General features: G+C 48.9%; 13 protein-coding genes across 13 annotated transcripts; 6 read left to right on the forward strand and 7 right to left on the reverse strand.

Moving 5' to 3' along the window:
- Window positions 1-10569: 10569 nt before the first annotated feature.
- On the reverse strand, window positions 10570-11316 carry N7471_010516 (uncharacterized protein; the record flags this gene model as incomplete). The annotated part of the gene is made up of 2 exons (XM_057283235.1): window positions 10570-10685; window positions 10968-11316. 2 exons carry the CDS (start codon window positions 11314-11316, stop codon window positions 10570-10572), a joined length of 465 nt encoding a protein of 154 aa, XP_057132214.1.
- Window positions 11317-13174: 1858 nt separating this feature from the next.
- Window positions 13175-14882, forward strand: N7471_010517 (DUF2841 domain-containing protein; the record flags this gene model as incomplete). Its single annotated transcript, XM_057283236.1, has 4 exons — window positions 13175-13258; window positions 13313-13514; window positions 13573-13965; window positions 14023-14882. The coding sequence occupies 4 exons, from the start codon at window positions 13175-13177 to the stop codon at window positions 14880-14882; spliced, it is 1539 nt and encodes a 512-aa protein (XP_057132215.1).
- A 2035-nt stretch (window positions 14883-16917) lies between these two features.
- N7471_010518 (uncharacterized protein) lies at window positions 16918-19663 on the forward strand (the record flags this gene model as incomplete). The annotated part of the gene is made up of 3 exons (XM_057283237.1): window positions 16918-17244; window positions 17307-18436; window positions 18496-19663. The coding sequence occupies 3 exons, from the start codon at window positions 16918-16920 to the stop codon at window positions 19661-19663; spliced, it is 2625 nt and encodes an 874-aa protein (XP_057132216.1).
- A 745-nt stretch (window positions 19664-20408) lies between these two features.
- N7471_010519 (uncharacterized protein) lies at window positions 20409-21524 on the forward strand (the record flags this gene model as incomplete). Its single annotated transcript, XM_057283238.1, has 1 exon — window positions 20409-21524. The coding sequence occupies one exon, from the start codon at window positions 20409-20411 to the stop codon at window positions 21522-21524; it is 1116 nt and encodes a 371-aa protein (XP_057132217.1).
- A 42-nt stretch (window positions 21525-21566) lies between these two features.
- Window positions 21567-21872, forward strand: N7471_010520 (uncharacterized protein; the record flags this gene model as incomplete). The annotated part of the gene is made up of 1 exon (XM_057283239.1): window positions 21567-21872. One exon carries the CDS (start codon window positions 21567-21569, stop codon window positions 21870-21872), a length of 306 nt encoding a protein of 101 aa, XP_057132218.1.
- A 379-nt stretch (window positions 21873-22251) lies between these two features.
- N7471_010521 (uncharacterized protein) lies at window positions 22252-26181 on the reverse strand (the record flags this gene model as incomplete). The annotated part of the gene is made up of 1 exon (XM_057283240.1): window positions 22252-26181. The coding sequence occupies one exon, from the start codon at window positions 26179-26181 to the stop codon at window positions 22252-22254; it is 3930 nt and encodes a 1309-aa protein (XP_057132219.1).
- A 59-nt stretch (window positions 26182-26240) lies between these two features.
- On the reverse strand, window positions 26241-27864 carry N7471_010522 (uncharacterized protein; the record flags this gene model as incomplete). The annotated part of the gene is made up of 3 exons (XM_057283241.1): window positions 26241-26589; window positions 26610-26868; window positions 26925-27864. 3 exons carry the CDS (start codon window positions 27862-27864, stop codon window positions 26241-26243), a joined length of 1548 nt encoding a protein of 515 aa, XP_057132220.1.
- A 330-nt stretch (window positions 27865-28194) lies between these two features.
- N7471_010523 (hAT family dimerization domain-containing protein) lies at window positions 28195-31042 on the reverse strand (the record flags this gene model as incomplete). Its single annotated transcript, XM_057283242.1, has 4 exons — window positions 28195-28820; window positions 28880-29636; window positions 29708-30430; window positions 30848-31042. 4 exons carry the CDS (start codon window positions 31040-31042, stop codon window positions 28195-28197), a joined length of 2301 nt encoding a protein of 766 aa, XP_057132221.1.
- A 2111-nt stretch (window positions 31043-33153) lies between these two features.
- Window positions 33154-33975, forward strand: N7471_010524 (lysozyme; the record flags this gene model as incomplete). The annotated part of the gene is made up of 3 exons (XM_057283243.1): window positions 33154-33333; window positions 33385-33699; window positions 33781-33975. The coding sequence occupies 3 exons, from the start codon at window positions 33154-33156 to the stop codon at window positions 33973-33975; spliced, it is 690 nt and encodes a 229-aa protein (XP_057132222.1).
- A 2631-nt stretch (window positions 33976-36606) lies between these two features.
- On the reverse strand, window positions 36607-40113 carry N7471_010525 (uncharacterized protein; the record flags this gene model as incomplete). Its single annotated transcript, XM_057283244.1, has 2 exons — window positions 36607-37312; window positions 37415-40113. 2 exons carry the CDS (start codon window positions 40111-40113, stop codon window positions 36607-36609), a joined length of 3405 nt encoding a protein of 1134 aa, XP_057132223.1.
- Window positions 40114-41425: 1312 nt separating this feature from the next.
- N7471_010526 (uncharacterized protein) lies at window positions 41426-43045 on the reverse strand (the record flags this gene model as incomplete). The annotated part of the gene is made up of 3 exons (XM_057283245.1): window positions 41426-42619; window positions 42673-42860; window positions 42910-43045. The coding sequence occupies 3 exons, from the start codon at window positions 43043-43045 to the stop codon at window positions 41426-41428; spliced, it is 1518 nt and encodes a 505-aa protein (XP_057132224.1).
- Window positions 43046-45710: 2665 nt separating this feature from the next.
- On the reverse strand, window positions 45711-46503 carry N7471_010527 (SGNH/GDSL hydrolase family protein; the record flags this gene model as incomplete). The annotated part of the gene is made up of 3 exons (XM_057283246.1): window positions 45711-45891; window positions 45946-46134; window positions 46202-46503. 3 exons carry the CDS (start codon window positions 46501-46503, stop codon window positions 45711-45713), a joined length of 672 nt encoding a protein of 223 aa, XP_057132225.1.
- A 679-nt stretch (window positions 46504-47182) lies between these two features.
- N7471_010528 (Histone deacetylase superfamily) lies at window positions 47183-47404 on the forward strand (the record flags this gene model as incomplete). The annotated part of the gene is made up of 1 exon (XM_057283247.1): window positions 47183-47404. One exon carries the CDS (start codon window positions 47183-47185, stop codon window positions 47402-47404), a length of 222 nt encoding a protein of 73 aa, XP_057132226.1.
- Between the last annotated feature and the right edge of the window lie 5880 nt (window positions 47405-53284).

The following is a 53284-nucleotide window of genomic DNA, read 5'->3' on the forward strand; positions in this document are numbered from 1 at the left end:
TAAGAGGATCTAGGGCGACAGACGAAGGAATAGACGGCTGAACGAACGAGAAGTTGTCAACCTGCCGAGAGGTAGACGGGGTAGCTGGGCAAATAGAAGGCGTAGCAAAAGACAAGTCGTCTGGCTCAGAGTCGAATAGACTCAACTGAGAGGATCTAAACTCCTGGCTTTGCGACATGATCAGTGACGGTCAATAGATTGAGAGCTAGATGAATGGCTTTAGGGCAATAGCTTTAGGGGAATCAGGGTCAGGGAGGAAGAACTGACCTACCTTCTTAGTGAGAGAACTGTCGACGCGGTAGGCAAACAGAGAATGTAAACAGAGGACCATACTCTATAGTGCCAGTCGACATTGAAACGGAGGGTCGTAATACTAGCATCTTATTGGCTAGATCATGCATATTCAGTGGATTCGGCCCATCTAAAGCCCAAGGAAGCCCATAGATAACCCATCTCCCCGCCCATTTTACAATTTGTTCGCCCAAAACATTTCACCCTATAGCTCATGAGATATCTTCAAACCTCTCTCATCTCAGGAATAGCTAGAATATCACGGTTCTATAAAAACAGACGTTGAGAGTAAGAGATTGGCTATCGTTTGGTACAAGATTCAATGCTGTAAACCTTCAATTCATGGATTTGACCCCCTTGAAATGATAGTTCAACAGAAAGATGCACCTACTACTGTGTAGATGAGATATATATATCTGCATATTGACACCTAGTATTTCTCCAAGTGCCTGAATACTACGAAAACTTGGTGAAATTGGAGTTTTTTTTGGGAAACCTTAGTAAACTGTAGTGCCTAGTGTAGCTGCTTTTATCCATGACCTTGATTACCAGGTCGCCGCCGCTGAATCTTGATATCTTGGTTCTTAGGGGAGTTGAAGCCCTAGATTAGGCATGGTAAAACGTCGGCCCGAGGTATGGGCTTACAGACTGGAACATGCGTAAAAAACAGGCATTAATCATCAGGTTTATGAACGCCAAGACTGTGGTTATGCATGAAATTGGGTTTTTGGGGGGGCCAAAGCCCAACCCCCATGGGCTTGGGGGTTGGGTTGGGCCTTAGAGAATGGGCCCAAAGCCCATGGGGGTTGGGCCTTGGGCCTGAGATCTAGGCCCAATTTTGGGCTTTGCGGAAGTCTAGTATCGATGCAATGATCTCAAGCGGGCTCTTAAGTGGAAGCAGTCTTCTCATGAAATCTGCAATGATCTCCTCTCCAGATTTTGCCCACTGTGCTTCGTTATTCAGCTCACATATGAATTTCTGGAGTTCAACAATGCCTGAGTTGTTAAGCGTTGGGAAATCCAGATCAAACGTGCCCCATGCAACACATTCCGGGATATGAAGATTCTCCCGACGCTTTCTGGATTTCTGTTTCCATTTTCTCCGGTGTTCCTGGTCCGGCATGACTTATTTTTGAATGTTAAGGAGTTGCCTGGAAAACTTGACTTCAAGAGATACTTCTGGAGCTGAATTTTGAGAAATTTCCCTAATAGGGCAAAGGGAAATTCGGTTGGGGAGAAGCGCAGTTTGGGGCGGGGGCTTCTTTTGAGAAGAGGTGAACTCTGAGCGTCGGGAACTTTCTATGAGAGAAGGGGAACTTCCAGGAGAGAAGGGGAGCTTCATATGCAACAGTGGGAAGTTCCCCCATGCTAGTTGCTAATGATTGATTGGCAGCGAGCTTTCTACTACTGGATTAGTGCTTACGGCGAAGCAAATGTTGCCCCTGCTCACCCACACAGAGGCAATATCTGGCTCTCAACAGCCATCGTCTCCATCACGAATGGGCGCTTGCAGCATTAGCCTGTCCATCCACGTCAATAGACTGGGTGGGTATCAAGGTGGGGGCTAGTGATTCTCGCCTTCTATCGCGCGACTGCCGCTCGGATCTTCTCTGCTAAACTCATGTATAAGAGAATAAAAAAAGCAATATGTGAAAGAACACGTCAGCGGTACATAGGACAGAGAAACTAAATAGAAAGAACTGACATCCGTGGTATAGTATTTTCAAAATTTATATCATGTTTGCTCTAATCCAACGGTCCCGTCACGATGATCATTCATTCCTGGGAGCCGTATCTAGTTCCTAGGAGCCTGGATATATTGACGCCCAGAATAATGGTGTCCGACCCTCATGGTCCTTTGACTCCACCTCCACCTGCCCAATCTCGAGTAACAGCTGCACCGCCGCCCCGTGACCGCCTCGCGCGGCCCAGGATAATCGCGTCCAGCCCGTGGAGTTCTTAGATCATATGAACAAAATTAACATCTGGAACGCGGCCCGGTGTCAAATTGAGGTTGGAAACTGGCCCACTCACCGAACAATGTAATGACGGTTTGGAGCCAGTTTGTCCTCTGACTTTAAGCGGCGTTGCACACTAGTCGGCAGAATCACAGCCAGTAAATAAGCAACCACTTTTGTAGAGACACAAGAAGCAAAGCCTTTAAGACTTGCGCCTCTCTACTCCGTAGTAATCTCTGCTATGAATCACGGAACCATGCAGGTCGAATCTGATCCACTATGAGAAAGTGAGCTTCAACATCCAAAGCTTTCGCAAAACGGACTATACTGACACTGTAAATTTCTAAATTGTTTGCGTATTCGAATTGACCCCAGGCTCGGAGCCTGTGTCCTGGAATTATCGATTTAAATTCATAGACATGTGTCTCTATAGTTCCCTCATCGGCGCTCCTTGTTTTGTTACATGATCTTTCCAAACACCATGTCACAAAAGCTGGTGGGGCAGTCAATCCTGACCAATGAACGCGCCTGGTACCATGTAGAAGAACACATCCTGGAGATTTGTCATTGTAATACCAAACCTGGAATTTTACAGTGATTCTCTCCGACGTGTTGTCTAGCCACATAGCTTTCGAAAATAATTGGCAACAGCCGCAAGTTAATATTATGATCGTCTAAGAGCTCAGCACAGTCTCGACCCTAGTACTTGTCGTGTTGTCAGCATTGTCTCAAGAAGGGAAAAAGGCCCAGACTAATGAGATGCCTCCCTATTTGTTTAGTCGCTTTAGTGCCAAAATGGCTGTCTCGTCATGTAATAGTTTTTCAAATCTGCCACCAGACGCAAAATACTTAGCCCGGAACCCGCCAGTCAGGCTCGATGTTTCTCAAGTTCCTGTAGGAATAATATTAACGGACGGCATTCATCACTGCTGGCACGATGTCCGCAGCAGGAGACTCCGAGTCGCTCCGGATGACCTCCGCTGTGCGTAGAACGAAGCAATCACATTTGTATTAGTCTGGCAACTGTGGCTTTTGATACAGTGAGATCTAATTAGCTCACCCTTGGCGGTTCATATCAGACGGTGTGCTAGTGTCTGTTTCAGACCGTGAGTCATAGCATCTGCCTATGTGCTGTTTCTGGCCCACACTACGGTGTTCTTGAACCAAAGGCTTAAATAGGAACGGAACTTCTTGTCAGTTTCATTTCCGGGTCTATTCCGCTGATTACTTTGGCATTTGTCATTTTCTCAAGGTTCGATTTCTTGACTTACCATGAATTTGATTTGCAGTAGATTCTAACTCTCATTATTAAGTGACCCAACCCATTGCCAGTGATCGAGAACGATGAACAACGCTTTTTTCCCCGTAAAAACCAAATTCGGCACCTGCCATGTCGCAGAGAGCCTCCAAAAATTTCACGTCCCATGCGAAGAATACCTGAGAAAGCGGAAAGAGGAGTGTGACCCCCTGGATGATATTCGCAAAGTTTCTGGAATCAGTCTGAGAGGTTGGCTCTGCATATGGCAGAGGGGCAAAATACGGGCCTCCCTGGGACAGCGTGCTAAGCATGACTCTTCGCCAAATACGTACGAGCCATGGGGGGGGCAAAGTCGATCCCGGAGAAACGATATTAGAAGCTTTGATTCGGGAATTCTCCGAGGAGACTGGTCTGAAACTTACTTGCATACATGATCAAGTGGGCGGCAACGACGTGTTTCATACACCAAAAAGCATGAGGTGGATTGAACAAATTCATTTCCTAGTTGAGGCCGAGAAGTCTCGAAAGTCTCTCATGTCTTCCAACGGTGGATCCTACCCCATCGTCATGGATCCGAGTGAGCATCAAAATTTTATGTGGGCTCCTGGCAGACTTGACGCATTGGGAAATCTTCTCATGACGGGAGCTACCAGAAACCACTTTGAACCAGCAGTTGCAAAGTTCAGGGAGAAGGTTCCTTGTCCCAAATGGCAGAAGCCTTTGGCCTTTTTCTATGGGTGCATTTGAATAGCTTGATATTCGGATCCCAAGGAATAGAGTGACTCCGGGCAGTGGATTTGGACTTGATTATATGTAGCTCAAAATGCACTTGACTGCGTCACATGTACCCTGAATATACGGGAATCATTATGGAGACTAGAATAAAAGGAATCTGGCGATCCAGCCAACACTTAAAACCTAGATCGGAATTTCCAACGGGTATTACGGTATTTTAACAATAATTCATCCGTTGGTTATAGACACTACTGCTAGCATTTTGCCAGAATTGTATAGCGGTAGCCTAAAGACGATTAGCGCATCTCGGAATTACTGTCCGGGGAAGAAGTCGTCGCAAGAGTGTGGAGGTAAACTGATTCGAAAACTACTGAATTTATGTACCCGAAGAATTATGCTTGTTGTGTCTGGTGACAGGATTGTACATTCATTCTCGAACTCAGCTTGACCAAAACACACTTGACAATTGTTATCTGGGCCCATAGCCAAGGCCTTCTACACTCTGGCAGCTTAGCCATTTGTGGTGCAAGGGAGTGAGTCGTTCGTCGTTTAATATCTTTCTTCATGTATGTATAGCTACTGCTCTGGTCAAGAAAGCGGATGGGAAGTATAATTTTTGGTAAGAAAATGCGGACGGCGGGTTAACTCAATTACACAATCTTATCGCGTGGAGCAACTAGTTGAGAGAACTATTGTAATAAACAGGCAATTAAATGATGGCAGGGAGAGTGGAGTGTAGATTCAACAAAAGGAACAATCTTCTCAACCGAGGTTTGAAGTAAACAGTCGTTTGTATTTACTCGTTTGCACCCCATCAAAATGCTTTAAGATCTTATTATGACCAAATAAATCAAACTGTCAGATGCTGTGCTGGTAGATAGTTTACTGGTAGATGAGTAGGAGGGCGAATTGGTTTCGTCCCTTTTTTCAATTATAACACACCATCTACCAGTCTTTAATCCATTATTGAGCACACAGGACGCTTTATTCCCATTATTATTGGTAAAAGTGACCAGTCCCGTTTGGTTCACCTGTATCCAAGCAGCGGGCGAACCATATTCTGTACCGCATATGTCGACATTCAGCAGAGATGATTCACGACGGTTGCCATTGACGACCTCACTGAGATGTGGAAAACTGGTAGCAGCGGTAAAATCTTTTGAAGTTATAGTGGCGTATTATCTCTTCTTAGGGGGGTTTTCGCACTTTCCGTTTTTCTTGGGTTACCGGATCGCCCCGGATCTACATCCGAAGCACAGATATCTTTTCGCCGCGGAGTCGCCTGTGAGTGCTACATAAGGCCATAGTTATTACTATTTTGATTTTTGAATGTAGTTCTCAAGACAGTTTCGACACTGTACTCAGTCCGTTTCTATAAAGCTAGTTGTAATTCATATAGGAAGAGCAGCAAATTGATTGCAACCCGGTGTAGGAGGCTTGAGGTTAGAACGGACAATTTTTAGGACGTCCACGGCAAATTTTCCCATCAAAACAGAGTAGAAGCGTTGGCTTGTGATATGTACAAAGCTTGGAATCAAGTTCTCCAAGGTAGTTGCTTCAGATGTATTTGGGTCTCCGAATTAGGGCTAGCGTTCAAACCCCGAAATGACATGTCAGTTAGTGAGAAATAGGATTTTCAACGTGCCGTCTCCAAGGATAGCACGATATGGTTATTGGTCCAGGTAGATAAGTGAGCTGTACGGTAGTCCTACTATATATTACACATAGAAACAGACTAGCAAATCCTGCCGCAGAACCTTAGCCCTGCCCAGGATTTGAACAAAGCATATAAAGCCATATAACTGCTATCAGAACGCAAAAGACTTTCAAATCTATTCCCTCTCTAATTGGCATGAGCTCCTCTACGAATGCTGCACGTGAAATCGGTGAGATCTCCACCGAAATGACCACATTAACCATGCTAATTGTCAATTTGAAATATTTAGTTCCTATGAAACCCCCCGATCTAGGAACGGGAACCAATCCTATCATAATTGAAGAGGAGTGTGCTCCTTTAGGATCGGCACTTAACCCTATCAATGTTGAAGACTCCGGGAACCCAATCCTAGCGCCGACCAAATCACCTGCCTGCGAAGACCTAGGGAAATCTCAAGCTCCTAATCGACCCTCTATCTGTTATATGCTCAATTGGGGGTGACTTTTGGGCGAGTGAGTCGGGATTCGTGTTCTCCATGTATAGTCCAAGTATGAACGACTACGCCTTTGGATGGCGCACAGACTTGATGGCAGGTGTTTAGAATCAAGCTGATAATTGGAGTGAACAGAAAGGAATATTAAGGCGTCACAGCGGGGGAAGCGAAGTAGTCGAGGGGCATAAGCTATTCCCGCGAGGCACGCAAAAGTCTACTTTCCCAGGGCAAGTCTAGTGAGGATAGCTGCAGATAGAGAGCAGGCAAACATTCTAAGAGACAGATCTCCGTAGATCGGGTGAGAGAGTGAACTGATTCTAAATGGCTCTTGCCCTAACCAGGATAACCGAAGATACAGGGGGGCAGGATCCAAATTCTTGGTGGAAACCTTCCCTTGCCTGAGTAGCTGATCAAATAATAAGACCCGTCAGGAAATTGGCCAGCATTGGACATGCCAGCATACTAGGGCATTTATTGGCTTGTGGCACAAGCCCATCCAGTGCCAATAGAAAGTCGGTTATCTGAAGCCATGATTTCACAGGAAGAATGGGAATGCTACCCTGTACGGATGGAAGGCTGAGTGTGGTAAGCGTGGAGAGGCGCGTTCTCCGAGATGGCCCTCCCCCCTGCCTAGTAGTGCGATACGTGAGTGACCCACTAAAGTACTCTTATTTCCATCCCATTTGGGATAGATGCGGACCTGCGAGGGTCTGTTTCCTAACCAGGTGGTCCGAGGTAGCCGACATTTTCATTGTTTGAACTTGGCCTCGCGCACAGCCTTGCACCGGCCGAGTCTTTTTACTGGTAGGTCAGTTCATCCATTGGCTTGGCAGGACAAGACGTTTTAGATCGTGAAAATGATCACATAGCAGAGGCCACCGGATAACGCATAATTAGGCGGCCAAAACATGGAGAGATAGCAAGAAATTGGGTATACGGGACGCGCGCGCCAGTGAAAATTGTACACAAAGCCCGATGGGAATAGTTGCGTGATATACCGCTGCATAAACCCATCATGGAAATGATGGTCATAGTATAAAGGGGGGGAAGGAGAGGAGGCGGAGGCGCGGCTTTTTTTAATATTCCTTTTACCAGTGGGCGGTCCAGGACTCATGTCACACGCAGCATCAAAACCCTTCTCCGAGGACTTCCTTTCCTTAATTTGCAAGCTAAAACATTTAATGCAGTGAATTACGGTGTATTGAAACTGCTAGTAATTACGCGGCTGACATGCTGAGAAAGACGGAGCGTTGCTGATCTTCCCATCAGTGCTCAGCAGGGTCAGTCCAAATATTGAGTCCCCACACAACGAGGTTTGCCGTAATATGATGATCTAGACTTGTGACTACTAGCGCTATCGCAGAGTCGAAAGGGATGTCTGGTCTTCTCGCGGGCCATTCGAGACTGCCAACTCTGACCAAAGAATTGGGGCCCTACGAATTGAAATCATGGTCTATGACATTATGGAGCTTGACATGGATCTATGAAAGGGAAATGCAAGTTCTTGGCCCAAGGATTTTGCCTTAGTATAAGTCAGATATCTGCACCCATGTTACTAGAATGACCCAGTCACATTATCTTCATGGCATCCATCTTGCTCAATTGCACATACATTCCCACTCCCATCAATAATACGCAAATATATGTTTGATGGTGACTTTGGCTACAATTGTAGAGGCATGGACAAGTGCGCGGTAGATAGTTTGGGCCGATGAACGTCCTAAAATCCCGGCAAAGAATCCCTCAAGGCAGAAGGATCCCTAATTTCATCTTGGAAATTTGGAATATTCGAGATGAAGTCTTTTAAGTGTCAGTAAGGTTCATGCACCCATTAATACAATAGCATACCTGCCAGCTTGCTCGGTTGGGATATTCCATCCTTGAATAAAGCTCTTTAATGAAGGCAATAAACTGAACTTGATCGAAGAGAATTCCCAAAGAAGCAATCAAAGCTCGCTCTGAGTGGCGTTTTAGACGGCCAAAAGACAGTGCCACAGCCGCTGCGTAAATATTCAGGTGCAATATGGATGGATGACAGCCGGTGGAACCGGGGGTTGAGATACGGAGAAACCGACTCCGTTTCCGCTTTCGAGTATTACTGGAAAGGCCGCCTTGATCACAGCCATCGGACTCAGACTCGTCCCAGCCTCCAATGGGAGGCGACTCGAGGGTATATTGACCCGTATATGCCAGCTCCAAGGCCCTTTGAACCATATCAGAGGTGGAACATTGGATATCTCGCTGGGTTTCCTGAAGGACAGAACCCGATTAGATTCCAAAATAACAAAAAAAACAAGGCGCGGAGATCAGGCAATCTCATTTAATATCTGTAGACACTGCAGCTGATCGAAGACAGCGTCAACGATAATTCAATGCCCTGGAAAAGATTTGTTGCCACAGGTAATGGTGAAGTCACTATGAGCCGGGCTAAGGTAAAGGCTGTTTCACTTTAGCTTTCCTAGTTCAGACAAAGCTTCAAAATACAGACCTTTTTATTCTTGAGAAGCATTTTCTCGTACTCCTTGTGGGGTTCCATATTCGACATAGCCATGAAAGGAATGAAAGCGCCGGAGTTGTGGCAACAGGTTGGGAGGCGTACAGCAAATTCCTGCAATTGTTGATCCTTGATGGTTTGAGCCATTCATAGGGCGTGGAATTTACAGGGATCCTTCAAAAATCGCGACTTTTAGTTTTCTCCATACGGTGACCCCGAAGGAGGCCAAAGCGCTTCAAAACCTGGTCTGTCCATTTCGGTGCCTAAGATGAAGCAAGCACATGTTCTGATGAGATGAGAGCAGATCTGGCGAAGCTGTTTGCTTTGATATGTGCAATTGTGCAAGACCTTACTATCCAGAATTCATTGGCTAGCAAGGGAAAATTCTGGAATGTCCCGAAAGCCAAGTGAACATAATATATGGATCTTGATGGTGTTCATGATCGATACAAGGGCATCACTGAATATCGCGCAATTATGTAGATATGGGGAGACTTTGCACAGGGCTAGATGGAGATCGAGGCGTGATGTGCGCTTGCATAAACTCATCATGAAAATAATAGACATAGCGGAACCCCAGAAGAATGGTGATAGAGAGGATGAGAGGAGGTGGCTTGCTGGCGGGGCCATCTTTGTTTACCAGTGCTCCAGGCGTTACAGGCGGCATCAGAAACTTTCTCAAGGCTGATTTTCTTCAATTTGCTATGTGATCATGGTATTACAATTCGATGATTAGGGTTTATTGTGTTCACTTGTAATTACAGGACATTCTGAGAGTCCCAGGAACCGCGGAGAGACTTGCTGATCCATGTGTCTGCGGTCGGCAGGGTCAGTCGAGATATCGAGCCCCACACAACTAGGTTTCCAGCAATGTGATCGTTCTGGCGCTGTGTTTTGCTTATGATCTAGATTTGTGGCTACTGGCGCTACCGCAGAGCTGACAGGGGTGTCTGGTCTTCTCGTGGGCCATTTGGGACTCCCCAATCTAACCAAAGGATTGGGTTCTAACGAATTGGAATCAAGCCGTAAATAATATTTTTGTTCAGGGTGATTATAATTGATGTACAAATAGCGTAGAAGTCCCCATGCATCTATTCTCAGTTATTACCATCATTCTCACTCCCTCTACACTGAATTCTTCCTGCCATGGAGGTGGAACATTTATCTCCTCAGGTAAGGCTTCCGATCCATTTCCACGACTAGGTGCTAAAACCTCGAAGCATACGTCGCTGGATTCCACAGATCTACACAGGGCGCAAACTTCGTTGAAAGCCCTCTATGGATTTTATTTGAGTAAAATGGAGCTAGAAAACAACACAATGTTGCCCGAACCGAAGTCTGAGACTTCTAATCTCATCAACATTTGTCAAGGCTTGAAAAAAGACAACCCTGACGAGGAGACGCTCCAAGCTTTGGCCCGAAACCCGACACTGGAAATTCATACGCAAGAAATGGTTGTACAATTTACAGACGGAGCACAAGAAATGCTGTCACTACTCGCTCGGCACTTTGACCCGGAGTGCACATCAATCACCATTGGGCTTCTTCGGTTTCTATCTTGCCCCTGCAGGCAACTGCACACAGTTTGCGAGCACATATACCCACATTACAACTTTTTGGAAACCTTCCAACACTTTAAGGAGAAACTCGGGCGTTTTCTGAAACTGCTGCCACACCTTGCGCTCAATGGTCTCGAAAAGTTCCATTCAGAGGTTTGATATCTATCATCTTTGGGTTCTTGATGTTTGGGAATTGGACGGCATTTTGGAAATAATTTTGACGTTCATGGTCAACGGGATCTGGGCGTTAAAATAGCTAAGAATTGAATACCTAGTATTCGTTCTGTATAATAGTCCAATATCACAAGCATTATTTTACTGATTTTACCATCCTCCAGCATACATTTATGTGTACCCCTCAGGCACAAACGCTTTGTTTCTTAGCCCGTACCCGAGATGGGGCTTACCTTACTTTGGCCTAGTTGTAAGCAACATTAGTCTGAGTAATACGGATCCATGAGCTCGATTGTTAGCCAATCGAACAAGTACACGTCATAGCAAAACACAACTTCACCCATATACCATCCACTTTACCATCCAAGGCCGATCGCTTCATATATGCTGCCATCGAAAATGCCTGCCAGAGGTTGGACCCGACAAGTGTGAACGCAGAGGATTTGACTCGATCAGTTGGCAAGACTAATTTCTTGTCCGCATCTTGCCACCCAAGGAGTGTTCGATAGCGGCAATAGAAAGTCGACCGTTCTTCTTCCTTAAGCCCCTCATGCTTTCCGTGAATCTCTCTCTCTCGATGTTCTGCCAATGAATCAAAACGAGTGAAAGAGCTGAGACACCCAGGACAGACATATTCCTTCTTTGCCTCTTCGAAAATGCGGTTTATAACATCGATCGTTGTCTCGTCTTCCGACATTGCGGTGAGATAATCGGTGGAGCTAATAGCAGGCTTTGCGTGGGTAGAAGCTCGAATATGATGGGTGCTGAGTGCGACTTGGAAAATGGATGAACGACAGTATAGTCCTTACTGGAGAGGGCATCATCGGCTCTTTAAGTAGCTTATATTTTATTTGCAAGACCATGAAAACATCCAGACAAAAGAGAAAACGGTGATTACGCCTGCGGGCTCTCGCCGCTGATCGCATATTTTTCTTTCGTGGTCTTCTCAGAAACTAGCACAACCTCGTCTTATTGGTACAAATGGCTTTCTTCTCCTTTTCTGGTAGGCACAAGTATATATCTGCTTTTGCCTCCCCGTATGTAAAAGCAAGCTATGTGCATGGGCTATAGGACGTACTCAAGGGTTCGAGACTTCAGTGACTAAATCTTCACCACGACGATATTTACAGGTGTGTGATCTCGAGCTCGTACATAGAGCAGGCACAGTTGGATCAGCCGGCGGTCTAAACTCACCCACATGGTCAGACATCATTGGTTCCGGAACAATTAAGAATTTTACACCTGTCTTTCTCCGCTGGCTCCATTGGCTCCATTCACTCCACTCACTCCATTCACTCCACTCACTCCATTCACTCCACTCACTCCATTCACTCCACTCACTCCATTCACTCCACTCACTCCATTCACTCCACTCACTCCATTCACTCCACTCACTCCATTCACTCCACTCACTCCATTCACTCCACTCACTCCATTCACTCCACTCACTCCATTCACTCCAGTTCCTCCGTTCACTCCATTCACTCCACTCACTCCATTCACTCCATTTACTCCACTCACTCCATCCCCCTCATCCGTTTCTGTTCGCTCCGATCCTCTTTCCGTTCTCCAGACTCGATAAATACGATATTAAAGCTCCTAAAACTTATTGCCGCCTACGTAAGGCAGCATTGTTTGTGTTCCGAGACGTATGTGGATTCAATTACTTGGTTGGTTGCTAGTACCGGGGCTCTTTGTTGCCGACACCCGAAGATCGAGAACACAAAAAAGTGTTATAGATATACCTGCGACCTACAAATAGTGGAACAGGGATCCTGGATCGGGTCCCCATGTCTAAGCTACTGCATGTACTTTGAAAATGCGCCGATCTTGCTGCATGTATACGATCAAAGAGGGATTTGGATCTAGTGCTGAATTGATGGTCATAATCCTTCTACCGTCCTTTTGTCATTTTACAATTGAAGTCTAGAATTGAAAAGGGCTTGCATATCCCCTTCTTATTCTTTTTGTTTTTTATACACACTCAGCATTATGTAAAAGATCATCCCACTTGATCAACCTTCTTCTTTCAAGATATTTCTGCCCCAACCCCAGGTACCATCTTTCGTTTACTTGAAATACAAAAAGTGGAGGCTTCCTTCCGTTCCTGCATCCCGAGTACGAACAGTTACTGTGCTGCAGATATCCGCTTTCCATCCCCATTGAGATTGAGACACCTGCACATTGTCAACTCGAACTGTGTGAGTACATTCCACTAATTTCTTCTGGTTCTATTTGCAAGAGTTTGATTGGATCCTGGTTGTCAGAATGCCAGCATTTGTCCTACCGGTTCCCGTATCGGGGCCGGGATGGCTTTTCCGCCGTTGGGTGTTCATGAACACCCTCTCCCGGGGACGGACTGGTGCTGCCGAAGATGCTTAGAAGCAGTTGGCTGACTGCAAATTCACAGCATTAGTACCAACTTCTTCGCAAGAGTTGCAACTCCCTCTCCCGAGTAGCACTATCTATGAAGAGAACAGTCTCCTGGGCGTGCAACAGCATCCTTCTCGAGACGACTGCGTACCAAGCACCTATACGTATTTATATCCGCCGCAATGGCTTACAATAAACCAACAAGCGGAGCCATGAAGAGGTCTGCCTCGGTTCTCGAAGGACCCCCCATATGGGGTGATGTTCCTGTATTTTGTTCCCTAAGAGAAATTTGGATTCCTTCTTACTGACATTCGATTAAGCCAATGATGACCAACTCCCGCTCATCGTTCCCTCCTCCTTGTGTTCACTTTGCCATTATTTACCTTGACGGTGACGGTAAACTTAAGGTTGATGAATCATCTTCTATTCAAGAGCAAAACTTGACTGTGTTCACCCCAGAAGTTCGCCAGAACTTCCTCGAGATTCTGGGTGAACGTATCGGCTACCGTGCCCCTGCTCGCCGTATGTCAAAGTGACCCTAAGTCCAATCAATGTAATATATGCTAATACCAATTTACAGAGACAATGGACACATCTCCTCGTCGGGTGAGACGTCGCAAGGGCAACGCTCCTGCTATTTCTGTCTGTGATGACCGCATGACTGAGCAGGATTCTGATAGCGAGGACCTCCCTAGCTCTACCGAAATGGTTCCTCTCCGCATTGGAGATGCCCAAAAGGTCATGGGCTATTACGAAGGTGCCCTAAAGCACTTCCAACAGCTGAACTGCCGTATGGTTGCCAAAGCATTCATCAAATTCATCGAGCCTCGCAAGCAGGTTCGACACCCTTACAATGGTGGCAAGGCACCACCAGGATCCGCCCCCGGTACTACTGGTGACCCAGAAAAGACCAAGCCCGAGTGGTGGCCTCCTGGTGTCATGCACAAGGAGCCCGACCACTTGAGAAAAGAGCGTATGATTTACCTACGGCCTTGATTGTTGATCTACTTGCTTACTTTATTTTCAACAGAACGCATTGAGCTCTTGCTTCACATTATCCGCAAGCTCGGCTCTTACGGCATTACTGCCGATAAGCTTAAGGATGTTGCTGGTGATACCAAGCGGAGCTTGAAGCACGCATCCCATGTCGAGATCATTTACGAGATCCTCCGGGTCCGAAGGATGGAGGAGCGTTTCGAAAGAGGTGAAATCGGCGCCAACATGGTCGTCTACACGATGATCCGCAGCCATAATCCTAAGGGTGATGAAGAAGACGACTCCGCCACCTCAGTGGCTATCGAGAAGCCCGAGCACATCAGCCATGGATTAATGAACCCCACCTCACCATTTGAGCAAGCATCTACCTCCTTAACCACACCTATCGACAATATCCCATCAGACCGCTACCTCCCAGGCAGGTTCTCTATGGCGGAGCCTCTCAACTTCGAAAATCCCGCCTGCCAAGGTCGCCACTACTACGCCACACCTCCCCAATGCTCCGATTCATTGTCGCAGCCCATGCTCAGCACTCCCATGGCAGCAGAGAACATCAGCCCCCATGACGTCTCGGTCTCAGCTTTCGACTACTCCGCTCACAACACCTACCCAAACTCTACTCCAGGAGTAAGCGGTAACTACGATACCTGGACGCCGCCTTTCCGCAATAACATCTTCAACCCTGTCGACTATGCTACACCGGCATTTAGCCAGTGTACGCCCCAGCCGTTAATGAACCAGATTCCCACGGTATTGCACGTGCAGCACATGGCCCATCTCCATCCCCAGCTGCCAGACATGGACTCCATCCACCGGACCTCTCTCTCTGTCCGCATGGGATCGCTGGGCCACCCGCGTTCTAACCGGATGCTGTCTCCCACACCGTCTAGATGACTAATAAGGTGTGAGGTTCTTGTCACCAACGTTTGACTCGAGGGCAGCGTCAAAATGGGACATGGGTATGGGTGTGTTTGCTCTTTTTTTTTGGGGAATGTTCGGGTTTTCTTTGATTTGAAGTGATCTATATTCCGGCCTTTGGTTTGTTCTGTGGTTTCTTTCTTCGATTTTTATTCTTTTCGCCATTGTATTTTTTTTTGGTGTTGGCCTTCTGCTTCTCCTGATCTGCTTCTTTTCTTCTATTGATCTGTTTATGTGCTTGATCCTTCTTGGTTTTGTTGTCTATATGGGTTTTCTCCAAATTAATTGTTTGGAGCTGTTGATGAATGAGATTTGGATAGCGAAATTCATTTTGTCGATAATTGTCAATAATGCCTATTGATATTAAAAAATTCCAACTAGTTGGCCGAATAGAGAGAAGTCCAATGACTCGCTCAGAAATTGGTCTTAGCAAATAGGAAGAGCAGGGGGCGTGGAGGTTTCTAGAATAAAGTATGGTGGATAATCGTGTTGGGTCCTGATGGGATTTATGCAATATTAGTAAAACCCTCTCTACCCCTGATACGCCTCACAGTGTGCTGATACATATACGATTCAGCTTGGACTAGGCTCCCGAGTCCACCTTCGACACGTAATATTCTGTGTTGATCACAATAGAGTAATTGGTGGAAGCTTTCTATAGAGATAACCTGCGGTAGTTTTTGAGCCTAGGAATTGGTTCCTGGGAACAACCCCGGTCATACAGCATGCCAAGGTGGAGTCTTCCCAAAATTGGCATCGGCTGACTTCACTGGCCACAGCCTGAGCTCTTTAGCTTTGCTCCAGGGGCTGGGCATATGTCGTATTGATGCTGATCAGTTTCGAATTGCGAGTAATGAGACCGCAGTAGCACTCGCCGACCCCGACTAATATTGCGGACTCCATCTGCTCGGTTTATGTATGTTGTATATGGCCCGAACCCCAAATGTGACACGTGGATTAGGAAATCCCAGAGGTATAGCCAATGGGAATTGGTGTCTCGATCATCTTCGAGATTGCATTTTCCGCTTTTTTTCACATTAGGGCTTTTGTACATAAGTACGAGGGAATGATACATATCTTTACGTCCTCCTTTGAGGGGCCAGGCCCCTGAATTCCAATGTACTATTTACTAGGATATGGATCCTGAAGCGTTGTAAAAACGTAACGGTCCCAAATTCCGGAATTTGGGGCCAGAATCCCGGGCCTTTGACCTGAGCTCAGGCTTGCATGCACATTCACCGACTGCTAGGCTAACACTGCATATGAGGCTGATTTGCGGAATTGGGTATCATCATGAGTGAAGGAAGCCTTGTAAAGATGCAGCTGCCACTGTGAAATGGAGACAGCCATGGAATGGGTGAAGATCAAGAGGAATACGTCAGATTCATGCGCCCCTCCCTAGCACCGACAACAAAATCTCGTATCAAATCACAATGCCTCAGGCATATTCACCGAAAGACTTGATTGGTCCACTAACGCAGAGGCCGCCTTAGTTGGGGATACTGGAACATGGCCTTTGGATCCCCATTGGGGATATTCAAGGCCTCCGAGATGATTGACTAAGCCGTTGACTCCACAAATGCAGGCTACGAGCTGGAACAGAGGTCTAGAGGCGCCTTGCATACTCTAGCGCGCTATGCAAGTTACTTGCTCTCAGCCTCTGGATACTAGAGTTATTCCACCCCCTCTCTGAGCCGTGCATACTAGTGACAAGAAAATGATATCAGTTGGGGTTACTTCGATAACTCATCCACAACGCTGATGGTTGACATTTCCCCTGTAGTACTCCGAGACGACATTGCAGCAGGTATTGTCTCACATATATCGTGTCACCTTTCAATTTGACATATCGGATCTATCAATTCCCTAACCGCTCACCGAAGTCTATAATAGTTCCTTTGGTTCCCATCAGTGACCCTGTTGCCACCGTTGGTAATTCACATATCCGCCACCAATAGCTCGAGACAATCGCATAAGAAGTCTTTATTTTGCTCTTCAGCCAACCTCTATTATGAATCCGCAAACGCTGTTAGAGTATCTCCTTACATGCTACCCAGTTTTCCTCATGCTATTGTTCGTTGTGGTTTGTGTGATCCAAGTGGTCGTCACGAGCAAGACCGAGCAAAAAGACCCGCAGAACAATGAGGACCAGCATCCCAGACAGACCTGGAACCCGATAGCTTTCAGTCAGGTTCAGCCTTTTTCCCGGACCGTCAAACACTGCTTTAACTGGCTCTCAGCCGGTGTGCTTGTGACATTCTTTGCGAATGCGACGATATATACCACCCATGTGTTAATGGCCCGCTCCGAGTATTGGTGGCGCGGGCAGTCTGTAGTGGTGCGTCTCTATGCGCTACGTCTTCTACTGCTATGTTATGTGTTACGTCCTAACAACCGCAGATTTATATCGTGGGCTCTATCTTTGCCTACGCAGTTATTCTTCTCAGCATACTCGATACCACCTCTTCCCCGACGGCCACTCAGCTCACATGTTGGTCCTTCGCCATTCCCACTGAGCTTATTATTCTTACCACCTCCCTCTCAATTTATACCTCAGTCCACTATGAGCCAGTAGTCGGAGACCCCGACGGAGGCGCAATGCGCCAGGGGATCACCTTTTGGGAGTGCATGGAAGTGGTCCCCAACGGGGTCCGTATATTGATTCTGGTCTCTCTTGTTCTACTCTACTCCACCAAGTCTAGTAATTTCATAGGACTTGATGGAGGCTCAGAGGAAGAGCCAGGTTGTGATACTGAGACAACTCAGCTACTGAGCCCTCCGCGCACAAAGAGTTGTCGTGGTAATGGCCAGATCTATGGTTCAACAAGTGGAACTGCGAGACCCGCAGATACCAAACCACAGAACTCCTGGGCCCGACCAGAAGAATTGCCATCCAGGAGTTGCTTGGAGTATCTCAGTGGCTTCTCCCGTTTTTCCCCCTACATGTGGCCCTCCAAGTCCCCCTGCCTACAGGCTGTGGCAGTGATTTGTTTCCTTCTCGTGATTTTCCAGCGAGTTCTCAATGTGTGGATACCCATCCAGACTGGGGCGATCATTACATCTTTGGCAAATCAACAAAATGCAAATGACCTCCAACCACCGTGGTTTGAGATCTGCATGTATGTTTTTTACCGGTGGCTGCAGGCAAATGTGGGCTCTTTGCGCTCTGGTCTCTGGATTCCCATCGGCCAGTATTCCTACCTGGAGCTTTCCACAGCTGCCTTCGAACATGTTCACAGTCTCAGCTTGGACTTTCACCTGCGAAACCAGACAGGCGAGCTTCTTTCAGCTCTGAACAAAGGCAAATCAATCAGTTCATTCCTGGAGCAAATAATATTTCAGTTCCTTCCTACGCTAGCTGATCTGCTCATCGCAATTGGGTATTTCCTAGTTGCGTTTGATGTTTACTACGCCCTCGTGGTTGGAATCTCGGCATTTGTGTATCTTTATATTACCATTCGCATGGCTCAGTGGAATGCGAAGACCAGAAGAAAGATGGTCGATGCTTCGAGACACGAGGATGCGATCAAGTAAGTTGAGGCAAATACCAAGGATCTGAGTTACAAGGTTGACATTCATGCACACGCAGAAACGATTCGTTGGTCTCCTACGAAACGGTGAAATACTTCAATGCGGAACGACACGAGTTTGTCCGATACCGACGCGCTATCTGCAATTACCAGAATACTGAGTACTACACATTTCTCTGTGGGACTCTATTAAACACCAGTCAAAGCACTGTGCTGTTGACCTGTTTACTGGTCACTTGCTTCATCGCTGCATTTCAAGTCTCTACTCTCCAGCAACCCGTGGGTCGGTTTGTTACCTTGTTGATGTACATGGCCCAGCTACAAGGTCCTCTGAGCTTCTTCGGAGCCTTCTATGTCTCCATACAGTCGGCCTTGATCAATGCGGAGCGTATGTTGGAGCTTTTCAAAGAGAAGCCAACAGTCACTGACAGCGATCACGCCTCCCCCTTGGCCACTTGTGAAGGAAGGGTCGAGTTTCAGAATGTTAAATTCTCCTATGATCCGCGAAATCCTGTATTGAATGGACTCACGTTCACTTGTCGACCAGGAACCACTACAGCCCTCGTGGGAGAGTCCGGTGGTGGCAAATCTACGGTTCTCCGTCTCCTCTTCCGGTCCTACAACCCTAAACATGGCAAAATCCTCGTCGACAGACATGACGTCCAGGATATCACGATTGATTCTCTGCGCAGGCATATCGGTGTGGTTCCGCAGGATACGATCCTTTCCAACGAGACTTTGATGTACAACTTGAAGATCGCAAATTTAAATGCTAGTGATGAAGATGTATACCAAGCCTGTCGCAATGCCGGTATTCATGCCAAGATCAAGAGTTTTCCAGACGGCTACTACACCAAAGTTGGAGACCGTGGACTGCGCCTCAGCGGCGGTGAGAAGCAACGCGTGGCAATCGCTCGAGCTATCCTCAAAGATTCTCCAATCATACTGCTGGATGAAGCTACATCCGCGCTCGACACTAAAACCGAAGAGCATATCCAGAATTCCCTTGCAACTTTGTCCAATGGCCGAACCATGCTCATCATTGCCCATCGGCTAAGCACCATCACATCGGCAGACCTCATTCTAGTCATAGAGGAAGGCCAGGTGGTCGAGAGCGGCACGCATGAGGAACTGGTGAAAATGCAAGGCCGTTATTCCCGCATGTGGCGAAAACAAAATGGTGAGACGGACACACCTCAAACATACGACAAGGTGGTGCGCATTTAAGCAGATCATCTATACAAAGGTTCAAATGATACAAGCCATGCAACCCGCTGAAGGACTATCTGACTTTTGTCTCAAACTGCTTTTGTTTTTCCTGTTTTCTTTACCAAAATCAGACGACCGCATGGGTTCACCAGCACCTATCTCTGCGCAGTTATGATGTAATGATGAAGGTAATATATCAGGATGATTATGCTCTTCAAACAAGGTCCTATTTCCTGATTCGGCTCTGTCCTTCTTATGATTATTTTGCCAAGGTCTACGTTGACCATGATTGCAAGCGTAAAGCGAGTCATCAGAGAAAATGTTGTTGCAAATTTCACCAGTACGGAGCACTCGAACTCGACTTACAACAACCACAACCATATAACCCTAAAATTCGTACTGCACCCACGCTTTGATACCCTGGCATTCAGAAACTTTAATCTATATTTTCTTAAATGGAATATGCATGGAGTTGTGATCGGTTGAATCCGATCATTTTCCACGCTGAAGCGCTTATCTAAGTATGCACTAAACCCTTCTGAGTTTCGTGGTAAAAACTAAACCCTTTTTGATTTTCATGGGCAAAACTAAACCTCTTACAGAAGATCAGCGTGCCTGTCAGCGATATTATGATAGCTTCGATTTCTATGCTGCCAAGGTTTCTCCATGTCCCTATCCGTATCACCCTGCAAAAAAGAGACCTTTCCTGCCGCGGACTGTAGTATTGAGCATGCCTGCACAGTGCAGGCTGCACTTACTTATCATGGCACCATCAGATCTCCCAACGCGGAAAAGAGGACGACCACGAACGTATACATCTGCTAAGGACAAGCAAGTATCGAGTGTCACGCAACGGCGAAGCCGCCGACAGTCTACCCGCGCTGTGCATCGAGCGCAAGAATTCGATCAGTACTATTCTACCACAGTGCCTCTGTCTACTGATATCAATGAGCCTCCGTCGACCTATTTTCCTCCGGGAGAACTCTCAATCGCTACCGAGGTTGAGCAACTTCTGCCACCTCTTAGCCCCGACCCTGGACCGTGGGAACTATCGGTACCTGATATCCCGCCGGTAGATATCGAGGTGTCGTTAGAACCCACGAGTGATATAGCCCACGATCCTACTCCAGCGATGTCGCCAGACAATGTACAAGAAGGGACAGACGAGGCCGATCCTATTCCAGCGGCGACTGAAAGCCTGGTCCAAGCGACCAACCCGTTCGTGGTTTTAGCTCCCGATCAATCGGAAGACGTTGCAACCAACACGGCTAGTGATATCTTTAAACTAGTCCGGCTTCTCACTGACCAACTCCAACAACACCATGGCTGCTGCCACCAGTGCCATACGCAGCAGGAGAGTGAGCATCAAATGCAGCATACGGAGCATCTTGGCCTAGGAAAGTATATAGACCGGATTCAGGCAGATGGGGGATATCCGGATGTTCTTAGTGCTGCAACGATGGCTAGACGAGAGGACAACCTAGCAGGACAGACCAGCGCAGACCGAAAACGGGAGATCTATACTGGGATCAATTCAGCCACGCCTGACGCTGGTCCAGTGCACCTCTGCCTTACTGCCGACCATGAGCCGGAACGCCCGACCGCGGTGACTTTTGATATCGATAGTATCGTGGGATTTGCGCACAGCCTAGCAGTGGCTAAGCTCGGAGTGCGGTGGAACTCGACTCAGATGGCCGTCTCTGATCTTCGTTCGGGTCTGCACCTTGATCCTCTTCCCATACAATATATTGGAAGCAATGGTCGCGCTCACCACGTCCGACGGCCGGTGCATGTGATCCCACATTATACATTTGGGCGGCTAGTCGGATTTGAGGATATCTCTCTTTACTTCCTATTCCCGCAGCTATACAGGGAGTAACAGCAATCTAGTCGCCTCCGTGATGATGACTTTCGGATTTGGATGGACCAGATACTCCTCCCTGCAATCTATCGCCACCACGACGGTTCGCTTGTCCAGCATTATCCTGCTAGCTTTGACCACAGCCGGCTGAATGCTACAGCCCGGGGGGTTGAGATGCGCTCGCAGCGAGTGGATCCGGTCGCTCGGCAGCAGCTTCTATTCTATTTCCTCCCGCCAAATGCACTCGCGCTTGTGTGGGCAAGTATTTTAGAGACCATCGAGAGCGCTGGACTTCAGCAATTCTCGGGTATGACTATCCTCGTCCAAGGCAAAAACCTGAAGACATTGACCAAACCCAACACGTAAGTAAGTAAATTAAAGTAAGTAAATTTCATTCGCGGATCTGTCAGGCGGTGAAGCCCGATTTGCCGGCAGGGCACTACATGATAGCCGGGACAACTATGTCACATGACGATGACTATTTACTCCACTGTTTCCGACGCTCCCCTTTCACGCCCCTTTGCTACGCGTTTCGTAGCGTAAAGAAGGCGTACTCTCTCCAAGGAAACAGGGCAAAATCGCCATCCCCGTCTTCAGTTGATCGCTTTTATCCCTGCGGGGCCGAGGCTCGTACGTCCAGCAACTCACACGGCAAGCCGCGAAGGTGGTCGGTGACGCAGGGGGGTACTCACTGTAGTACTGGGGGCCCGGAATGGGGCAAGCGAGGGGATATAAGATCCCAGGGTCACGAGTCTACCTTGTTGGTGACTCGGTAGGTGGTCGGTAGGCTCCTGAATTGGCCGAGGAGCTTAGTTTGCATCATAAAGTTGACTGCTTTGACTGCTAATGTTGGCTTCGAGAGCCATTCTTTCCACGGGTCCTGGCCACCTTCGCTACCGCCTTCTCGGTCAAGACCAAGAATTCGGTGGCGGAGTTCAATGAAACGGGGACAGGAGAAGAGGATGTGGTGCGTGTTCATGATGCCTTGGTCGCATGTGCAACGCGATGGGTTGCGTAGTGGGTTATCTTCTAGGGCCTGTTCCCTCCACTGCGGGAGGGTAGCGAGGTAAGCGGGGAGACCAATCTTACCGGTCTGCATCTGCACCAGCACTGAGCTGGCTGCGCGTCTCAGGGATCCGTGTATCGTAAAAATCTCTTTCGTCGGTTCAGGGAAAAGTGCGCGGAGATGAGCGCCGCTGTTGCTTGTCGCCCACTCCTCCTTCCACCGTTTTGCAGCCAGCTCGCGGAGCTTAGTGCGGCAGCCGGAAAGGAGGATGGCCGCTTCGGCGGGCCCGTATGTACTTGCTGCGAGCTTTGCTAGGACGTCGGCGTGCTCGTTTCCGTGGACTCCCATGTGACCGGGGATCCAGTGGATACGGATGCGCCAGGCCGCCAGTCGTAGGTTTTCTATCTGAATGGCGATGTTGCGGAGAATCTGCTGCCCGGAGCTGCGTCGCGGGTGGGCACATGCCTGGATGGCGGCCTGGTTGTCCGTGAAAATGGTCATTGTGCGGACGGGGGCTTTCGAGGTAGCCACAAGCTCCCTCACCAGGTCATCTTTAATCTGGCTGAGTGCCAGTAGGATACCCTTCAGTTCAGCCGCGTAGACGGTATCCTGGTCGTCGAGTCTGGCGGTTGCGTTCCCTTTGGACGTGACTGCCGAGGCACCGACGCCTCCGTTCTCTGTCTTGCTCCCATCCGTGTAGGCGATTGCCGAGTTTGGTCCGTAGAGAGGTGTCGCGCGGAGAATCAGATCATGTTCTTTGATGGCAGTGTCCTTGTCCGGTGCTATCCGGGTCTCGGGCGGTTGCCACCACGGGGGGACCGCGAACGGCCGGATCAGCTGCAACCTGTTGACTTCAACTCCTTTGAACTTGAGATGTGTCTCCAGTCGTTTGAGAGGCGATATCAGCCCGTATCGTCGTCCTTCCTCACTTCGTCTAGCGAGTGTGGACCGAAGGGGTGAAGCATGTATGCGGAGACAGGCCTCTTCCGCGAGGCGTTGTATGGCGATTGGTGCAGGTGGGACGAAGAGACATACCTCCAGGGCGGGCCCGGCAGTCGTCCGGAAAGAACCTGCGATATACTGGAGAACCTGCCGTTGCATCGACCGAAAGGCGCTATTCGCTCGATCCTCGAATGTTTTAGAGCCGTACGCCCCTTGTGTATACCACGCGGAGCAGGCGAATGAGATCTGAGGGAGTAGGACTGCTGTCCACATGCGGCGGAGGTGTAGGGTCGAGACGCCCCATGTCATCCCCGCAATTGACCGTAGCGCGGCAATCAATTGTGCGGCCTTCTTGCGACACTGCGCGATTTGGCTTTCTCCCGTGAGGTGCTCATCTAGCATGACGCCGAGGTATTTGAGTGACGAGGTGGGCGGGACTTTAACGCCTTGAAGGGTGATGCTCTCGCCGGACGGCGGTCGGCTTACCCTTCGAGCACTCCAGCCTTTCTTCCACATGTGCATTAATCCGTACTTGGCAGGCGCGAAGCGCGAGGCATGGCGACTAGCCCAGGCATCCGCGACTTGATGCAGCCTCTCCAGGCGTCGGCAATTGTCCAGCGCGGATTGACTCCACACCAAGATACAAATGTCATCGATGTATCCGGTGACAAGAGCTTTTCCGGCGGCGGCAGTGTGAAGCTCGTCGATGAGGTCCGCGTTGTAGAAGAGGTAGAGGATCGGTGATAGCGGCGAGCCTTGTGGGATGCCTGTGGCAACCGGGTGCGTGCCCATCGAGCCTTCTTGTAGAACCAGCGTTGTTGAGCGGTCTCTCAGAAAGCTCAGAATCCACCGAACCATTTGCTCCGGTATCCTTCGTTTCCTGAGACAGTGGGCTAATCTCTCATGCGCCACATGATCGAACGCACCAGTCACGTCAAGTGTGAGCAGTGTAGCGACGTGCTCATCCCGTCTCCAGGACTCGTACACTCGCTCAAGGAGAAGGTGAAGGGCATGATCGCATGATCTTCCGACTCTCCCTCCAATGTGAGTATCCGGTAGGAGTGCGTGAGCCTCGACGAGGTAGCTCAGTCGGGTAGCGAGTATTGACTCCAGCGCCTTCCCCAGTGTGCTCAGTAGAGTGATTGGTCTGTAGGCCTTTGGTATGGTATAGTCCGATTTCCCAGGCTTCCTGAGAATGACAGTAGTCGATTCGCGGAAGTGGCTAGGGCAGTACCCTAGCCGCAGACATTCGTTGAACAGATGTGTCAGAAACATGAGGGGGTTTGGTATCTCGATAGCCTTCTTCAGTGCGGCGTTTGGGATCCCGTCTGGGCCCGGGGCCTTGTACGACGCAGATCGCTGTATAGCGTGCATGATTTCTTCGGAGGTGATGAGTGGCGCGTTGACTGCAGCAGGGTAGTCATATCCCTCGAGGTCTGATAAGTCCGCAGTGGGTGCGGGAGGGAATAGGACGTCGCGGAGGATTTCTGCCTTCTCCTCTGCCGTCACGTACTCCCTGTCCCCTGCACGCAATGTCGGAGTGTGGGTCGCCCGCGGGGTAGTGTTCCTGGCCCATCTCGATAGCTTCCAGAAGTCGTCGATTGACTTGGTCGCTGCTTCTACTCGTTCCCGATGTGCTTCATTGGCGACCTTCGCACTCTGGCGGCCAAGTTCGTGGCGCATCTGTCGGAACCGCTCCTGGTCCTCTTCGCTTCCGGTCTCTCTTGCCCATCGTCGTGCACGTTTGACCTGGCGTCTTAGATCTTCTAGCTTCTTCGTGTACGTGGGAAAGGAGTGTGGGCCGACTCTTTTTGTCGGGACGGTGCTGTGGGTGGCGTCTACCATCGCGGAGGTAAGTTCTTCGACTGCCTGGTCGACTTCGTCGGTGCTGCGGAGGGGACGGCGGGACCACGTCTTGGATCTGAGCACTTTCAACCACTCGTCCCAGTTAGCCTCCCTCCAGTTCGTGGTCGTCCGGGAGGGCGCTCCAGTGCATTGGATGTCGAATTCGGTCAAGACTGGCACATGGTCGGCTGCATATAGCCACTGCCGTTGGGTGGTGCACCGTGTACATCGCTGGGCTAGGGATCTCGACGCCCATGTCAGGTCCAGCGTGGTCTCAACATGGTTGCCGTACACCAGGCCCTCGTATGAAACCGCGCCTCTTTGCGTCAGCAGTTGCATGTCTCTGTCACCCATGATACTGATTAGGTCATCGGCATCTTCATCCTCCTGTTGTGATTGCGTCGTTTGCGACCAGAGCGGATGGTGTAGGTTAAAGTCCCCTACCACCACGTGCTGGCCCGCGCCGCTATTCCTTAGCAATCTTCTGACTACCTGGAGCGTGGCTTTGGCGGTCGCCGCGCGTAGTTCCTGCCGATTTTCGTCGCCCTCGTCTCGGACCTTGCTCTCCACATATACATTGTGTACGTGTATCGCCCCACTATCGGTCTTCACTGTGAGTGTACTTGCGTCTCGTGTGTGGTAGCGGATCGACCATGATTTCGGGTCGATTCTCTTATTAACATAGAAACAAACTCGCGGTTTCGCGGCGTCTGCCTCGGCTTTTCCTCCGTGGACTTGTTCCGTCGGGGGGAGAAGGACGTGGAACCGTCCACCTAATGCCTGGGAATACGTCGTCATGGGGTTGGTGTGATTGTACACTTCTGGCTCCTGGATGGCTAGGATCTCCATCTCCTGCACTCCTTTTTCGCCGAAGAGGTGCATCATGACCTTGTTTCTCGACTTCCAAGTGTTGGCCTGTAGTATTCGAAGCTGTGTGGACTTTAACATTGAGAGGGTCCTTCGAGGAGGGCCTTCCGTGTTCGCCGGCGCGTGGAGAGCGCGGGGGGAGCATTCTGGCTGGTCGCATCCTCGAGCTCGTCAGGACTCTTGCTGCGCCCTCGGTGCTGTGTGCCTATGAGCGCGGAGCTCTCAGGGGTGACAGCTTCTCTCGGCGAGTCGATGACCACCACATCGTTTACAGAGTCGACTGGTTGGGCGCCATAGCTGGATAGGGCGCGAAGATCCTCTTCTATCTCTTCCTGACTTTCCTCGCCAGACTCGACAACGCGCCGCTTTTTCATCCGGGAGCGGGAGCGGCTTGATGACTTCTTCTTCGCGGCCTTCGCGGCTCTGGCCTCAGCAGCTCTTGCATCCGCTTGAGCTGTTTCGGGGGTGTAGGGTGATCCTCTTCGCTAGATGGCGGCGTGGCGGGCTCGCTATATCGTTCCGGGTGTAGCTGCGGGCCCTGGCGTCTGTTGAGCTGGATCTTTGCCAGCTCTTCGCCCCGAATAGGGCATCCCCGATCAAAGGCAAAGTGACTGAGATCGGGTTTCTTGTGCCTGACACACTCAGCGCACTTGGCCTTGCGGCGGTCGTGCGCATGTGGGCACTCCTTGGAATCATGATCCCCTGCACAGTAGGCGCAGTGATTGTCTCGCTTGCAATTTCGGGCTATGTGTCCGTACATCTGGCAGCGGTAGCATTGCTGGAGGCGGTGACTGCCGTCGAAGAATGGCAGTCGTGGTTCCTTCCGTAGATCGCCAGACCACGTAGAATGGCCTGGTTGGCAGCGTATGGGTCGGCGAACTCGATCAGGAGCTTCGCGGACTCTGGCCTCGTTTCATCCATTTTCTTCTTGGTCATCAGCCAGTCCATGTATACGATTTCGGCAGCAGTAGAGATCCGTCTGACGTTCTCGGCTTTCAGCTGCCTCCTCGCATCCGTGGCGGAGGGTGAGAATCGACAGGTCACGCCGTGAACCACCACGGCGTAGGTTTGTCTTTTCAGTCCCGCATTCTCGCCGAGCACCTGGCACCAGGTGTCGGAAGACCCCGCGGGTGCCGCCTTGATGAGGCCTTCGTAGTCTTTGATGTCATCTACCTGGATGAGGACGTCGCCACTAGGCAGAACTCGTGCTGCGGAAACGACTCGGTCTAGAAGTCTCGTACTAGGCAAAGTATTCTCTAGCTCCCTAGCCGCGTCATTGATGGATCTATTCAGCCGTTTGACCATCTCATCTTCTCTCCTGCGAAGAGGGTCGACGATGGCACGGTCAGTGCCGCGGATGGTTAGCTGAAGGTGCTCGCGCATCATCACTGGGGCAGGTGCACTGCTGCTACTACTCAGATCATTACTCGGGACCGACGTCCCATTAGTCTGCGTTCTGCTCATCCATCCAGAGACCTGTGGGGACTGTGCTGTCACGTGATTCGCGAGTGCGTCGCGATATGAGGTCGATCGGGGCATCGGGAGGGTATTGACGGGTTTGGAGGTTGCTGAGGTCTTTGTAGCTTGGACTTCAATAGTGTGTTGCATTTTGGAAATCATATCAGAGTGCTTTCTGTCATGCTCACTCAGCAGGGCGCGAATGCGCCCTAGCTCCTGGAGCATTTCGCTGTCGCGCATCCTGGTCGTCAGGGAGGTCACTGCTAGACCTCGGCACAGCCCATGGGCCGCCCTATGTGGGCGGCCCATGGGCTGTTGATGGGGGTGCTTTGGGCTCTAGTCTGGGGCCCATGGGCGGGCCCTGAGGGTCATGGGCGCGCCCAGAGCCCACGATGGGCGGCCCAACAGCCCAAATGTGGGCCAGAGAAGGACAAACCGTGACTTTCATAAGTTATGCATTTTTTCGGCTGTATTTTTTAGTATTTGGCTTACGAACTCGGCTTCAAGTAGGGAGCACGGTATATACAGTACACAATCCGACTAAAAGGGATTGTATTGAATTTTGACTGATTATCTAGGATCATAATATTCAAAAAGCTCTTCGTCCCGTCTTGAACGCTTCGACATCCTCCCTGATGTACGCCTCTGAGTATTGCCTTCTCCATGAGCGATAGGCGGCAATGGAAAATCATTGTCATCGCCGTCTTCTCCGTCACTAATTCGTCCTTGAGCGTCCATGTTTTCTTCCTCAGAATCCGAAGCACTAGACACAGTACTTCGCCGTCTCTTGCCAAGGGAGAGCTGGCTTACTTTCTCAAGAGTGACCTGCTTCTGGGTAGATCCTGAATCACCTTCCTCATCGTCACTGATAAGAGCAATAGGATCATCCTGTGGAATATCTTTTTCTTCCTCTATTAGGTCGATCTCTTCAGTACTCAAGAACTCCCTAGCAAGCCTAAGCTGCCCCTCCTCGATATCGAACCTGCTAGTGCACATGTGCATCATAAGATCCTGGATGGTCGTTGCTTTGAGTGAGCCTCGACGATAGTGGCAGATGTCCCTAGCAGAGTTGAAAAGTCGCTCGACGCCAGCACCAGTAGCAGGAATAGAAAGAATATCTCGCGCAGCACTTGCTAGTACTGGAAACTCATGTTGATTATCTTTCCAAAATAGGAGAGGCTCAACATTAATAGGTTCTAGGTCATAATAGGATTAGGTTGTGAATGTAATTGAAAGAATATAGAGTACCTCTTACGCCTCTGTAAAAACCGCTCAAGCTCATCCTGATAGCTTGGTATCGAGGTTGATTTCTCGGATCGTGGTTGCGTAAGGATTCGGTGAAGCCGCGAGACTCGTGCTGCTTGTGGCTGCGATATTGGGGATTGATGATCAGAAAACCGTTGCTTGTAGGGTTCGAGGTAATCTTTGAGGTATTGATGATATTTGTCCCGCCATTTGTAGTCATTATCTGACCCTTTCTGCTGTGTGAAGAACTGTAACTTGTATTGTGGCGCAAGGATCGTACCCATCGCGTAAAGGTTGCCATGATCCCCAGTCGTCTTGCCATAATAATCTTTTAGCTTTTCTTTTGCCGCTTGCAGGCCAGCCAACATCGATCGTTTCCAGCCAATCTCTTTTCGCTGGAGCTGACTGATTGAAGTGTCAAGGTGATCAAAAAGCCGGTTGTAGATAGCAAAGACACCATGGACAGTGGCATCCTTAGTCTGGCAAAGTGCAGTTGTAAACTCGTAGAAAGGCAGTGTGATGTAAAGAAGGTATTCAATTTGTCGCCACTCTTCTCGGTCTAACTCGTAGTCTCTGAGATTATACTCTGTGCAGTATTTATCAATCACTGGCTGCAATTTCTTAATACGTCGGAGCATCAGGTAGGTCGAGTTCCAGCGAGTTCTAACATCTTGAATAGGAACCAGCTTTGGCGGTTTAGTCTGAAGACTAAGAAATACTTCTCGGCGTTGAGGGCTTCCATTTATGTAAATGGCGAGGTCACGGACCTAGCGAAATAATTAATAAATATATGTTTTTAGGTGAATGAAGATAAATAGAGATAGAATAGAGGTCTTACCCTATCCAGGGTATCGGAAATCTCTTTCCGTCGTCGATTAGCACGAAGGGCTTTGGATTTCGCTTCAGACCATTCTCGTTCATGACTCTCATTGTTTGGATTGGCTTTCATTTCGCCAAGGAGCTTCTTCAGGCTCAGTTGGATAACATGAGCCAGGCATGGAATCCGGATGATAGGGAACTGATCATGGGACTCGAAGGCTGACAAAGACTCTTGGATTTTCTTCATCAAGGTCTTGTTGTTTGATGCGTTGTCTGTTGTGATGGCCAATACTCGACCCTCAATCTTGCAATGTTGAAGCCTTTCAAGAAGAACATTGCTAAGATTCACTCCTGAGTGGGTGCCATGGAGTGGCTCAAATCCAAGAAGGATTTCACGATAGTTCCAATCTTGATCGATGAAGTAGCCAGTGATAGCCATAAATGCCTGTTGAAATGGCGAAGTCCAGCAGTCCAATGCAATAGAGAGCTTTGCAGTTGAAGGAAGCTTTTCAAGAATCTTTTGGTTCGCGTCATCTACGGATTCCTGTAGTCGACGCTGAACGGTTCTAGCTGAAGGAAACTCTGGCATTGATGGGGCTGCCCGAGCTAGACGACAAAGCATTTGTAGTTCTGGATGTTCGACGACTTGGAACGGAAGCTGGAGTGCAGTGATTGTTCGGACAATCTGTTGCTCCCACTGGTCTTTGGTGAAGTCCTCAATATCATTGCGAGTATAAGAGTCCTAAAACAATTAGTATTGAAGTAAGCTATTAGAGGGCAGCAAATACCGATTTCTTAAAAAGTTGACGTAGTTTTGCTTGCTGGGCTTTTTGACTAGAGGCCAATTTACACCTGCTAGTCGTCCGATGTCGATTAACAGACTTTGTTCCATTCGATTTCCAGTTCGGGTGATCAAGGATATTTCCACATCTTTTACACATGACGCTTGGTACACCAGTGTTAATATGTGCCACCTGGTCCAAATTTTCCCAGCTTGTCGAATGCTTTCTGGTTCCATCCCACTCAAACTTGCGTCTAGGATCGCCTTTTGGTGCCTCGTCTCTCTCAGCTGCCGCCATTGTCTGAAGCACCAATCCATAAAATCCGCTTTATTCATGACTGAATAAAGAATGAAGTTCTTCGTTCGATTTGGGCCAACGCGCCCAAGGGACTGAGGAATCGAAGGTGGTGGTGGTGGTCGAAGGAAGGATGAATCTTGGACAGAAACAGTTGTTTGCTGACTGCTCGGCGACTCAGGGGTAAAGAGATAGGCATCGTCAGACCGAGGAAAGGAGAGATTATCTGCATCACTCTCATATCGGGATGAGGGGCCAGCGTCAGAGAATTGAGACATGGTGAGATACATTCAAGGTAGAGGAAAGATAGAGAATAGAGAAACTCACCTTTCTTCCGTAGCCAATTCAAAATCAGGGGCTTCGAATGGCATTCAGCTTTAGGAGCAAATAATCTTAAAAAGTGTGAAATAGCCGTTGGCCTATAGTTGCTAGTTTCATTGATTGGCTGGTGTCAGCAAAGGGCCCACACCATTTCATTTCACTAAATTAGTGGTCGGACAGATGTACCCGATCCTAAAGCCAAACAAGAATTCAGCTTTAGACACAAGAGGTAGGCAATTAGTGAACACAACCAATATGGTAGGGATTTAGAATTGTGAATGAACAGGAAAATAGTGAATCCTATAAGATCTCACTAGGAATAATCAACAAAAATTAGGATCAAGTAAATCTTTGCTCATTTATGGAAACTAGACTGTCCTACTCTACACAGCCCAGAAAAATATATCTCTGATGGGGTTTCATGACTTTACGATCTCCGCTCATAACGTCATCGCCAATACACTCAGAGCCTTATACCAAGGAAATAAAATACAAATCACCTGTCTGAAATGTCAGAATACTTGAAAATTTCTTTAGATTTCACAGGCATGTGGGTTGATTAGGGGTGGTGGGCTCTGTTGTAACCAGAACAAGTGTAAATTACGAGTATTTTTGTTGGCTGAATCAGCACTTTATCCGTCCTATTTGGGATACTTATGCATTGATGGGCTCTTCATGGGCGGCCCATGGGCTGACCCTTACCGCCCATGGGCTTTGGGCTTTGGGCTATGGGCCCTACGTAGGGCCCATGAATGGGCTGTGGGCTCTATACCCTCGCCCATGGGCGGGCTCTGCCGAGGTCTATTCAGAGGTATAATTGACTTATTATTTCAGAGGGATACATGAGCCTATATATACAACAATTTAGCCAGGTTGATTTCCAATCAACTTGGTCGTCTGTATAGACACTTCGGAGCTAATTCCGACGGTGCGGCTTGGTTCCTGATCTGCATCAGCCTCATATCACAACATAAACCTTCCGAAACCTGTGTTACGCACGACTATCGGGTCGTCGCTAAGTTAGAAGATTCCGGGTTATACTTGCCTAATGCTTCTCTGCTTCCAACGTCAACGATCTGTCTCTCAACCGTACCGTTGCTTAACAGGCCTTATACGGGCTAAGTCCTTTTGAGGGTATCGAGGAGCGATGCCAGGTAGAGCGCCGAGCAGATCTATACCGAAGTATTGGTCTGATCGTAGTGTTGTCAAGTTATAATCAAGTAAAGAGTCACCAAGGTTTCTGAACAGTAGACACAAGTAACAATGTATGATTGAACACGAACTAAACTAGGTACATGAAATGAGTGTCCTTATATATCCTTCGTGGTGATACCCTGCCCCCTGGCTGGGTATACCGGTCGATTCCTATCTGCAGTCCAACTGGTATACCAATCCTTGGCATCACCGTGTGGTATACTGGTGAGTCACGCGGTGTGTCGTCTCATTGGTTATTGCGGTATCCTTTGAGACGGCGAGTCGCGGGCCGTAAGTGGCCTTCCCGTCACCTAGCGTTATGGTGTAATCTTGGTGCGTAGGTAAATCAGGTGCCGGAACTGGCGCCTGTCTTCGCTGCTCACCCTGGGTGCTCGGGCTACCTTCGGCTTGGATGATGATCGCCTCACTCGGGTGCCCGTCTCGCCCCGCCCGCCCACTCTCCTGCGCGTAATCCAACATGGTTCGCGGCTGCCCCAAACCATCGTCATTGATTGCAGTTTGTATCCTATAGATCGCTCTCTAGCCTACAGGTTCTCATGTAAGCGGAACGTTTGCATCATTCTTAATCAATGATGTAACAGTATCCCCCACTTCTTCCTTTCGCAGAGGCCTCGAGACGTAACCGGATCAAAATACGCCAAGCAATTCTCCCCTCTAATCACACCCTTGCTTCTCCTCGTCAACCAAATGGTAAATTTCATTTATTAAAATTCCGTTGAATGAAACTAAACTTTCTGAGTACTATTTTCCCAAGTATTCGGCTTAAAACTATAAATCTTCTTCCTTCCCGCGGAATCTCGAAAAGCAACTTTCATTTTCTTTTACCCGGAACTGCTGGTTTAATTATTTCAAAATGCGCCTATTCGATCAAGCTGTATTGCTATCTCAGAGCATTACCCAGTTCCTCACTTATTCAGCTACAGAATGTACTCTACCCGTTCCATTCAGCAATGTAACGGGGACATGTATATTGATTAATGACTGCCTGGGCTTCAAGACACCTGGCTTCTGTCCTGGTGCTTCGGATATCCAAGTATGAACACCTTACTCAACGATCCAACATGCTGACATATTGTATGTATAGTGTTGTACAGACACTTTCGCCCCTAAATCCGGGCCCTCCATCGGTGACATAAGTAATCTCGGGCTCCAGCTTGTTCAAAGCTTCGAAGGATGGAAACCGGACTTCTACTGTGATGTTAGCGGTAAACCGCCATCCAGCCCGCGACACTGTGGATTGGGTGAGGGAATTCTAACAATTGGCTGGGGCCATGCCTGCATCCCGGAATCGTCTTGTAACTCAATCAGCCCTCCGCTGTCGAGGGCCGACGGAGAAGACCTTCTCCGGGATGATTTGCAGATAAAAGAAACTTGTGTTGATTCCCGCGTCGATGTTGAAGTACGTTTCTTTCGTACCCCTTCCTTTCTGACAATTGAGTCGGTAGGTCTTTATTCTGACATTTCGTCACAGCTCTCACAGAATCAGTTTGACGCTCTTGTCTCCTTCGCATACAATACGGGCTGTAACAGCCTCCAAAATGTCACATCGAAAATCAATGTGGGTGATTTTGATGGTGCTACTAGTAAAATGAAGGAGTATATTAAGGGCGGAGGCGTTGTGATCCCAGCTTTGGTGAAGAGGAGAGCCATTGAAGTTAATCTGTTCAACTCCTGATTTTGGATCAGGCAATGGTCGCTTTGAGCGTAGATTGAGGAGCTATAGGTCAGCTTTCAACGCATGATCTACTTATCTTTCACTTATTTCCTATGGGTTAGTTTTCTATAAGAAAAGACATTTTAGCACGAACCCCTTCAGGTGATAGAGGAGTAAAAAGAATATTGAATGTGCGAAGTATTATTTCATGAGAAGGAATTAGGGGCATTACTTGATTCACGTCATACCAATATTCTGTTCTAATGAATCGCATTGCCAGATAGTTCCTATGATTACTCTATCATACATTAACACGCATTCCACACCATGTCCTTCACAACTAAGGCTTCGGATTGGAATAGTGTTGAGAGACTGTTTATGCGTTCTCTGGCCCAACTTTGTACCCTAATAAATAGCTGCAATTGACGCACGCTGTGCTTATCCTTGATAGTTATGCTTATAGAACACGCAGGGGTGTATTGAACACTAGACACCTGACAACCGCTGGTGGGGTGACGTCAGGATAAACCTTTGACGATGGACTACTTCAATTAATTTCCTGATTTGTCATACTAGTTGCGAACTGCTATGTTTTATTAAGTTTGGAAGATGAAAAGCATATTTTTGCTGGTAGTGATGATGTTTGGATTACAGCTCCCAAGCTAAGTGAGGTCGGGGTCATTCGCGATACTATGAAATCTTTTAATACCAATCAGCTACATGCAGGGGGAGTATGACTTGGTAGATGAGGAAGCGCGGAGGGCGAACCACGGACGAATTTAGCAAAAGGTTGCGGGCTCGGATGATCGACATTCGTCATGTGGCGTACCCAAAATTGGCGGGGTTCATTTCACTTCGGACGCTAAAACTTAAATTATGCTGAGGGCAAAAATAGTCCAGTACTGTGTCCCTTCACGGTACATAAGTTCGTATTTAGAGTTCCACATCGCAAGTGGATCCTTCAGCCCAAGGAATTGGGTTGGCTGCTGTTCCTGGTTCCATTAAGCAGCCTGAAAGTATTGCCGTTGTATCAGGTATTTCTAGTGTGTATTGTTATAAGCTGTGGAGGACAACTGGGGCTGTAATCTCTCGGGTATGAAATAATCGTATCGTAACCGACGTGTGGTAGATATTGGCAGGTGGACCGCGGGCGTTATTTGAAGTCTCTAATGTTGTAGTGTCCTGACGTACATCCTTATAGTACTCTAGCCTTGAGGGTTTGGCGTCCCATGACCTATTATTAATCCTTCCTAAGACAGCGAAGCTCACATATGACGGCGTAGGTCCTGTCTGTTTTGTTGCTTGATAGTGGATAAACCGAAGCCAGGCGGGCCTATGAGTGCCGAGACTTCCGAACGATCGCTGCTTGTGCATGCAAAACGGACTGATTATATGTTTTGTTACATTATGCGAAGTTTCTGAAACTTTCCTGCAACTATCAGCCCAAGTTTGTTTCCTTCATGTTACTGTTCAAGGCGACCGACAGGGTCACCATAACTCAACAAGAAATTTTACTTGGCATCTCAGTGATCCACATCATAGTTCTTCAAAAAGAGACAATGGCTTTGCCACCAAGGCAAAAAACACGCAGAAATATAGGGAACCCCGGCCTCTAAATTTAAACATTCGCAAGCGATCACGCTGGACTGCCCCGGCAATATAGCTCCCTACAATGGTGGAAATCTATGTTCTTGATCTACATGAAATTCCATTGTAGATAGAGGAAGACAAGATTGAGTGTGAATATCACAAAATGGTTTCAGAAATTTGATGCTCACTAGAGACAACCTGGGATGGGGGTTCAGATTGCGCAGATAGGCCATAATGAAATAAGAGTCATCATTCTTTCCATTCACAAATTTCACTACCACCTCAGTTTCAGTACGATTAGGGAATTTTGTCGCTAGTAAGCTTTACAATTCGTGGTTGAGTAGTTGGACAAATGCTTTCCTGTGGCCAGTGTTGCCAAGCGGGTTCCATTGAAGCTAGCTTTCCTGATAGACCCACTACCATTGAGGAAGCGTATGCCTTACCGGTAATAAGAGTTACTGGCTGCCAACTGAGATATATTCTCCGCTCGTCTACTCCCAAATTGTGCGTACGCTATCCTAGAGGCCTGCCGACTGAAGAGAATTTGCGGCTCACGCCAAGAATTACTTTACTGAAAGACTAGCTCCTACAACTCAGCCCAGCTTGTGAGAAAATGATTTCGTAGACTCTATTTGGCTAGTAAATCAACACTGTCCAAGCAAAACTTGCAACGCGCCTTGAGAACGAGTTTCCCGCGAACTTCATCATACAACAACAGGACAGCAATAGGTGAATTCCAGCGCGTCGTCGAACCGAGCTATTTCTCTGTTCACCAAGATTTTCTCTTTGAAATAGAGACAAACAAGACTTAAATCGCGTGTTACGAACACTCGATATAAACACCAAGTAGAACCACTATAATTGATCAAGAAAGTAATATTCCAGGTGCCATTCGACAGTGACTGACTCAAATCTAAAAGCACAAGGAATGGATGATGCGAACCATGCACCACGGTGAGACTATCGAGCAATCGTCAAGGAGTTTACCATGAGCCCGGGCGTAGCTGGGTCCCCTGGTTGTTTTAGACTGACGAGTTGAGACTGAGATGACTCCAACGGTGATCATACCCTGGTGCTTTCAGGATTGAAATTCGTATTAATAACGGGGACTTCGAAAGGGATACCCTCGATAGTGTGGGAATTCTCGTAATCTGCCGATGTCTTTACGGTCACATATGTCTCCCGCCGGTCGAACTCATTTACCTTCGCTGAACACAATATGAACGAGATCTCGTCCACAGAACTGATGAGAACATTTTCCTTGGAGCTTCTCGGGAGTAAGCGCAATCTTAGAGAGCTCATGTTATTAGCCGTCGAAAATGACGGTAGTACGTTGAATCGTAGATTGCTGATCATAGAAGGCCCTGGCCCATCATAGCCTTTCATCAGCTTGTTCGTAGGGGAATCGAGGCCCCCAAGACCAATCTCAATGTCAAACTCTTCGAGCCTGTAGGAGCTGTGTTTATTGTTCTCCACGATGACGGAAAAGACAAGGTCTTGAGGAAGGTGGTCGCCGATATACACAGATGTGAATTGAGGGGTGTAGATTTTGCAATTATAGACTGGGCTAGAGCTTGGTCTAGACGTTACTAGAGACAGAATGGTGCTTAGTGTTGGAGTTGGCATTGAAGGAATGGCACGGACATGAGGCGCAAGGAAGGCTAGGGCGTGTGGGGCGGGCTTGTAGGAATGGAGTCGTTCAAAACTGGCACTTGTGGGTGATCCGTCATGATCCGGCTCCTTTCGAGGTCCCTGGCGCTCGTCATCACTGTGTGGTTCGTGAGTAACTTTGATACCGTTCACAGTGGAGGGCTTCAAGCGCCTCAAGGTTCTCGGACAGTGTATGTCAACCCCACCATCTGGTGGTTACAGGCTGGCGAGAGCTGTCAAAGCCCCAAATGACTTGAAGTCAACAGTCAGTGTGTAGATCGGGTCATTTAGCTGCAGAGCAAACAGGGCCGAGGTTGCTGTATCATCATCGAAGAACTTGATCTCCGTACTTCCATCTACTACAGAACCCATGTTGTCCACAAGTGCCTGTTGCTGTACGTCTGCGAAGTGGGGTAACCGCATAATATGCAGATCAGTTAAACTGGGCGTGGAACCCCATATAAACAAATTGTCTGTATCAATGGGCTTGCTGGGAAGGTTTTGGATATTGAGCGGCTCACGCCAGAATGGATCTTTCTTCTGGATGCTCTGATCAACGGTATACTGACGGCGTATATGGACCTTGATACTGTCAGTTTCCAGACCCTGAGCGACGGCAAATCGCTGCTGATGTGGCGGTTGGGTGAAGACAAGCCCCTTGAACTCCTCTGATCCTGGTATACGATCGAGCAAGCCCAACATGACTCCATCGGTAAGAATTTCGTGTCGAAGAAGCGGCGCACGAGGCGGGGGGTCCGGCTGAGCTGGCATGGTTGTCACCCGTAGATCCGGGAACATCGTGACCAAGTCAGAGCGCAGGAAGAAGCCGTATGTTGGGATTTGCGGAGGGTGACACAGATATTCGGATTTATTCTGGATGAAGTCATTGAGCGCGGTCTTGATTGCGACGCGGTCTTTATCATTCCCCATGTGATTTGCCAGACTCAGAGCCCCGTCAACCATGGCATCTACCCAATTGGGGTCAATGTGGAAGAAACGTAGACTTTCTTCGGTGAGATGACTTGGATTGGTGATGAGATAGTGCGCTGGCACTCCTGCGAGGGACATTCGGTCCATTACCCATGCCAGTACTATCATCCAATCCGTCGACACTGGATTGTTGAACTCATCGTACGTACACCCGTCTGTGCTCATTGCCAGCTCGCGAGAAGCATCGATGGCCTGTTCAAGGTAATGCTCCTCGATCTTTGGTGCACTGAATGGGAGTCCTGGGATCTCACTTCTGTGTAACCGGCGCCGGTGCCAGCGCTTAAGTGAGCCTCCGGGCTTGAATGGCATATGTTGAGCGCCACTACCTTGGTGTTGAGTGACATAAATGCGATCGAGATTTCTTACCAATGTAGGTAAACCGCGGAGAACGCCATCACTGGTGCGAAAGTTGTTCTTGGATTTTTCGCAAACGACGATACGCTTGCAGCTCTTCATGGCGCGTTTATGAATCGCTGCTCGAAGACGTCCAACAGCGGCAGTAAACGCCCGGTCTCCAAGAGCCAGCGTCCTACCCAGTTGCCACGCGGACGAGTAGGTTATATCCATGATCCCGACTTGTTTATCTAGGATTTGAAGGTCGAGACCAGAGTTTGAACAGTCGTTCATCAATAGATCTGGAACTACTGTTGGCGTAAACGGTCCTCGAAGCATTGCCACTGTTTGTTCACCAGTTTGAGTACGATATTTGACTAGAGAATAGCCGTCTTCTAGTCTACTGGCCAGTCGGGTACAGGCTTCTTGTCCGGCAGACTTAAGAGGAGCAATGACTGCATCGGGCGGACGAAGAACCGTCAGAGTTTGCCCGAGCGATTGAAAGGTGTCACCAACGTTCAGCATCCTTGGTGGCATGACAGTGTAGTTCCAGCTATGCAGTGAACACAGAGCCACATGCGATTTCCTGATAGGGAATCGCATAGCTTCCACTCCCTCGATGGAGACTAGATGGACGGCGATCGAAGTGGGGCCGGGGTTATCCAGAGGTCCAGACCGATTCCCAATAACAACAGAGAATATGCCGGTATGCTCGACACCAGCAATTGCCATGCCAGTCGTGTTGATTTCCCTCACATGGGATAAAAACTTGTACTGGGACGTGTCGGGAGAGCCTGGCACCTGTCTGTTGTTGGATTTATCGAACGTCGAAAATAAGCTTGTGAACAGGTCCTGCTTAATAAAGATGAAATCGCCGCGTGAGTCTTTGATTCTCTCCGTCTCCATATGTTTGACAGGCGACGCAATGTCTGCAGACCGGCTGAGATCTTCGATAGTCATATTGACCGCCAAAGTTGACATATGTTGAAGTGGTTGTGCAAGGTGCTCAGCTCTTTGTGGAAATATGCTATTCTCGCCATGGAGAACGTCCGGCGCAAGGCTCAGTCCATCTTGCGTAAACGAAAATAGCGCCAACCACGGCACTCTGTTCCGGTCGAACTTATCTTCGCCGGTTTTTGGGCTCCCCCGTCGCTCCCACGGCAAATGCGGGTCTGTCAAAACCACATGCGGAAGAATCCTATGATCATCGCTGTATCCCGGCGGCGGGTACATTGAATGTATCGATCCTTCAGGCAGGGTAAATTGCGGAGCATCGACAGAGAAGTCTTGCTTTGCAGTGAGCTTGATGTGGTTGTCTGGGTCTTCCGTGGGCCCAGGAGAGGGCCCGTCCCCGGGCGCTGGGTGAATGACTTGTTTCACTCCTACATGATGAGAATGGCCCGCCGTGAGCCCGGGTGACCAAAAGGAGTTCAGCCTTTCCTCTGTAGGTTTGAGGTTAGGCTCGGTGAGTTCTTCGTCCGCAGCAAGTATACCGAGTGAGAGTTTCTTCAACCGTATGGCGCGACGCGCGTGGCGGAGAGTTAGATGGCGGGGCGAATTAATTGCCGTGCTCTTTCCGCCCGTGAAGATCGGCATTGTGTGTGTTGATGTGAAGTCAAGTCTTCGTTGGAATAGAGCTTTCACAAAGACGATGGATAAACCACTTATGTATCACAGTTCTCAATAACCAGTCGAGTGCGTATCATTGGCTCGTATGCTCGCACCTTTCGTCGTGGTTGGTTTAGCACGATGCAAGTCTCAATCCAAACAAGAGCTTCCTCGTACACATGTCAGCTGATGTTGCTATACTCTCCGGATACAACTGGGTATCAGGTGTCTGCTATATAAGATTTGCACTCAATTTTGTTAACCTTTATGACCGATTAGCTGGGTGACCTAATTACCACACCACAAGACGGACGGCAATTCTAACAGTTCACAAAAGTTAGGATAATGGCATGCAGATCTCATTCTAAGATACTGTGAAGGTTCAAGCCAGCCTTGATTCAAACTAGCTAAGCCGTCGTGCTGTCTATCAAAAGCTTAAGGAAAGGGCGACCTTGTGGCCGTGCAGCGGTGTAAACATGCCTAGTACGTGGTTAGTACTTGATACATATGGGCCGGCCATGTAAGCCAGCCACCCGATTACGCTAATCAGTACCTTTTTGCATTGGATTCAATGCTCTGTGGGGGTTGGTATACGCGGTTCTGTTATGGAGTAGACCACTGAGCTGAACTGCTAGGGACAGCAATGGTGGGTGTGGATGCTAGATCCAGTTAACATTTTGAAGCAAAAAGGGCCACGAATAAGGTTGTGGACTTATTGGGTCAATTTGGGAGTATAAAGTAAATATTTTATACAAGAAAGTGCTCGACGAAAACCCACGTTTATTAATACTGCCCTAGAGCTTATTCAATGCAGAGCCAATCTGCTCAAAATCTATATTATTGGCTAACCTTAAGCTGGTTACATTTAACTATGTAGCTAGTTGGCTTAAATGCTGTTTATTTAACGTCGTTACATGTACTGTCGATTGTGTGGCGTTCAGTACATGTATTGCCAGTTGGGTTACCGCCCTCCAAATGAGGCTTTAACTGAACCTCAAATCGAATCGAATAAGGCAAAAGTTCGATTCGACTCAGGCGGAGCAATATCTCGGGCTTGGCTGGTGTGAAGACCCGCGTCGCTATTACGCAGGAATATTTGTAGGCTTTTCGGCGCCTGGAACGACTCACTTGATCTTCTTCCAGCTTATGGCAACATCTTGTGCCAGGAGCCTTCATGCACATTCATCATCGCTGTCAACTTCCACAGGCACAGTCCCCGCCGGCTCAAACTGGATGGCCATGTCCAACATGAGCGCTTTCCGGTCGTTGCCGATGACCGGCATCCAATTACACTCTTCTGTCAAATACAATGCGGAACGTGCATCATCGGAAGGATCTTGCTTGTTTGTATGTTTTCGAAGTCGAAGGACATGAGACGCTCTTTGTGATACTTTTGCAGCCTCACGGAAGGGCCTGCCACAATTCTCACCCGATCATCAAGCCTGTACCTGCGGAGGCAGCAGGAGCGAACCACAGTCGACACCCGCAAGCAGGCCTTCCACGTATCGTAATCGGCAAAGTCTAAAATACTGTCGTACATTTCCGGCGGGAGAATCCCTTCCGATTTGGATGCTGCGCGGCGGCTCGCGGCGACTTCGAAGAAGTTGACAAGCGCCGCGAGCCCGGGGAACTGGCTTCGTAGTCTTCGGATTGTCCCTGTGCAGTTCGAGTTCATGATGAGTTCACCGCGCCGATGCCGAACCTTCATACCAGGCTTCAGCTCTGGTCGCTGGCGCGGATATGTGCTCACACAATAATCTGCTCGAAGAGGCGAGAGATCGAGAGCACCACTGACTTTAATGCATTGCCCCACCTCAGGACCAAATGAGACTTCTGCAAAGGCGACTTCAAAGAGGGATAAGATGACGATCTGAAATTTGGTGCGTCCCTGCTCGACCCCCCAGGTGACGGCCTTCGTGGCGGACTCACCGTCAATCACCAGTGCAAGACTGATAAGCACGTCCTCGAGCCAGTATATCGTCTCCATGGGCGACGCCCCTGGAGGCTCGCCCGGTCGGTGGGACAGGGAGCCGAACTCCAGTAACGGAGGACTATCGCCAGTCCACACTTCGTCAAGCCATCCAGGTGATCTAGGTAAGTGGTTCGACTCGCAGTCCCATGATTGGCAAGTTCGAGGGTTACACGGCTGAGCGGGGAAAGAATGGAATTTGGCCTGGCCGGACGCAATTGAGACGAGAGCAAAAGTCAACTCGCGAAAGGGAAAGGAGTCCGAGCTCCACTCCATCCCAAACCTAATGATCTCTTCCTTGTATTTAATAAGAGTACCGGCTAGAACGTGTGTGAGAAACGCCTTCGGCGCCTCCGCGATGTCTGTTCTCGGGGCAACGAGGCGGAAGTCATATTCGAGCTCCCAATTTCGCTCGGGAAACTCCAAAGCCCCCGAGGCTATATACTCTTCCGGGCAAACGTCGAGTGAGATGGTGAGCTTGTTCAGATAGATACTGTCTGCAATGGCACGAAGCCATTGTTCATCCTAGCGTGGATATTCCCCGGCTTCCAGTGTATGCTGTGGTTCATTGTGAGGACTTCATGATCGAGGTTGATGATGTAAAAGTGCTCAGCATAGTCACCTAGCCGTGGAAACTCGGAGGGAAGCGCCTCAAACTCGCGAAACTGCGAATAATCGGGTTCGAACCCGTCGCGGATCTGGTAGACATGTCTTTCGAGGGCACTTTCCTTGGCCGCATACTCGGCTCGCATCGACTCGGGCCATTCTGCAAGCATTAGCAAAGTGCAAGGTAAAGGTCTTTCTTCACGGCGTACTATGGTATCCCTCGGGGTCGGTGGGGATGCTGCCGACTATTTTAGCACCGAGACCCTCGAAGTAGCTGTCGTATTGATGATAGCGAATGTAGTAACGCCTGCGGAAGCGCACGATCTCGAGGCCTCGAGTCCCCATTGCGGCCTAGTGGAACTTTCGATAATTCTTAGGTCGGTCTCTTCAACAGAAACGAGCCATACCAAGTGGATAGCGGGTCGTTGACAACTGGGCGAGACGGTGCAGACTTTCACTCACTCAAGCGCGTCACGATCATCAAATGTGCAACTACTGTGGGGCTCGATGGGCAACAAAAATCGGTCAAAATAAACCCTCCTTACAGCTGTTGCGTTTTGGCCCCAATGGTTCAACCAATCGGACCACTTCAATCCCATGGGTAAAAGCAAATTGTGCATGGCGTAAAGGTCTATTGGTAGAAGAAAATGAACACAAAAGCCATGGCTAAATATAGCAGAGCGCGTCGTGTACATCATCCCAAAAGAGCATCTTAGACGGACGCAACCTCGTTGGGAGCTTGATCGGGATCGGGTACACCACAGCAAATGTTCTACAACCCAACGCAAATTACAAACGGACTCACTGGAAGCTTAAGCCCCGTTCGTAAAGCTTGCACACTTTCATTGTATACATAAACATAATACTACGGTCAATCGTACAGGAAGAAGCACCGGTCGATCTGGTCGTGTGATCCGGACTCCTCCAAGAGTGATCAAGCGTTCCGCAATGCTACAGTATGACACGCCGGAGGGACAATGGTTCCTTGACTATAGCCTTAGCTAGAAAATGGTGATGTTCGCTATCGCACAGTAGGAACGGCAAAAGATTTTGACGAACTGAGGGAGTGGTCAAATACCACTAGGACCCTTTGGGACAGGCTTATTCATCGTTCACCCAATTCCCCCTAGTATTTGTACGGTATTCCGGGCACATTCGGAAGTACGGTGTTGTAACACGCCGAAGCTTATTTGTATAGTCCCCTGAGATCGTTCAACCGATCTTAAGACCTACAATCAATCACCTGATTCTATTGGACATGTTCAGTACTAGCCAGTACACCAATTCCTCATCCTGACAGATTCGAATCTGCACCTACTTCCGTGTAACACCACCACTAAAAGTTTGAAAATTCAGATCTCCATAGTTTGTTGGGTACGAAGCAATCCATACATGAATACTTTTGACGCGGGTGCTACAGAAATAAAGAGGATAAGATGACTCTTAACATACACTAGTATCAACATCAGCAAGGAGACTTGTTCCAGTGTTTGGACTAACCAAACTACTAAGAGTACTAGTTTGAACGCAAAACGGGCTTTTTACCTTGGCGGCGGAGGTCTTTCAGTACAAGTCGACCAAAAGGAGTGGTGGTCTAGTGTAGAATTTGCATGACGTAGGAATGTCGATTTCAGGATACGAATAACCCAAGACCGGCCGAAGCGACGAGGAGCTAATTGCCACGATCAAGATGCAAAAGTATTAGTTACACATATCCTAACGATCTTCACGAGACTGGGGGATTTAATGGACTGGGTGACTTTGAGCGATAAGTCAATGAATGATGAAAGGTCTTCACCTTTCTCGTCTCAAAGCAATCTCTACTTCGTTTATTTCGTCCCTCCGTCGTTGTCGAACTAAAGCCTGAGTGAGCTAGTTGCTGAAAAAATATTTCCGATATTCTTCATCGATCAAACGTTTCACCTGGTTGGACGCCATCACCACCATGAATAATGAAAGAATTGTCCTCCATATCTCTTGGCCTGCTGCAATGACAGCCTTATCGCCAGTGATTATTAGGTGAGAGACACCATCCGCTACCGAAAAGGCTGTTGTTTGCTCGAAAACAACAGCCCCTAGTTGAGATAAGTGATTGCCGATGATATCATTCGTTAAAATGTTCCTTTAAGCAAGGAGACACCTCTCAGGAGCTATGAACAGCAGGGCGGATGAATGCGTGCATCCTGAGAACCAAGGATGATCATCAGACTCAAGTGGTATGAACAAGCTCCCGGTAAACAAGGCCACACAATAATTCCACGTGAATCCACATAACATTACTGTATTATGACGCTGATGGCTGAAGTAAAGTGATGTGGAGGATCAAAACGGCTATGTGGTTTGTGGAGGGTGCATAAGAAGAAATACCCTCGGATGGCTGCCGCTGCCAGGGATTACCTAGCGATTCCAGCCTCTGAAATCTCAGTTGAGAGACTATTCAATATAGGAAGGGACGTGCTTTGAGTACGAATCCTCTATGAAGGGAGAGATATTGAGGATCTCCATGCTCTCGGATGATATATATAAGTTATGGGTCTGCATAGTAGGCTGAATTGCGAGAGGGAGGAGGTAGGGGATCCAGAACCATATTATCTAGAAACGTCGGCCCATACGGCATGCGATACTTATTGACAAGGATTTTGAGTTGCTGATAGCTGGTTCTTGCCAATTTCCTATCTTCAATAGCCCTACAGGGTGACACAACCCACAACAATCCAACTGCCTTGCACACATGCTACAAGAATTAGAGAGTAAAAAGCTGAGACTGATGTCAAGCATGCCTGTATTGTAAAACAGTGCGGACATGAATAAATGTGGAACATTGCTGGTTCAATGCCGTCCATCAACGGAGGAAAGCAGTGGTGGGGATTTCCGCCAGGGAAGTGGGGGGTGGAGGGGTTCACAATCGTCGGAATAGAGAGTGCTCATCTAGGTGGTTGTACTATTAAGGCACGAGGCTCTGATTATTGTAATTTTGAATTCTATTTCTGAAACACCTCGATGCTCCTAGCTATGCTTGACGTTCAAGGCCTTTTTCCTCCTTGAGCAGGTTCACCAAATGTTCCCCTATCATAGTCCCCATCAAGTCATAGCCACGAGCTGTTAGATGCAATCCATCATCAAAGATCTCCTCCCTGAAGTCCTCTGAGGCAGTATGGTACGGGATTTTGCTGTGTAAATCAAAGACATGGCTATGGCAATTTAGTATATCTTCCTGCGAATTAAGTTCGGAATTCGAGACTCACATTCGCTCAGACTGATGTGCCAGTATGTACGAATTCAACGTGGCTCGTCTTGTATCTAGCCTCTGAGATTTGGCTTCACATTCAGGGATGGTCAAGGCGAGCACTTTCGCGCCAGTAGAGAGAGCCACGCTCCAAGAGTCTTGCAGAGCAGAGTATATCTTTTCGGGGTGGTTACCGTATCCTAAGTCACTAAGAAAGATAAAAATTTTAGCAAACAAGCGCAGTAATCCAATGAAAACAAGAAAGTGAAGTATACTTGGTTCCACCGAGAACGACAACCCAGTCGTACCATCGCTTGGCGCATTTCTCTCGTATCCGAGGCAAGAACACCCCCCGCGGGGAAATCGCCAGATCACCTGGCATTCCATCCACATCAACTGTGATTTCAGTGTTGGGGAACGCTGCCTCGAGACTCTCCTTGAGTTTTCCGGCGTACGGGTGGTACTCGAGCCCGTAACTGTAGTAACCCGCTGTCAGGGAGTCACCGAAGCAAAGGACGGACAGTTTCTCTGCCATTTCCTCGTATCGCTCTGCTGAAAGGCCGCTAAATGAGGTCATAGGGGATCCGTCGGACCATGAGGCTGGAGATCAGCTTCGTCGAGACTTCCAAGGCCAAAAATACGGCGCCCATTTGACGCGAGGCGGGAACTTGGGCCAACTCTTGGAGGTGGGGCCGATAATTACCTCCTTGCTTCTACGTTGCGGTCTACGCAGTGTGATGCGGCGATGGGTTTCCTGCTGACTAAATCGCAGCCTTTCCACTTGAAACAGACACAGTATCACTGAGAGACTATTGAACGAATTGGTACATCCGTCCATGATATCGGAATGAATTTACCTAGTGAGCATTACATCACATATTATCGCGCGACCTGGGGATTAATCAACTCATATGTATGAGCAAGCCATAGAGCTTTGCTCGGCCAAGGCGGTGTGCTTTTTCGTCTATTTTGTCTCCTACCCACGCCACGATTCTCTCCCAGTTTCGAAATCTCGAGGCCTCAGCTAGGACAGAGTGGCTCCGTTCATGATATTCCTGTTGCCTGCCTTCAGTCCGTGAAACTTGGTGATATGGGTCTTCTGCTGATTTTACGTTTCTGAGAGTATTTTTAGATTGCGCCTACAATTCCCCTGACCGCGTACCGCATATTTCTATCTCCATCCCCCATTCTCCAAATTTTATGTACCTTTGAAACTACTTCTCACTGTACTCTTTGCCCGTCAATAATTTTGCGACATGGCCGCAGAGCCAATTTCTGACCAGCTTCTCGGGTCTAAGAACAAGAAAGTTGCCTATTTTTACGACTCCGATGTGGGCAACTACGCCTATGTCTCGGGTCACCCCATGAAACCCCACCGCATACGCATGACACACAGCTTAGTTATGAACTATGGCCTCTACAAGAAAATGGAGATATATGTGAGAGTTCTTTTCTTCTCTCGCTTTGCCGTTGGCTGACGCACGATTTATCAGCGTGCAAAGCCTGCTTCAAAATATGAAATGACTCAGTTCCACACGGACGAGTACATCGATTTTTTGTCCAAGGTTACACCAGACAATATGGATCAATCAATCAATCAATCAAAGTTCAATTAGCCTGTTGCAGTCTAACTAGTTGCGTATGACTATGCAGGCGCTTCATCCAGCTGAAGCAAGAACTCGAAGCCAAACGCCGAGTTGGGATCACATAGTATAGTGCATCCCAAGAGTATACAGATGCTGATCGTAAAGAGTGTGGAATCAGCCCATTCCTGTAACCCGTAATCCCACAAACCCATACATAAGAAATATATAACGATCGCCATGGAGTGCCCCCTCCATCTTCCATCTCTCACTTCTCACTTCTCACTTCTCACTCATCACGCAATCTTCATCTCTGCAACCTCCCCCTGCCTCAGTTTCAATTGATGGTGATGTTGTCCTGGCCAGTTGGTTGGCATGTTTGTCGACTCTGGCTGAGTTTCTCGTTCCACAGCATCATTTATCGTCATTGGCTAATGCCCATCGTCTTCCACACCTAGCTCCATGGCCGCAAGGCCTGTCGGTTCGTCGTCGTCCTCCGGTGTCACATACTGGAATTGTTGGAGGAGACCTGTTCGGTGCATGAAGTTGACCACGTAGCGGGTGGCCTGCGGGTTCGATACGATCTTGTCGTAATCCATCTCGTTGATCCCAATATTCCACAATTGCTCCCATAATTTCGTACGTGGGATGATATGTTGTGGGCACTGCATAAGAACATGCTTTGGTGTCTGTGAACCCTCGTCACAGCTGCATCTATCTGTCTCTGCTGCTTTAATTTTGAACAAGAAGTGTCGAAGTCCGATCCTCATTGTGCGCATCTGGATTAGAATTGCACATTGTGGCTTCGACAAACCTTCGTACAACCGAAGCGTCTTCTTGTTCGGCGCCTGCACCAAGCGCTTCGTGGGTGCGGAAGTTGTCTCCCGCTCCCACTGCTTCTCCCACCGCTCTCTGATTCGCTGGCGGACCGCCCTCTTAGCAGCTGCGGCAAGACGGATTATCGGATTATCCGCCCCGGTCGCAACTCCCATCCCCGCACCAAGAAGCGCTGCGCTTTTTGCTTCTCCATCGGCAAATTCATTGCCGTTCACACCAACGTGTGCAGGGATCCACCTGATGGTGATATTGTTGGTTTTGCTCGATCGAATGGTCCGTACGTGGTCCTATAGCAGCGTAAGCACGTATTGGCCAGACGGTCGCTGTGGGTTCTGAACTGCCCGGATGGCAGCCTGGCTGTCCGAAAAGATAACCAGGTCTATATTGTCTTGTCTAGCTGCTGCTAGTGCCATTTCAATGCCGTTGAGCTCGGCTGCATAAACTGTGGACTGGGAGTCTGTGCCCAGATACCTTCGCTCTGATTTTGCACCGTGTTGCAAACTGGCCGTGGACGCACCAATGTGTCCAGCGTAGCCGCTCCCGTCCGTGAAGACCAATGTTATGTCCTGCTCGACGGCCATCCTTTCGAAAATGTTGTCGTGTGTTTCAAGTGCGGTTTCTTGGTTCTCAATGACACATGAAATCCGTGCTTCCCATGGTGCAAGAACAAATGCTCGTTTTTCTTCCCACTTTTCCCCTGGTTGTAGGCGTAATGGCTTCTTCCATGTAATTGCTTCGGTCGGGGCCCATCCGCCGATTCTTCGTTCGCTTGGTTTTCTGGCCTCCTTGGCACTCTGTGGGCAAGCCCATCTTGGGCCAGTGAGGATTCTTATTGTTGTTTCCTCGACGATTTGTTGTAATCGTAATTTGATCGGGGTGATGAATAGTTCCGTGTCGAGTGCTGCCCCCGCTGTGCCGCGGAAAGCACCGCTGATTAGGATTGCCGCACGCTTTTGTATCTTTGTCAATTCGTTGGTGAGCTTGTCAAGTTCGCCTCTTGGCATGGCTCTTGCAGCTGGGCAATACCAAGCCGACAGTCCCCATAGCATCTGTGGGATGATGGCTGCCTGGTATACTTTCCGCATGGCAATCAGTGATGATCCCCATGTGGAGCCTGAGATTCCGCGGAGGGCCTCGAGGCTGCTGGCTCCCTTTGCCAGCATCTTCTTCCGGTGGGTTGTAAAATTGAGGTTCTTGTCGAGCCATACACCGAGGTATTTGGCAGTGTCTGTGGGTGCGAGGACAGTCGGCATGTCCCCTGGTATAATAACCGGCATGCCGTCGTGTCCGGACGGGTCATCCGGTATCTCCCAGATGTCCGCGTCTCGGACGGATCGGTTTGTGTTTATGTCTTGGACTCGGACTGATTGTTCTGCGTTCGGGTTGGTGAAGTGAATCAGTTCAAACTTGTCCGGTGCAAATTTGGCCGCATGCTTCTTGGCCCATGACTCCGCTTTTTGAAAGGCCTTTTCGAGCACCCGCACGTTCTCTTCGTAGCTCTTCGAAATAGCTAGAATGCAAACGTCATCTACCCAGCCGTATGCTTCGCTCTCCCCATATTGCAGCCCCCGTATTGTGCACGCTCGCACTAGCGGGGCGTTAAATAGGAGGAAGAGGATCGGTGAGATCGGCGAGCCCTGCGGGATACCTGTTGGGGTTGGAAATGCGTCGCTTAGGTAGCCGTTTGGCAGTTTGAACCGGGTGCTTCTCCCGGTAAGAAATGACTGTACCCATAGAGTGAGCGCACCGAGTCCCATTTGTTGCATGTTAGATAGCAACCTTTCATGAGAAACCATGTCGTACGCTCCAGCTACGTCGAGTAGTAGCATGCTAGCTATCTTACCTTCCCCCCATGCCTGGTGCACTTTCCCGAGGATGAGCTGGATTGCGTGGTCGACAGACACCCCTTTTCGACCCCCGAGATGCGTTTTTGGTAGTAGGTTGTACTCCTCCGCTAGCCATGCAATCCGGGTGGCGACGACTGCTTCGAGGATCTTACCGAGTGTGTTTAGCAATGCTACCGGTCTATACGACTTCGGGACTCGATAATCTCGTGGACCGGCTTTTCGTAGTGTCACTGTGACCGAGGTCTGGAAGTGCTGGGGGTTGTGTCCAGTTTGAATACATGCGTCGAAGATAGCAGTTAAAAGCGGGATAAATCTCGCTTCCGATCTCGAGCCTAGCTCTGCTAGCGCTTTCCACACTTTGTTCGGCAACGTATCGTATCCTGGTGCTTTGTTCGGTGGTGCTTTTTTAATTACAGTTCTCACTTCGGTGTCGGTTACCGGTGGTAGTTGAAACTGCTCTCTCTGGCTGGGGCCTTGTCGGATATCGGAGAGATCTGCATCTGGGGGTTGTGGAAAGAACACCTTACGGAGCGTGTTAACTTTGGCTATATTGGATTCTGCAAAACCTCCCGCGGTGGTCTTTAGCGCTGGCATGGTGCTTCCTTGTTGCTGGCCTCGATTCCTGGCCCATTTAGCCACTCTCCACAGCCCTTGGGGGCCTTGATCCACTGCTTCTTCGATGAAGTTCCGGAAGCCACGTCGGAGAGCGGCTTTAATGACCTTCCCCTTCTGATTCCTAGCCAATTTGTATGTCTGCCAGTCCTCGTTATCGTGTGTTACGAGATATTGCCGGAACATACGGCGAGAGTTCTTGACAGCCTCTCCGCATTCTTTTGTCCACGAGGGGTTGGCGTGAGGACTTGGTTTGGCCCATGGTGTCGATTCTTGCACGCCGCGCTGTACAATTTCAATTAGAATTGAAATCATCAGAAAGGGATCGTCAATTGGCCTCTCGCAAAAGAAGTTCATCACTACGTTTCTCCACCAATACGGCATGCTTAATTGTAAGCCGGTTTCCACCCCTTTCAATGAGAAAGAACCTTTGGTCCCATCTACTAAAACAGCGTCACCTGAGGCTTGCAAGCTATACCAAGAAAAGGTTGGCAAGGCTATATGGTTGATGTGTGGGGCACGTGGTGACATTTCATATGCTGCCACCCAGCTAGCAAAACATGCTAGAAATCCTGGAATTCAACATGAACAGGCCATTAAACGCCTGTTTCGTTACTTGCTAGGCACAATTGATCTATGCATCTGGTTTAACAACGATGGTAACCCTGCTCTCTACCGGTACTGTGATGCTGATCATGTTGGCTCTCACTCCACAAATGGAATCTCCACTTCTGGCTTTGTATTTCACCTAGCTGGCGGCCCTATCTCTTGGGCCTCGAAGAAACAAGCATGTGTTGCTCTCTCTTCCACTGAGAGCGAGTACATTGCTCAATCTCTGGCGGTGCAAGAACTGCGCTGGTTAATCTTGCTCCTTACGGAGTTGAAAATGCAAGATTATGGTCTACTTGACAGACCAGTGTTTATCCATGCAGATAATACTGGCGCCATTGCACTTGCCAGAAATCCAGAGTACCACGCAAGAACAAAACACATTGCAGTACGTTACCACTTCCTCCGCCAAGAGGTTTCGTCTGGCTCTGTTATCTTCAAGTACATCTCTACTCAGTTGCAAGCGGCAGATGGTTTTACAAAACCGCTAGCATCAACCGCTTTTCAACGGTTTGTTGTGATATGAGGCTGTTGCAGATCAAGAAGCTTCCAGTTCTTTCTACGTGGAAGAGATACATGATGCAAGTAGATGCCTTCACTGTGTATATATATATAGCCTCGTGTCTCACTGAAAAAACAATCAATTCATACCTCTGAACTACAACAGGTTATGAGCCCGGAAGCAATCTCTCGGGTGCCGTCTCTACTCATCTGAGAATCATCTTAACTATCTTGTTAATATATCTACCCCGCTTTCACAGCCATCACAATGTCTGCTCTGGTCCATGACTCTCCTGACCGAGCTGTCACAGCCATAGAGCCTCTGACAGGAAGCGACAACTACGCGACTTGGAAACGTCTCATGACCTCCTACCTCAAAGCGAGGCAAGTCTGGGACGTGGTGTCGGGCGACCTCCAACGCCCCGACTGCCTGTTCAAGTACGCCAAGCCTATTACGGCAGACATCCACCCCTTGGTGGAACCGCACCTCGCTGGGGCGGTGAGACAGCGCGCCATTGAGGCGCGTCTCGAAGTGGAGGTCCAGGCGTTCGAGCGCCACCGTGAATGGTCGCGCCGCGAAGCTGAGGCCTACCACACCATTTTCCGGTATCTGTCCCCCCACATCAGCATTCATGTCGCGGGACTCGAGACGTCCCGGGACCTCTGGAATGAACTCGAAGAACGGTACCGGCGGATGGAACTCGCCACATTTTGCGAGCTGTTCGCCCAGCTTCGCGAAACCACTGGCGAGCGCTGCGGCAGCGCGCGCGAATTTGTTGATCGAGTACGATTGCTCGTACATCGATTGAATGCTATCGTGCCGGGATCCATTGGCGATCGAACGCACATTGCGATCTTGCTGACGCAGATCGGACCGGAATACATCCTGGTAGTGGATGCCATTCAAAATGACAAGGATCCGGTGAATCCGACAACGATCGGAAACCGTCTGTCTAATGCTGAGCAGACGGTGCGGAGAAAAGAGGCTCCGACACCCCCGCAGGCAGCATCTGGCCCGTCGGTCAATACGGTGCAACAGACTGTCAAGAAATGCAACTATTGCAAGAAGCGCGGCCACTTGGTCGCGCAATGCTAGAAGAAACAGCGAGAATTACAGTCGTCCAGGGACCATGCCCTGAAGACCGAACGGAGTGTTTCCGGCTCACCAAGAAACAATTTACAAAGTATACCATCAAGCCAGATGGAAGATCGGCAGGGCCCGCCGACTTCCAAGAGACCTAGGATCAATATCGTGAGGGCGAGGGTGACGACCCTTTATACCCACGCACCGCAACCCCGGTGGATCCTGGACTCGGCCGCCACCAGCCACATCTGCTGGGACCGGGGCTGCTTCAGCAGTCTACGGCCC

The sequence above is a fragment of the Penicillium samsonianum genome (assembly GCF_028829775.1).
Source record: "Penicillium samsonianum strain IBT 33392 chromosome Unknown utg000006l_segment0_segment0, whole genome shotgun sequence".
Lineage (NCBI taxonomy): Eukaryota > Fungi > Ascomycota > Eurotiomycetes > Eurotiales > Aspergillaceae > Penicillium > Penicillium samsonianum.